Raw genomic sequence first — 72089 nt, 5'->3', positions numbered from 1 at the left:
TGTCATTGAAATACAAATCAATACCACAATGAGATACCACTTCATACCTGTCAGAGTGGTTAAAATTAACAACAAAAGAGACAACAGATGCTGGCAAGGATGCAGAGAAAGGAGAAACCTCTTGTGCTGTTGGTGGGAATGAAAATGGTGAGCCACTCTGGAGAACTTATGGAGGTTCCTCAAAAATTTAAAAATAGAACTACCTTATTTATGATCCAGCAATTGAACTACTAGATATTTACCCAAAGGGTACAGAAATAGTATTGAAATCTTAACAATAGTAATTCTTCCAACTCATGAACACAGGATACCTTCTTTTAATTTGTATCTTTTTAAATTTCTTTCATCAATGTTTTGTAATTTTCAACATATAGACCTTTCCCCTCCTTGGTTAAATTTATTCCTGAGTATTTTACTCTTTTTGATGTTATTGTAAGTGGAATTTTTTTTTCATATTTTTTTGTCAGATAGTTTATTGTTAGTATATAGAAACACACACTGATTTTTGTATGTTGATTTTGTATCCGAAAACTTCACTAAATTTGTTTATTAGTTCTAACACTTCTTTAGTGGAGTCTTTAGGGTTTCTACATCTAAGATCATGTCATCTGCAATACAGATAATTTTTCTTCTTCTTTTCCCATAGGTATGCCTTTTGTTTCTTTTTATTGCCTAATTGCTCTGGTTAGGGGTTCCAGTATCTGTTGAATAGAAGGTGTGAGAATGGGCATCCTTGCCTTGTTTTTGATCTTAGAGCAAAAGCTTTTTCTTCGAATATTCAATATGATGTCTGCCATAAACTTGTCATATATGCTCTTTATCGTATTGAAGTAAGTTACTTCTATACCATTTTTTCCAGAGTTTTTTTTTTTATCATGAAAAGACGTTGAGTTTTGTTGGATGTTTTTTCTACATCTATTAAAATGATCATATAATTTTCATCTTTCATTCTGTTAATGTGGTGTGTGTCATTCATTGATTCGTGTATGATGAACCATCCTTGTATCCAAGGGATAAATTCTACTTGATTGGGGTGAATGGTTCTTTTAATTTGCTGTTGAAATCAGTTTTCTAATATTTTGTTGAAGACTTATGCATCTATGTTCTTCAGGGATATTGGTCTGTAATTTGCTTTTCTTGTAGTGTCCTTGTATGTTTTTGGTAAGAAAGTAATGCTGGCCTTGTAAAATGAGTTTGGGAGTATCCTTTCCTCTTCAATTTTTTGGGAAGATTTTAAGAAGTATTGGAATTAATTCTTCTTTATTTTTTTTAGATACTGGTCTTTGTTTTTATTTATTTTTATTTTTTTAATATGAAATTTATTGTCAAATTGGTTTCCATACAACACCCAGTGCTTATCCAAACAGGTGCCCTCCTGAATGATCATCACCCACTTTCCTCTCCTTCCCACCCCCCATCAACCCTCAGTTTATTCTCAGTTTTTAAGAGTCTCTTATGGTTTGCCTCCCTCCCTCTCTAACTTTTTTTTCCCCTTCTCCTCACCTATGGTCTTCTGTTAAGTTTCTCAGGATCCACATAAGAGTGAAATCATATGGTATCTGTCTTTCTCTGTATGACTTATTTCACTTAGTATAACACTCTCCAGTTTCATCCACGTTGCTACAAAGGGCCATATTTCATTCTTTCTCACTGCCAAGTAGTATTCCATTGTATATATAACCACAACTTCTGTATCCATTCATCAGTTGATGGACATTTAGGCTCTTTCCATAATTTGGCCATTGTTGAAAGTCCTGCTATAAACATTGGGGTACAAGTGTCCCTATGCATCAGCACGCCTGTATCCCTTGGGTAAACTCCTAGCAGTGCTATTGCTGGGTCATAGGGTAGATCTATTTTTAATTTTTTGAGGAACCTCCACACTCTTTTCCAGAGTGGCTGCACCAGTTTGCATTCCCACCAACAGTGCAAGAGGATTCCCATTTCTCCACATCCTCACCAGCATCTATATAATGATTTGTTCATTTTAGCCACTCTGACTGGCATGAGGTGATATCTCAGTGTGGTTTTGATTTGTATTTCCCTGATGAGGAGTGACATTGAGCATCTTTTATGTGCCTGTTGACCATCTGGATGTCTTCTTTAGAGAAGTGTCTATTCATGTTTTCTGCCCAATTCTTCACTGGATTATTTGTTTTTCAGGTGTGGAGTTTGGTGAGTTCTTTATAGATTTTGGATACTAGCCCTTTGTCCGATATGTCATTTGCAAATATCTTTTCCCATTCCATCGGTTGCCTTTTAGTTTTGTTGATTGTTTCCTCTGCAGTGTAGAAGGTTTTTATCTTCATGAGGTCCCAGTAGTTCATTTTTGCTTTTAATTCCCTTGTCTTTGGAGATGTGTCGAGTAAGAAATTGCTGCGGCTGAGGTCAGAGAGGTTTTTTCCTGCTTTCTCCTACAAAGGTAGACACATAAGGGTAGTAGCAGACCTATCTACTGAAACTTGGCAGGCCAGAAAGGAATGGTAGGAAATCTTCAATGTGATGAACAGAAAAAATATGCAGCCAAGAATCCTTTATCCAGAAAGTCTGTCATTCAGAATAGAAGGAGAGATAAAGTTTTCCCAAACAAACAAAAGCTGAAGGAATTCATCACCACTAAATCAGCCCTACAAGAGATCCTAAGGCGGACTCTGTGAGTGAAATGTTGCAAGGACCACAAAGGACCAGAGACATCACTCCAAGCATGAAACGTACAGACATCACAATGACTCTAAACCCATATCTTTCTATAATAACACGGAATGTAAATGGACTAAATGCTCCAACCAAAAGACATAGGGTATCAGAATGGATAAAAAAACAAGAACCATCTATTTGCTGTCTATAAGAGTCTCATTTTAGACCTGAGGACACCTTCAGATTGAAAGTGAGGGGATGGAGAACTATCTATCATGCTACTGGAAGTCAAAATAAAGCTGGAGTAGCCATCCTTATATCAGACAAACTAGACTTTAAATTGTTCTTTAATACTTAGTAGAATTACCATTTATTTCAAATGACCTATCTTCAAGTTCATTAATTCTTTCTTCTGTATGATTGAGTCTGATGTTGACACTCCCTTCTGTATTTTTCAATTCAATCATTGTATTCTTCAGTTTCAGGATTTCTTTTTTTTTTTTAATGTTTCCATTTGCTTATTAAATTTCTTGTTTTCTTCATGTATTGTTTTCCTGATTTTGTTTAGTTCTTTACCTTTGTTCTCTTATAGTTCATTGAGTTTTGTTAAAATGATTATTTTGAAATATTAGTCAAGCAGTTCACTAAATTTCATTTCCTATGGACAATCACTGGAACTTTTTTTTTTTATCTCCTTTGGTGGTGTCATATTTCCTGATTCTTCATGATCCCTCTAGCCTTGCATTGGTGTCTGTGCATTTGAAAGATCACATGCCTCTTCTAATATTTATAGTCTGATTTTGGCAAATAAAGACTTTTTCTGCTGGATTTCTGAACTGATGGGGCTACCTCTAGGATTGTGGTCTAGTGAGGCTGAAGCCCAAACTCATGACTGTTGCCAAGTCCACAGGTGGATCCATGATTGGCAGGCCTGTTGCCAGGGGCACAGTCACATGTGCTCCCATAAGGTCACTGGACTGGTCCCTAGCTGGGCAGGACTACCTCTGGACCACAGTAGAGCAAGACTAGAGTGGGGTCATGAGACTACTTCAGAAAGTCCAGCTTGATGAGCCTGTTACCAGGAGTGCCTATGTGTGTGGCTTCTGCCAAGTCCCTTGGGTCAGTCCATGGGTGGACAAAACTGCCTCAGACCACAAGAATAGGGCTGATCCAGGTGCTGGGACTGTTTCAGGGACTGCAGTCAGGTCCAACCTCAGTAGGCATGTTCCTAGGAGCACCTATAGTCAAGGTTCTTCCTTGGTGGAAGGGGCTGGTGACAAGACTACAGACAAGTGGAGCTGGAGCTAAGTCCCCACGGGGATGGGCCTGTTTCTGGTTTTTAGCGGGACCATAATCAGCAGTCCTGCCACTGTTATGTGGATCTTCCATCTCAAATTGGCCTTCCTTGGTCAGGGTCCACCAGGTTTTGCAAACTCCCACCTGGATCCCACAGCTCCCCAAAGGCCGTTTTGTCTCTGAATGGCTGCCAAACATTTGTTCCTGTGGGGTGACATGGGATAGAGACCAACCATTCTCCCATGTTGCTGATGTCACTCTCTTTTTTTTCCAAAATGTAGAATAGAAAATTCTGGAATACTGAGATAATGTCCACCAAGAAAATTTAAAGTAACTACCACATCTTTTCAAAAATCCATACCCAGCTTAAAAGAAGAAAGAAAGAAAGAAAGAAAGACAAATGAAACCACACAAAACCTACACTCCCAGTAAAACAATAAGACAAAAAATGTCCAAACTTCAAATAACATGTGAGTGAAAATAAATAAACAAGCACACAAATTACCAAATCCCAGCAGGCTCTCTCTCATTCTTCCATCAACAGCCAAAGTTTAAGCAGAAAACAAGGTCAGTCAAGACAGCTTTGTGAATGACAGAAAAGGAAAGCTAGCAGTGGGTCTGATATGAATCTAAAACCACTGGTAGAAATAGAAAACCCTTACAAGTATGAAGATACCAAGAAAGACTGCAGGGAGGCCAAAGCCCTGGTTCTGGTAAAGGGACATTTAAAAAAGAACTTCTAAGAATGATAATGTTTTGGGGGAAAAGATAATTAAAAAGAAAGCTGAGGAGTTCCATGGGAACCATCCTGTGAAGGAAAAAACAAGCAAGGGGGAGAACTTTAAAGTTCTGCCTTGTATAAGAAAATTAAAAAGATAAGCAAGAGACAATCCATTTCTTTATCACCATGAAAGCAACAGATAATGTGGCAGAGAATTTTAAAAAGTCAACCTAATTAGCACATCAAAATCTTTTTCTAATGACAAAAGAGGAAAACCACTTACCAACTTATTCAATGAAAATGGATAATGCCAAATTGCCAAATATGTAGAAATTATTGAAAAATGAAAAACAAATTGCTGAAAGAAAATCTCTACTTAAAAAAAACTGACAGAAATACATACTTTCCTTGGAAAATACAAAGTTGGTCCCATTAAAGATAGAACATTTAAACAGAGCAATTTCCTTAGGAAAAAAATAGAGAATGTTATCATGACAATGCTCCACAGAAAGGCATTAGGCCCAGATAGTTTAACAGGAAACTTCTAACAAATCTTCAAAGAACAGAAGATGATTCCAATTTGTTTGCTTCATAATTTTTTCCAAAGCTTGAGAAAGAGAAAATTTCCCTGTTCTCATAGAAAGCAGTTATAACTCTGACAGTTAAACCTGACAAAGAAATACACAAAAATGACTATTACAGACCAAATCATTGAATATTGATTTAACAAAATTTCTAAATAGAATATTAACAAACAATTCAATACTAGATTAATAAATTAATATACTATTACCAAGTGGGATTTATTTCAGAAACAAAATTTGGATCAATATTAAGAAATCTTTTGGGAAGCCTGGGTGGCTCAGTCGGTTAAGCATTGGACTTCGGCTCAGGTCATGACCTCGCATTCTGTGAGTTGGAGCCCCATGTAAGGCTCTGTGTTGACAGCTCAGAGTTTGGAGCCTGCTTCAGATTCAGTGTCTCCCTCTCTCTCTCGGCCCATCCTCCGCTCATGCTCTGCTCTCTCTCTCTCAAAAATAAAAAAAAACGGGGGCGCCTGGGTGGCGCAGTCGGTTAAGCGGCCGACTTCAGCCAGGTCACGATCTCGCGGTCCGTGAGTTCGAGCCCCGCGTCGGGCTCTGTGCTGACAGCTCGGAGCCTGGAGCCTGTTTCCGATTCTGTGTCTCCCTCTCTCTCTGCCCCTCCCCTGTTCATGCTCTGTCTCTCTTTGTCCCAAAAAAAATAAATAAAAAATGTTAAAAAAAATAATAATAATAATAAAAAAAATAAAAATAAAAAAAAACATTAAATAAATAAATACGCAGAAAAATTAAAACATAAACTAAAATAAAAACAAAAAAAGAAAACTTTTAATATAATATGCCATGTTAATAAGCCAAAAGATAAGATCATATTGTCTCAATAGATTCTGAGTCTTTCACCAAATTTAATAACTATTCCTAATTTTTTAAAAAAAGGTAAGAAAATAAAAACAGACAGATACATTTATAATATGAAATACATTCTCTCACAAACACATATAATTTAGTCCCAAAGTTAGCATCTTACTTAATAGAGGCATCTCCACAAAAATCAGGAAAAAAGAGGGTTGCTCATTACCTCCATTATTATTCAACATTGTTCTATAACTATTAGACAATGCAATTTTAAAAGTGCAATCAATGGTTAGGTCTAAGCCTTGACAGAACCACATGAGTAGACATTGCTAAAGACCTAAATGCCTTAGATCTTCCCGTGCTGGTGGCAGAAATGACAGCAGAAACATCCCCAGTGAGCTAGTGTTAGTCACAGGTTGTGATAGGGGAGTAAATGGGTAGGCAAAGGAGGCTGAGAGGATGCCATGGCCCCTTCTGTAGGGCCAAGAACACAGTACAATCTCTGAAGAGGGTATATAATTCCAGGTCTGACCCTCAGGCTACAGTCAGGGAACAACAATCATCACATTCATAGTGCTTCAAGTTGACAGCTATTGATGCAAGATTGCATTAAAATTACCCACACTTTTAAGGCTTCCACTGAAGAAGTTGGAGACCTTCCATCCAAGTGACCAATACACTGAGACAGAGGATTGTGAGTCTAGTATCACAGCACACCTGATTCTTGGAGGCCAGAGGAAAAAAAGCAGATCCTGTGTGACCTTAAAGAACCCTTCACCTAAACCTCTGGCAAATTCTCCATTTACAAAAGACTGAGGAGAAAAAGCTCCAGGGCATGCTGGAGATGCCTCAGAGCTCTGTCTTCTGAAACTCCACTGTGGGGATAATGCCAACAAACTGTCATAGCCCCCAGCCAGACTCTCACAAGAGCAGACTTACTCTGTCCCCATATATTCTGGGTCTTTATTGTCTATCAGCCCTTTCTAGACAGATTTGAGTGAAGACTTTGCAAAAGAAAAGGATACGACCCAAATCTGAATCAGTAGGAAAGCCCAGACCCAGAAGCTCATGGGATGATGGGGGATTGGCATCACAGGTGGAGGAAAGTCACACATCAGTGAGGACACAGTTTGCCCAAATTCTCTGGAGCCGGCTGAGTGGTTTACCAGCTATCTGGCATATTTTAGGACGTCACACAGCACCCCCAGCTGGCCACAGTGCCCACATTCTCCAGTCACTGTGGTAACACTGTGGTAAGCACAAGGGACAGTGTCTTTGCCCTGTATTTTTTCCTGGTGTCACTACCCAAGACAACAGAATGAGAAGAGACCTCAGTATGTCCACCATTGGAATAGTGATACTCTAACACCTAGATTTTTACCTTGATGGAAAACTATCATTTTTTTTTCAAACTCTCAGTCTCTGCCAACTGTATCCCTATAGCTCCAATTCTGCCTGCTCTTTCCAGACACACTGCATATGGTATGTGAAAAGACAGTTTAATTAAGGGTGCAACAGAAACACAAATATGGGGACATTTCTCTATGTGCATATTGATAGGTACAGAAAGTTGAGTCAAAAAATCTCAAAAAGAGGGGAGGCTGGTTGTTGGTGACTCTGTAGAAAGGCCACTTGAGGTTGCAGAGTTGAACAATCTGAGCATGTGAATCCAGCACCTCCAAGTGGAATAGAAAAGAAAAATCTGGAAAAAAAAATATTCCGTTAGTTTAAATCTTGTATTCCTTTTTATCAATTTTAAATACATGTGAATGTGCATACCTTTAAATTGCCATAAATATATTCACAATGATATTTCCTATATATATTTGCCAAATGTGTAGGTCCAGTCATTTTAACTCATTATTTTTTAAAGTACTTTGTGATGGTAAGATCTTGCTTTTTAAGTTTATTTATTTATTTTTGAGAGAGAGAGCACCAGCTGGGGGGGAGGAGAAAGAAAGAGGGAGACACAGGATCCAAAGCAGGCTCCAGGCTCCAGGCTCCAAGCTGTTAGCACAGAGCCCGATGCAGGGCTCAAACTCACAAATCAGGAGATCATGACCTGAGCTGAAGTCAGACACTCAGCTGACTAAGCCACCCAGATGTCCCTCATATTATTTTTAATACTTTTGAATAGTACACTCTGCTGTCACTTGGAACTCAGCCTTATTTTTTCATGGGTCCAAGCTCAAATGGTGCTCTGTGATTTCCCAATGCACTGGGTGAGGTTAAGAGAGCTCAGGTTTTGTGTCTCACTTCCCCACTGGCCTGAATCACTGTGTAAGTGCTGAAGCTGCTGTCCCCATGCTGAGCAGTAATAATCAGCCTCATCATTAGGCTGGAGCCCAGACATGGTCAGGGAAGCCATGCTGCCTGAACTGGAGCAGGAGAATCAGCTTGATATATGATACAATTATGATATGATATGATATGATATGATAATAATATTATTATGATGCATTTGGGGAATCAAAGAAAATTCTGAACCACAGAACCAAGCTGCTTATTTTAGAACTGAAGACTTAGGAAAAACCTAGTAAGGCTACCAAACTTCTGCTGGAATTATTCATGCTTCTGCTGAATAATTCATAGATATCTCCTATGACTCTATCAATGCCCTTCCTCAGGGTAATGACAGCTGTGAAGTCACCAACAGTAAGAAGTCTCCACCTTTAACATTGGGGTTCATCCAGCTGGCAAGCGCTAAGAGCAGATTATCCATGATTAGTCCCACAGCACCCCCAGCTAGTCCAAGCCAAACCCCCTCTCCTCCAAGACCTGATAGTCCTGGAGCTTTCCTTGTTTTAACTGGTTTCCTAGAGTTTGCAATGCACATTTTTTACATGACTCCAGTGTGCCAGGCACTATCCTAGGCCTTAATATTAGAACAACTAACATAGTCCCTTACTGTGTGACTCTTTATATTTGGGTCTCCCAGAGGAGTTGGAACGTATTCTAGTTCCAAAGGGCCAGCAGAAAGGACATTATAAGAAATGGAAATAGAAGGCCTACAACCCCTGCAGCATTCAAGATCCGGGACATCCAGGAGGTGTCAGGAATCTGCCTGTGGGTGCCAACTGGAGATAGTGGTGAGGTGGAGAAGGGCTAAGCAGATAAAGAAACAAGATAGACTTGTGGTGAGGGAAGCCAGAAAAGTGCTTTATATGCCATCTTTGGGACTTAGGGCTTCAATTACTTGAAAGGACACTGAAAAGTTTAAACACTGCAGTGACATTTTCAGGTTTCCATATATGAAACTTTTAAAAACATAGCATAAAATAGAGAAACACAGCAAGAAGAGAGTATGGCTGTGTGATAGCGTTCCTGGCATGAAAATCAAGAAGAGATGAGTTTGGAATGTGATTAGGAGTAGAATCTACCCAGCTTGTGACTACATGGATCTGGTGGGTGAGAAAAAGCTAATTAAGTTTGAAGTTAACTAAGGTGGTGGGTTTGAGTGACTGTGTCAATGACTCTAAACCAGAGGTGATTTTGTCCCCCAGGGGACTTTTGACAATGATCATAGACATTTTTGGCTGTCATGCTTGGGGGTAGGAGGAGGGGTTGCCAATGGCATCCAGTGGATAGTAGCTGGGAATGCTGTTAACATCCCACAATACACAGGGCAGCCTCCCACAACAAAAAATTATCCAGCCCAAAATATCAATAGTGGTGAGGTTGTGAGATCATGACTGATATGGGAAACATTTGGGAAACAGTAAAATTGAGAAAGTCAGTGATGAGTCTGGTTTTGTACTTGTTGATTTATGGAACCTGGTAGCATTCAGTGGAAATATGGGGGTAAAACTCAGGGAAAGATCAGGGCTGCAGGGACTCTATTTTCTCCTCCTATGGGAAAGGTGTGAAAATAGCCCACTTTCCAGGGTTCTTAGCATTCATTAATTCAGTAAGTAATTGTTTAAGAAATGTCTAGTATATACCAGTGATAGGACAGGTGACAGACAGAAGGCCACTGTAGCTGTAGCAGGGAGATGAGGACACAGGAGGTGGATGGAACCATCCCCAAATGCTAACCCAAACTTACACATATGCAAAAATAGTTTTCAAACCAACTCTTCCATATAGATCTCCCAAGGAAAGCAGAAGAATTTGCTTTTCTTTTGGATGGCCCAAAGATTACTTTATTAATTTTTCAGTCTGATCAACAGGAACTATAGACCTGAAGGTCTCTGAGGTCTCTTCATATCAGATTCTCTCCTCCTCCTTCTTCCCCCTGGCCTTGGGCCTGAGATGAGAGTATATAAGTATGTGAATGCACAATGGTGGGAACGAGGGAGGCTGAAGCCACATAGTCTGGAGTAGCAAAGGCTTCAAAAGGCAGGGAAGCTACACCTTCAGACTCCACTCTTCCCCCAGGATAAAGTGGGGGCCCAAATGATCAAAACTCCAGGCCTTTAGGTGGAAGGCGATGTGTACCCAACAGAAACTTCTTACTCAGACAGAAAAAATGATCTAAAGGAAACCATTGCTTTCTTTCAACAAAGTTAATTTAATGGGTTAACTTGATGGGTAAATGGAAGTTATGAATATGCATCAATTTATGAGAGCTTACCACATCTTTTATTTCTTGTGGATTTTCTCACCTCACATGAAGGTTTCAGACCCTGGGCTCTTAGGGTCTCTAAAAAGTGACATATTCTTGCCTTATTCTGAAGCCAAGCTTAATTTTTTTTCTAGTGAAACAGAATTGGGCAGGAGCTTCTTCTGTGTTAAAATAAGTGTTAGATATTTTAGCTCTACTCTTATTCTCCTGAATCAGGATCTATTCGATTTTCCACTCGGCTCTTATTGAGGCTTACATTTCCTCAGTCTTACACCTTATCCTGCATTTAAATGGTCAGAAATGGACCTAGGGAGGAGTTAAGATGGGGAATAGTAAGAGGACCCTGGGTTTTTCTTGTCCCTCAAACACAGCTAGATCAACATCAAAACATTTTGAACACCTAGGAAATTGATCTGAAGATTAACAGAAAAATCTGCATAATTTGAGAGAGAGAATGTGGCAGGTATGGGGTGCAGAGAGGTGAAATGGGAGAGAGGAGCCCTGGTGCCACGGAGTTGGGGGAGCCCTTTTCACGGAAAGGAGAAAGAGGGAGGGGGAGATTGAGCAGGTCATCTGGTCCATGCAAGAAAAAGACTCCCCCTGAAAGTAGTTAGAAAGAGTGAAAACAAGTGCAGGGATGCACAAGAAAACTTTTCCCCCAAACCACTGGCAGAGAGAAAGGAAAAGGTTTCAATACTTCCAGTTTTTTGGCAAACTGAAGTTTTGGAGTGCAGAGTCTGAAGTTTTGGAGGTCAGCACCTGGCAGTGCTACAGTGACAGAATGGGGAGCATGGTCTGAAGATCCCCCTAGGTCACCCAGGGAGAAGTGGTTCCTCTGCTTAGAGTGCATTTGGTAGGGGTGATATGGCCTCCCCACAGGCAAAAGAATAGTGAGCACCATAGAGCTGCCCCATTTATCCATATAGGAACAAAAATGCAGCTCAGGACAGCAAACCCTGGCACCAGCTGTCTCTTTTGATTTGCCAAAGTGTGGGGTTTTGAAACACAGCCACACCTGAGATAAAACTCTGGAGGGAGGCACCACCTGGCAGGTGGACAGCTCAGACACTGACAGAGGGAAGGTGGGGAGCTGATGGAAGCCAGGGACACAGGAAAGGTGATGGATCACAGGTCTGTATGAACTTCCCACTCAAGAGACTAGAGACTGGGACAAAGCCATTTTCACCCCTAACCCAACAGCACTGATCCACCCCAGTGAGTTAAGCAGTGCTACCAAATGGAAGAGGAGATGTTACACCAAGCCACACCTCGCTGAGCCCTCTAGGTACCTCTCCATTAAGGAAGGTCCCCCTGAGAATCAGAGCATCAGACTCCTTCCCCAGAACCAGCACAAACCCCTTCCATGCACTAAGCTTACTGATCGAGTGCTGCAAAGTTTCAGCTCTAGGGGAAACTGGACCTAGGTTTATTTGGGACTGTTTGTTTGTTTGTCTGGGGTTTTTTGTTTGTTTTGTTTTGTTTTATTTTTTCTTCTGTTTTTTTTTTCTGTTGTGTTTTGTGGTTTTTCTTCTTCGATACAGAAAAAGCAAATTTTTTAATTTAATTTAATGTTACTTTTATTTATTTTATTTCTTTTGCTCTTTTCTCTTTTTCCTATCAAGCTTCTCTTAACAAACAGACCAAAACACATCTAATATCTAGTTTCCTTTATGTTTTTTTAAAATTTTTATTTCATTTTATTACTTTTTTTCTCTCTTCTTCCAAAATAACAAGATGAAGAAATTCACCTCAAAAGAAAGAAAAGGAAGAAATGATGGCCAGGGTTTTAATCAAGATAGTTAAAGGTAAGATGTCTGAACTAGAATTTAAAACAATTATAAGAATTCTAGCTGGGCTTGGAAAAAGCATAGAACACAGTACAGAATCCCTTACTGCAGAGATGAAAACTAAAATCTAGTCAAGCCAAAATTCTATAACCAAGATGCAAATGGGAATGGATGCCATGACAGTGAGGATGGACAAAGGAGAGGAGTGAATTAGTGATTTAAGAGATAAAATTATGGAAAATAATGAAGCTGAAAAGAAGAAGGAAAAAAAGGTAATGGATCCCAAAGATAGACTTAGGGAACTCAGTGACTTATTAAAATGAAAAAAACATTCATATCATAGGTGTCCCAGAAGATGAAGAGAGAGAAAAGGGGGCAGAAGATTTGTGTGAGAAAATTATAGCTGAAAACATCCCTAATCTATGGAAGGGCACAGACATCAAAATCCAAGAAGCATAGAGAACTCCCATTAAATTCAACAAAAGGCAGCCATCACCAAGACATATCATAGTCAAATTCACAAAATACAAAGATTAGGAAAGGATCCTGAAAGTAGCAAGGGAAACAAGTCTTTAACCTACAAGGGAAGACAGATCAGTTTCACAGTAGATTTGTCCACAGAAACTTGTCAGGCCAGAAGGGAGTGGCAGGATATACTCAATATGCTGAATGGGAAAAATATGCAGCTCAGAATTCTTTATCCAGCAGGCTGTCATTCAGAATAGAGGAGAGATAAAGAGTTTCCCAGACAAACAAAAAACTAAAAGAGTTTATGATCACTAAACCAGCCTGTAAGAAATATTAAAGGGGAACCCTTTGACTGGGAGGGGAAAAAAAGACCAAAAGGAACAGAGAACATCACCAGAAACACCAAATTTATAGGTAATGCTATGGCACTAATCACCCTGAATGTAAATGGACTAAATGCTTGAATCAAAAGGCATAGGGTATCAGAATAGATTGAAAAAACAAGACCATATATATGCTGCCTGAAAGAGACTCATTTTAGACATAAGCACATTGGCAGGTTGAAAGGGAGGAGATGGAGAAACACCTATCATGCTAATGGACAGCAAAAGAAAGCCAGAGGAACCATACTTGTATCAGACAAACTAGATTGTAAACCCAAGACTATAACAAGACAAAGAAGGGCATTATATCATAATTAAGGGGTCTATGGATCAAGAAGATAAAAACTGTTTTTTTGAAAGAATAAACAAAATTTATAAACCTCAATTGTAAATATTTATGCCCCATCTTGGGCCACCCAAACATATAAATCAATTAATAACAAACATAAATAAACCCATGACAGTAATACAATAATAGTAAGGGACTTTTTTTAACGTTTATTTATTTTGAGAGACAAAGCATGCACGGAGGAGGGGCAGAGAGACAAGGAGACCCAGAATCCAAAGCAGGCTCCAGGCTCTTAGCTGTCAGCACAGGGCCCAACAGGGGGCTCAAACCCATGAACCATGAGATCATGACCTTAGCCGAAGTTGGACGCTTAATCGACTGAGCCACCCAAGTACCCCAACATTAGGGGACTTTAACACCCCATTAACAGCAATGGACAGATCATCTAAGCAGAAAATCAACAAGGAAACAATGGCTTTGAATGACACACTGGACCAGATGGACTTAACAGATATATTCAGAACATTAATCTTAAAGCAGCAGAATACACATTATTCTCAAGTGCATATGGAACATTCTCCAGAATAGATCATATGCTGGCTCACAAATCAGCCCTCAACAGATACAAAAATATTGAAATCATACCATGCATAATTTCAGAATACAACACTATGAAACTTGAAGTCAACCACAAGAAAAAAATTGGAAAGCCCTCAAATACATGGAAGTTAAAGAACATCATACTAAAGAATAAATGGGTTAAACAAAAAATTAAAGAAGAAATAAAAAATACAGAGAAGCCTATGAAAATAAAAATATGACAGTCCAAACCCTTTGGAATACAGCAAAGGCAGTCCAAAGAGGAAAGTATATTGCAATTTAGGCCCATCTCAAGAAGCAAGAAAGGTCTGCAAAACACAACTTAACCTTAAACCTAAAGGAGTTAGAAAAGGAACAGCAAATAAACCCAAAAGCCAGCAGAAGAAGAGAAATAATAAAGATCAGAGCAGAAATAAACAATAGATGGAGAAACAACAAAAACAAACAAACAAAAACCAGTAGAACAGATCAACGAAACTAGGAGCTGGTTTTTTGAAAGAATAAACAAAATTTATAAACTCCAAACCAGACTTATCAAAAAGAGAAAATAACCCAAATAGATAAAATCATGAATGAATGAATGAATGAATGAATGAGGAGAGATCACAACCAACACCACAGGATAAAAACATTTGTAAGAGAATACTATGAAAATAACATGCAAACAAACTGGGCAATCTGGAAGAACTGGACAAATTCCTAGAAACTCACACACTACCAAAACTGAAACAGGCAGAAATAGAAAATTTGAACAGATCCATAATCAGCAAAGAAATTGGAACACTGAGCAAGAATCTCCCAACAGTTAAGAGTCCTGGGCCAGATGGCTTCCCAGGGGATTTCTACCAGACATTTAAAGAGTTAATATCTGTTCTTCTCAACGGTTCCAAAAAAAATACAAATAGAAGGAAACTTTCAAACTCATTCTACACAGCCAGCATCACCTTGATTCCAAAACCAGACAAAGACCCCACAAAAAAGGAGAATTACAAGGCAATATCCCTAATGAACACGGTTGCAAAAATTCTCAACAAAATACTAGAAAATGGAATTCAACAGTACTTTAAAAGAGTTATTCACCATGGTCAAGTGGGATTTACTCCTGGGCTTCAGGGGTGTTTCAATATTTGCAAATAAATCAATGTGATACACCACATTAATAAAAGAAAGGATAAGAACCATATGATCCTCTCAATAGATGCAGAAAAAGCATTTGACAAAATACAGCAACCACTATTGATAAAAACCCTCAAGAAAGTAGGGATAGAAAGACCCCCCTAAGTTCAGGAGCATGACAGGGATATCCACTCTCACCACTGTTGTTCAACATAGTACTGGAAGTCCTAGCCTCAGCAATCAGACAACAAAAAGAAATAAAAGGCATCCAAATTGGTAAGGAAGAAGTCAAATTTTCACTCTTCCCAGACAAACAATACTCTATGTGGAAAACTCAAATGACTCCACCAAAAAACTGCCAGAGCTGATACATAAATTCCACAAACTCTCAGGATATAAAATCAACATATAGAAATCAGTTGCATTTCTATACATCAATAATGAAGCAGCAGAAAGAGATATCAAGGAATTAATCCCATTTATAATTGTACCAAAAATCATAAGATACTTAGGAGTAAACTTAACAAAAGCGGTAAAAGATCTGTATACTGAAAACTATAGAAAGCTTATAAAGAAATTGAAGAAGACACAAAATATGGAAAAAACAATCCATGTTCATGGATCTGAAGAAGAAATATTATTAAAATGTCTAGGGGCACCTGGGTGGCTCAGTCGGTTGAGCGTCCAACTTCAGCTCAGGTCATGATCTCACAGCTTGTGAGTTCAAGCCCCGTGTCAGGCTCTGTGCTGACAGCTTGGAGCCTGGAACCTGCTTCGGATTATGTGTGTGTGTGTCTCTCTCTCTGCCCTTAACCCACTCACATTCTGTCTCTGTCTCTCTCAAAAATAAATAAGAATTAAAATTTTTTTAATAAAATAAAAAAATAAAATAAAATAAAATGTCATATTACGCAAAGGAATCTACGTATTCAATACAATACATATGAAAATAATACCAGCATTCTTCACAGAACTAGAACAATTCTAAAATTTGATGAAACCAGAAAAGACTCCAAATAACCAAAGTAATGTTAAAAAAGAAAACCAAAGCTGGAGGCATCACAGTTCCAGACTTCAAGCTGTATTACAAAGCTGTAGTCATGAAGACAGTATGATACTGGCACAAAAATGACACATAGATCAATGGAACAGAACATAAAACCCAGAAATGGACCCACAAATGTATGGCCAACTAATATTCAGCAAAGCCGGAAAGAATATCCAATGGAAAAAAATACAGTCTCTTCAGCAAATGATGCTGGGAAAACTGGACAGTGACATGCAGAAGAATGATACTGGACCACATTCTTATACCATACAAAAAATAAATTCAAAATGGATTAAAGACTTAAATGTAAGACAAAAAAATCATCAAAATCCTACAGGAGAAAACAGGCAGCAACCTTTTAGACCTCAGCCACAGCAATTTCTTACTAGACATGTCATTGGAGGCAAGAGAAACAAAAGCAAAAATGAACTATTGGGATCTCATCAAGATAAAAACCTCTTCAGGGTGAAGAAAACAATCAACAAAACTAAAAGGCAGCCAGTGGAATGGGAGAAGATATTTGCAAATGACATATCAGATAAAGGGTTGGTATCCACAATCTATAGAGAACTGAGAAAACTCAACACCCAAAAACAAAAAATCCAGTGAAGAAATGGGCAGAAGACATGAATAGACACTTTTCCAAAGAAGACACACAGAGGGCTAGCAGACACATGAAAAGATGCTCAACATCACTCATTATCAGAGAATACTAATCAAAAGCACAATGAGATATCACCTCACACCTGTTAGAATGGCTAAAATTAACAACTCAGGAAACAACAGATGTTGGCAAGGATGTGGAGAAAGAGGAACATTTTTGCACTGTTAGTGGGAATGCAAACTGTTGTAGCCACTCTGAAGAACAGTATGAAGGTTCCTCAAAAAATTTTAAATAGAACTACCCTATGACTCAGCAATTGCACTACTAAGTATTTCTCCAAAGAATACAAAAATGTTGATTCGAAGGGGCACATGCACCCCAATGTTTATAGCAGCACTATTAACAATAGCCAAATTATGGAAAGAGCCCAAATGTCCATTGACTGATGAATAGGTAAAGATGTGGTATATATATACAATGGAATATTGCTCAGCGATCAAAAAGAATGAAATCTTACCATTTGCAACAACATGGATGCAACTAGAGTGTATTAGGCTGAGTGAAATAAGTCAGTCAGAGAAAAACAAATATAGTATGATTTCATTCATATGTGGAATTTAAGAAACAAAACAGATGAATATAGGGGAAGTGAAGGAAAATTAAGATAAAAATAGAGAGAGGCAGATCATAAGAGATTCTTAAATACAGAGAACAAACTGAGGGTTCATGGAGAGGGGGTGGGTGGGAGGAGGGGCTAAATGGGTGATGTCATTAAGTAGGGCACTTGGGATGAGCACTTGGTGTTATATGTAAGTGATGAATCACTATGTTCTACTCCTGAAACCAATACTACACTGTATGTTTACTAGAATTTAATTTTTTTTAGTTTACTTATTTTTGACAGAGTATGAGCATGAGCGGGGGGAGGGACAGAGAGAGAGAGAGGGAGACACAGAGTCAGAAGCAGGCTCCAGGCTCCAAGCTCCAAGCTGTCAGCACAGAGCCTGATGCGGGGCTCAAACTCACAAACTGTGAGATCATGACCTGGGCCGAAGTCAGATGCTTAACTGAGCCACCCAGATGCCCCTAAAAGAAAGAGGAAACAAACCATGAAAGATTCTTAAAAATAGAGAAGTGAGGAACCTGGGTAGCTCAGTCTGTTAAGGCTCTGACTCTTGATATCAGCTCAGGTCATGATTTCATGGTTTGGTTCGTGGATTTGAGCCCCACATGGGGCTCCACGCTGGTGGTGCAGAGCCTGCTTGGGATTCTGTCTCTCCCTCTCTCCTTGCCTCTCTCAAAATAAATAAATAAACTTTAAAAGGGAGACCTTGGAGGTCTCACACTTTGTGATTTCAAAACTTACTACAAACCCACCTACAGTAATCAAAACAATGTGGTACTGGCTTAAGAACAAACATACAGAACAATAGAAAAGAAAAAGATCCCAGGGGAAAAGAGAAAAAAAAACCTTGTTTGTGGCACTAAATTATTTTTTATAAGGGTAAAAGGTCACTCAACAGGGGAAAAAAAATCTTCAATAAATAATGCTCAAAAACTGGATATGCACATGAAATTGGACCCTTGCCTTACATCATGTTCAAAAATTAGATCATATTCTAGATCTAAGAACTAGAACTATAATACATAGGGTAAAATTTTTGTCATTGGCTTGGTGATGATTTCTTGAATATGACACTAATAGCACAAGCAAAAAAAGAAAAAAATAAGAAAAACTGAACTTCACTATAATTAAAAATTTTGTGCAAAAGACACTATCATAGGAAATAAAATACAATCCATGGAATGGGAAAAAACTGCTTTCAAACTCTCTGATGAGAGATTAACATCCAGAATATCTAAAGAACTCCTACATTTTCAACAACAAAAACAAAAACAAACAATCCAATTCTAAAATGAGCAGAAGACTTGAATAAACATTTCTTCAAAAATATATACAAATAGCCAATAAGCACATGAAAAGATGTTCAATATCATTATTGTTGCACTAATAGTAGAAATCAAAACCACAATGAGATACCACTACACACCTACAAGGATGGCTATAATTTTAAAAACTGAAAATAACACATGTTGGTGAGTTTATGGAGAAATGGGAAATCTTGTGCATTGCTGCTGGGAAAGTTAAATGATGTGTAAAAAAAAAAGCATGGTGGTTCCTTAAAATGTTAAATATAGAATTATCATAAAACCCGGTGATTCTAGGGGCGCCTGGGTTGCTCAGTCGGTTGGGCAGCCGACTTCGGCTCAGGTCACGATCTCGCGCTCCGTGAGTTCGAGACCCGCGTCGGGGTCTGTGCTGACAGCTCGGAGCCTGGCGCCTGTTTCAGATTCTGTGTCTCCCTCTCTCTGACCCTCCCCCGTTCATACTCTGTCTCTCTCTGTCTCAAAAATAAATAAACGTTAAAAAAATTTAAAAAAAAACCCAGTGATTCTAATTCTAGGTGTGTACTCAAAAAATTGGATGTAGGCACTCAAACAGATACTTGTACACCAAGTTCATAGCAGTAGTATTCACAATATCTAAAAGGTACAAATAACACAAATGTTCCTTAACAGATAAATAGGTAAACAAAATGTGATATATCCATGCAATGGAATATTATTCAGCTTTGCAAAGGAATCCAGTGCTGATACATGCTACAGCATGGATGAATCTTGAAAACATAATGCTAAGCAAAATAAATCCAACACATAAAGGCAAATATTATAAGATTCCACTTATTTGAGGTACCTAGAACAGGCTAATCTACAGAAGGTAGAACAGAGGTTACCAGAGGCTGGGAATAGGGAGGAATGAGTTTTATTTATTAGGTGCTGAACTTCTGTTAGGGATGATTACAAGTTCTGAAAATGATAGTGGTGATGGTTACACAACATTGAGAATGTACTTAACACCACTGAATTATACACTTAAAATATGACAACAGTGGGGACCCCTGGATGGCTCAGTCAGTGGAGCATGCAACTCTTGATCTCGGGGTTGTGAGTTCAAGCCCCACATTGGGCATGGAGCTTGCTTTTTTTTTTTTTTTAATTAATTAATTAATTTATTTATTTTTTAATATATGAAATTTACTGTCAAATTGGTTTCCATACAACACCCAGTGCTCATCCCAAAAGGTGCCCTCCTCAATACCCATCACCCACCCTGCCCTCCCTCCCACCCCCCATCAACCCTCAGTTTGTTCTCAGTTTTTAACAGTCTCTTATGCTTTGGCTCTCTCCCACTCTAACCTCTTTTTTTTTTTTTTTCCCTTCCCCTCCCCCATGGGTTTCTGTTAAGTTTCTCAGGATCCACATAAGAGTGAAACCATATGGTATCTGTCTTTCTCTGTATGGCTTATTTCACTTAGCATCACACTCTCCAGTTCCATCCACGTTGCTACAAAAGGCCATATTTCATTCTTTCTCATTGCCACGTAGTATTCCATTGTGTATATAAACCACAATTTCTTTATCCATTCATCAGTTGATGGACATTTAGGCTCTTTCCATAATTTGGCGATTGTTGAGAGTGCTGCTATAAACATTGGGGTACAAGTGCCCCTATGCATCAGTACTCCTGTATCCCTTGGATAAATTCCTAGCAGTGCTATTGCTGGGTCATAGGGTAGGTCTATTTTTAATTTTCTGAGGAACCTCCACACTGCTTTCCAGAGCGGCTGCACCAATTTGCATTCCCACCAACAGTGCAAGAGGGTTCCTGTCTCTCCACATCCTCTCCAGCATCTATAGTCTCCTGATTTCTTCATTTTGGCCACTCTGACTGGCGTGAGGTGGTATCTGAGTGTGGTTTTGATTTGTATTTCCCTGATGAGGAGCGACGTTGAACATCTTTTCATGTGCCTGTTGGCCATCCGGATGTCTTCTTTAGAGAAGTGTCTATTCATGTTTTCTGCCCATTTCTTCACTGGGTTATTTGTTTTTCAGGTGTGGAGTTTGATGAGCTCTTTATAGATTTTGGATACTAGCCCTTTGTCCGATGTGTCATTTGCAAATATCTTTTCCCATTCCGTTGGTTGCCTTTTAGTTTTGTTGGTTGTTTCCTTTGCTGTGCAGAAGCTTTTTATCTTCATAAGGTCCCAGTAATTCACTTTTGCTTTTAATTCCCTTGCCTTTGGGCATGTGCCGAGTAAGAGATTGCTACGGCTGAGGTCAGAGAGGTCTTTTCCTGCTTTCTCCTCTAAGGTTTTGATGGTTTCCTGTCTCACATTCAGGTCCTTTATCCATTTTGAGTTTATTTTTGTGAATGGTGTGAGAAAGTGGTCTAGTTTCAACCTTCTGCATGTTGCTGTCCAGTTCTCCCAGCACCATTTGTTAAAGAGACTGTCTTTTTTCCATTGGATGTTCTTTCCTGCTTTGTCAAAAATGAGTTGGCCATACGTTTGTGGGTCTAGTTCTGGGGTTTCTATTCGATTCCATTGGTCTATGTGTCTGTTTTTATGCCAATACCATGCTGTCTTGATGATGACAGCTTTGTAGTAGAGGCTAAAGTCTGGGATTGTGATGCCTCCTGCTTTGGTCTTCTTCTTCAAAATTACTTTGGCTATTCGGGGCCTTTTGTGGTTCCATATGAATTTTAGGATTGCTTGTTCTAGTTTTGAGAAGAATGCTGGTGCAATTTTGATTGGGATTGCATTGAATGTGTAGATAGCTTTGGGTAGTATTGACATTTTGACAATATTTATTCTTCCAACCCATGAGCAGGGAATGTCTTTCCATTTCTTTATATCTTCTTCAATTACCTGCATAAGCTTTCTATAGTTTTCAGCATACAGATCTTTTACATCTTTGGTTAGATTTATTCCTAGGTATTTTATGCTTCTTGGTGCAATTGTGAATGGGATCAGTTTCTTTATTTGTCTTTCTGTTGCTTCATTGTTAGTGTATAAGAATGCAACTGATTTCTGTACATTGATTTTGTATCCGGGAACTTTGCTGAATTCATGTATCAGTTCTAGCAGACTTTTGGTGGAGTCTATCGGATTTTCCATGTATAATATCATGTCATCTGCAAAAAGCGAAAGCTTGACTTCATCTTTGCCAATTTGGATGCCTTTGATTTCCTTTTGTTGTCTGATTGCTGATGCTAGAACTTCCAGCACTATATTAAACAGCAGCGGTGAGAGTGGGCATCCCTGTCGTGTTCCTGATCTCAGAGAAAAAGCTCTCAGTTTTTCCCCATTGAGGATGATGTTAGCTGTGGGCTTTTCATAAATGGCTTTTATGATCTTTAAGTATGTTCCTTCTATCCCGACTTTCTCAAGGGTTTTTATTAAGAAAGGGTGCTGGATTTTGTCAAAGGCCTTTTCTGCATCGATTGACAGGATCATATGGTTCTTATCTTTTTTTTTTGTTAATGTGATGTATCACGTTGATCGATTTGCGAATGTTGAACCAGCCCTGCATCCCAGGAATGAATCCCACTTGATCATGGTGAAGAATTCTTTTTATATGCTGTTGAATTCGATTTGCTAGTATCTTATTGAGAATTTTTGCATCCATATTCATCAGGGATATTGGCCTGTAGTTCTCTTTTTTTACTGGGTCTCTGTCTGGTTTAGGAATCAAAGTAATACTGGCTTCATAGAATGAGTCTGGAAGTTTTCCTTCCCTTTCTATTTCTTGGAATAGCTTGAGAAGGATAGGTATTATCTCTGCTTTAAACGTCTGGTAGAACTCCCCTGGGAAGCCATCTGGTCCTGGACTCTTATTTGTTGGGAGAGTTTTGATAACCGATTCAATTTCTTCGCTGGTTATGGGTCTGTTCAAGCTTTCTATTTCCTCCTGATTGAGTTTTGGAAGAGTGTGGGTGTTTAGGAATTTGTCCATTTCTTCCAGGTTGTCCAATTTGTTGGCATATAATTTTTCATAGTATTCCCTGATAATTGTTTGTATCTCTGAGGGATTGGTTGTAATCATTCCATTTTCATTCATGATTTTATCTATTTGGATCGTCTCCCTTTTCTTTTTGAGAAGCCTGGCTAGAGGTTTGTCAATTTTGTTTATTTTTTCAAAAAACCAACTCTTGGTTTCGTTGATCTGCTCTACAGTTTTTTTAGATTCTATATTGTTTATTTCTGCTCTGATCTTTATGATTTCTCTTCTTCTGCTGGGTTTAGGCTGTCTTTGCTGTTCTGCTTCTATTTCCTTTAGGTGTGCTGTTAGATTTTGTATTTGGGATTTTTCTTGTTTCTTGAGATAGGCCTGGATTGCAATGTATTTTCCTCTCAGGACTGCCTTCGCTGCGTCCCAAAGCGTTTGGATTGTTGTATTTTCATTTTCGTTTGTTTCCATATATTTTTTAATTTCTTCTCTAATTGCCTGGTTGACCCACTCATTCGTTAGTAGGGTGTTCTTTAACCTCCATGCTTTTGGAGGTTTTCCAGACTTTTTCCTGTGGTTGATTTCAAGCTTCATAGCATTGTGGTCTGAAAGTATGCATGGTATAATTTCAATTCTTGTAAACTTATGAAGGGCTGTTTTGTGACCCAGTATATGATCTATCTTGGAGAATGTTCCATGTGCACTCGAGAAGAAAGTATATTCTGTTGCTTTGGGATGCAGCGTTCTAAATATATCTGTCAAGTCCATCTGATCCAATGTATCATTCAGGGCCCTTGTTTCTTTATTGACTGTGTGTCTAGATGATCTATCCATTTCTGTAAGTGGGGTGTTAAAGTCCCCTGCAATGACCACATTCTTATCAATAAGGTTGCTTATGTTTATGAGTAACTGTTTTATATATCTGGGGGCTCCGGTATTTGGCGCATAGACATTTATAATTGTTAGCTCTTCCTGATGGATAGACCCTGTAATTATTATATAATGCCCTTCTTCATCTCTTGTTACAGCCTTTAATTTAAAGTCTAGTTTGTCTGATATAAGTATGGCTACTCCAGCTTTCTTTTGGCTTCCAGTAGCATGATAAATAGTTCTCCATCCCCTCATTCTCAATCTAAAGGTGTCCTCAGATCTAAAATGAGTCTCTTGTAGACAGCAAATAGATGGGTCTTGTTTTTTTATCCATTCTGATACCCTATGTCTTTTGGTTGGCGCATTTAATCCATTTACATTCAGTGTTATTATAGAAAGATACGGGTTTAGAGTCATTGTGATGTCTATATGTTTTATGCTTGTAGTGATGTCTCTGGTACTTTGTCTCACAGGATCCCCCTTAGGATCTCTTGTAGGGCTGGTTTCGTGGTGACAAATTCCTTCAGTTTTTGTTTGTTTGGGAAGACCTTTATCTCTCCTTCTATTCTAAATGACAGACTTGCTGGATAAAGGATTCTCGGCTGCATATTTTTTCTGTTTAGCACACTGAAGATATCATGCCAAGCCTTTCTGGCCTGCCAAGTTTCAAAGGAGAGATCAGTCACGAGTCTTATAGGTCTCCCTTTATATGTGAGGGCACGTTTATCCCTTGCTGCTTTCAGAATTTTCTCTTTATCCTTGTATTTTGCCAGTTTCACTATGATATGTCGTGCAGAAGATCGATTCAAGTTACGTCTGAAGGGAGTTCTCTGTGCCTCTTGGATTTCAATGCCTTTTTCCTTCCCCAGTTCAGGGAAGTTCTCAGCTATAATTTCTTCAAGTACCCCTTCAGCACCTTTCCCTCTCTCTTCCTCCTCTGGGATACCAATTATGTGTATATTATTTCTTTTTAGTGTATCACTTAGTTCTCTAATTTTCCCCTCATACTCCTGGATTTTTTTATCTCTCTTTCTTTCAGCTTCCTCTTTCTCCATAACTTTATCTTCTAGTTCACCTATTCTCTCCTCTGCCTCTTCAATCCGAGCCGTCGTGGTTTCCATTTTGTTTTGCATTTCGTTTAAAGCATTTTTCAGCTCCTCGTGACTGTTCCTTAGTCCCTTGATCTCTGTAGCAAGAGATTCTCTGCTGTCCTGTATACTGTTTTCAAGCCCAGCGATTAATTTTATGAGTATTATTCTAAATTCACTTTCTGTTATATTATTTAAATCCTTTTTGATCAGTTCATTAGCTGTTGTTGTTTCCTGGAGATTCTTCTGAGGGGAATTCTTCCGTTTGGTCATTTTGGACAGTCCCTGGAGTGGTGAGGACCCTCAGGGCACTTCCCCCGTGCTGTGGTGTATAACTGGAGTTGGTGGGCGGGGCCGCAGTCCGACCTGGTGTCTGCCCCCAGCCCACCGCTGGGGCCACAGTCAGACTGGTGTGTGCCTTCTCTTCCCCTCTCCTAGGGGCGGGATTCACTGTGGGGTGGTGTGGCCCATCTGGTCTACTTGCACACTGCCAGGCTTCTGGTGCTGGGGAGCTGGCGTATTAGCTGGGGTGGGTAGGCAAGGTGCACGGGGCAGGAGGGGCAGGCTTAGCTCGCTTCTCCTTAGGTGATCCACTTCAGGAGGGGCCCTGTGGCAGCGGGAGGGAGTCAGATCCGCTGCCGGAGGTTTGGCTCCGCAGAAGCACAGAGTTGGGTGTTTGCGCGGAGCGAGCAAGTTCCCTGGCAGGAACTGGTTCTCTTTGGGATTTTGGCTGGGGGATGGGCGGGGGAGATGGCGCTGGCGAGCGCCTTTGTTCCCCGCCAAGCTGAGCTCTGCCGTCCGGGGGCTCAGCAGCTCTCCCTCCCTTTGTCCTCCAGCCTTCCCGCTTTCTGAGCAGAGCTGTTAACTTCTGACCTCCCAGACGCTAAGTCCCGCTTGCTGTCGGAACACAGTCTGTCCGGCCCCTCCGCTTTTGCCAGCCCGACTCGGGGGCTCTGCTTGGCCGGCGAGCCGCCCCTCCGCCCCGGCTCCCTCCCGCCAGTCCGTGGAGCGCGCACCGCCTCACCGCCCTTCCTACCCTCTTCTGTGGGCCTCTCGTCTACGCTTGGCTCCGGAGACTCCGTTCTGCTAATCCTCTGGCGGTTTTCTGGGTTCTTTAGGCAGGTGTAGGTGGAATCTAAGTGATCGGCAGGACGCGCGGTGAGCCCAGCGTCCTCCTACGCCGCCATCTTCCGGAACTCTCCGAGCTTGCTTTTAAAAAATGGCAACAATGGCAAATTTTATATTATCCATATCTTACCACATTATTTTACCAAAAAATATGGAGGGAAAAAAATAAAATAATTTACTTTTAACTTTAAGCAGTCAGTAGGGTCCTGGGTCCCCAGATAAACAAAATATGGTATATACATGCAATGGAATATTATTCAGCCTTGAGAAGGAATTCATTAGAAATACAAGTCACTATCACATGCTTTTAGGTTGATTCACTCATTGTCAAAACCGGCCCAGTCCCACAACAGCCCTGCTTGTAGAGCCACTTCCCTTTCCTACATGGGCCACCATGATCCTAATGTGTCATATAAAGCCCACTTAGATTACCTGTTCAAAGAAATATAGGCTTTGAAACCCATGAAATGCACAATTAACTTCATTTTCAAGGGATATAATTCCTTGGTCAGGAATCGTCTGTTCCATGAAAGACTCTCACCCCATCCTTCTTGGCTCTTTTCTTGACCTTTCACTCTGTCCTTCTTCTTTCCTTGTCCCTTTCATCTCTCCTTAATCCCCACTCAACCTGGTCAAATCTTAAAAACCCATCTTTCCTTTCAGTGAACTCCCCACTCTTGACCTGCAATTCTTATCCCATTTCTTATCTTTCACTGCTTATTCCCACTTTCCATAAGACTTAGGTCAATATTGACTGCTGGAAGACCAGGGTCTCAGAGTTTCAAAGAATAGGTTTAAAGGTCTCCCATGCCCAGGAGTTTGTTCTGATAGCATGCCCCACCTGCTCAAGGCTGATTATTAACCCAGAGCTTATATAAAGAAAGGGCCATCCCTGGGATGGGAAAGTACCATGGCCATGGCCAGCACGTTAAGCCCCAGCACCATGACTGGGACCCTGGGTCCTCCTGAGATGTCAGAGCGCATCCAAAATGCTGCTGACATCTCTGTCATTGTCATCTATTTCATGGTGGTGATGGCTGTCGGGCTGTGGGTATGTAGGAGTCCAATGGGGTGTTCTGGGTGGGCACCAAGTTTGGGGTTAAAATGTCTGAGGGAGGGAAGGATGTGGTATAACAATGTGACAATGCTGAGAAAACACTAACAGCTGTCAGATTTCATTATCCTTTTCTCAGAACCATTGTCTCATGTGTGACGTAAATAATATTTACTCAGTTAATTTGTTCTCCTACCAACACCATCATTTGAACAGAGCCAGCAGTGAGAACTTCAGACATATTCTGTTTGGCGTGTCCAGTACCTGGCATAATGAATAAGGATGTTATTTGCATTATCTCACATCTTTTATTTTCCTTTGTTTTTTGCTCACTTTCTTTTTTCAAATTTTTATTTAAACTCTAGTTAGTTAACATCTAGTGTAACATTGATTTCAGGAGTAGAATTTTGCTCACTTTCTAAATGAGTCAGTTGGATGCCTAATTCATTACACTCATTCTTTCTATTTAGTAATGAGTGTAAGGCTGCAAAATTACTTCCAAGCACAGATTTACTGATACCTTGCATTGTTTTTATAAATGAAAATAAACAGAGCAATTAGGACAGATGTTGAGGAATATGATTTCTTAAAGTCCCTCCATTTCGATGAAACTATGATTTTCAAGTCCTTTTAAAATTGATGCTATATCACAGTTTCTAAGAAAATGTTTCTCTTTAAGAGTGTTGAAAAAGTGACTACTATGAACATTCTGACCAGAGCATCTGTAACATCCTGGGTGAATTTGCGGTGTTTGACTCTCACATGTCTTCCTTTCTGCTTAGGCAATGCTGAAGACCAACCGGGGCACTGTTGGAGGCTTCTTCTTGGCTGGTCGAGATATGACCTGGTGGCCGGTGAGTGCACCAGAGTTTCCCAGAGATAAATTTCCTATGTGTGTGTTTAAGAGTAAATAAAGAAGACACTGGGAATGCTGATAGTTTCTGAAGTGCATTGGTTGCCTACTTGCTGGTGTCTCTTCCTAAATCCCTGACCCCAGAGTTCTATTCTGCCATTCCAGTAAATGATAGTACATCACCTATTATGAGAGCAAGTATAGTGTGGCATTTGAGAAGACTCAGTTAATCTCTGTGTCATATTCTTTTTCCCCGGTCCTCATTAAGAATCTTCTGCCTTAAGCTCCTTACCATCCCCAGCACATTCCTTCTTTGCTCCCAAACCCGAACTAGTGCCACCCCTCTTGTTTGGATAAACATCCCCCTCTCTGCTCTCCTCCTTCAACACCCAACTCAAGCCCTGCTTCATCTGAGAAGTCTCACCCTGCATTCCAGCCTGTCTAGTCCTTATAATCCATGCAGTTATGATAGTGGATGTGTGTGCTCTCTATGATGTTGTGTATGGTGGTATCTCTTTGACTCTTGCCCAGTTGATCTCTTCCTTTCTGGGTTTTTATGTCTGGCCTCCTTGGCAAGAGTCCCATTGCACCAAAGAGTGCATCTTCTTCTCTGAATCCATACTGTGTCAGCAGTCAGTTGGGTATACAGTGGATGCTTAGTACATTCTTCCTTCATGAATCTGCTGACTAAATAGTATGAATGGAAGCAGAGACTGGGAAATGACCTGGCAAGAGTGGTTGAAGCAGACCACCTCCAAGCTTGAAATGGATTTTAATTGGAATGTCCAATCAAGCATTGCCTTCTAAGGATTGTTTCTGTGAAACATTCAAGACTCAACCAATCCTATAGCCAAAAATGAGTTCAATTCCAACCCCTAGCTCCAAATGTCCGAATAGAAAAGATGACTTTACAGAGGGCTGAAAAGATGTGAATGGAAGAGTGGGCATTGCAGTAACCCTACACCCCAATTGTGCTTTGTGAGGACTAGAGCTCATCCCTGCCTACTCGAGAAATTTCTCTTGATCTTTGAGCCTTAAGAACAGTTGACAATGTGATATAAAAGGAGGTGGGTGAGAAAAGAGTCCTTAAGGCCAGAATTATTCATAGGAACTTCTTCCTACCCAACTTTGCAGTCCTTGAGGATGACTGAAGGGGCCAACAGGAGCTCTGGCAGTTCCTAGCCAAGGACAGGCTCAACCTAGAGCACCCAGGTAGATAAATTAAAATTCCCCTAAGGCAGGGGTCAGCAAGCTTCTCTGTAAAGTGCCAGACTGTAAGTATTTTAGTTTATGAGCCATACAGTCCATTGCAACCACACAACTCTGCTGTTGTAGCACAGAAGCAGCCATAGTGAATATGTAAAACCAACAAGCATAACTGTGTTCCAATGAAACTATTCATGAACACTGAAACTTGAATTTCATATAATTTCACACATCACAAAATATTAGTCTTCCTTATATATTTTTAACCATTCAAAAATGTAAAAAAAAATTTTTTTTAGCTTACCAACCACACAAAAACTGGTAACTGGCTGGATTTAGCCCATAGGATTCCTGCCTTAAAGAGGTATGATGGAAAATCTCAACATTTACCTGCTTTAAAGAAATCTGATTTGGGTCTTTTAACTCTGATCCTAGTCTGTTCCCTTGGATTGCAGATGGGCGCCTCTCTCTTCGCCAGTAATATCGGCAGTGGCCACTTTGTGGGGCTGGCTGGGACGGGAGCAGCTTCAGGAATCGCCACTGCAACATTTGAATGGAATGTAAGTGACATAATAAGCTTTTTCCTTTAAATCCAAACTCTGTCCAGGTATGTTCTTCTGGGAGTCTGTATAGGGTATATCTTTCTTTGATTTCTAGTTTTCCTTCTAACCAACCCCTAGTTTGAAACTGAGTCTTCTCTGAATGTGGCTCCATTCTGCCTGCCTGGGACAATCCAGTCTCATTCTCTACTTCTGAGATTTTGCTCAAGCAGTATTCCCACCAGGAATATCATTTCTATATGATTGAATCCCCACTTTCACTTGACCTCCTTGATCATTTTTAGTTCTCACTTGTTTCATTCCTTCCTGAGCTATTACACTACGTGTCCGGCTCTGAATTAGATGCACAGAATAAAAACATGTAAAAGCAATGATCCCTTCTTTTGAGAAGCTTATATCCCAGTGGGAAAGACAGATACACATTCACTATGGTGTAGGAAGTACAAGGAGAGAAGCACACATTGAGTGTTGGGAGAGCTCACACAGGAGGGAATCTATCCTAGATGAAGGATGAGACTTGGCACATGTTAAGGGAGATGGCACTCATCCATTCAGATAGATGAATAGAAATTGACCAAGTGGGACTTGGCTAAGGACATGAGAGCTGAGTAAGGAGTAAATGATTTAAAGATAGTAGATAGAATCTAAAAGACTTTGTGTTTGAGTTCTTAATTGTTCTACTGCCATTTCACCAGTAGAAGCTGTGTCCCCTTAATTAGACACTAAGTCCTTTAAGGGCAGGGATCAATTCCTCTCATATCACCTCATCATCTAGCCCTTGTCTGGGTACATGCATTAATATTTCTTGAGGTGCCTGAGCTTTTTCTGTTCTTGTATCCCTTCTGGTGTTTGCAAATACACATTATGCATTTCGGTCAGAGGAAGATGTTTATGTGGAAACAAGTCAGATCACAGTGAAAGTATAAACAGACCATGCCTGGATAGACTCAGGAAATGACCTTGAGTCATCCAAAAATACCTGTACCCATCCCTTGTTGAAGATTTTCCCCTTAGCTTTGCTTTAGTAGTATCAGGGACTCCAGAATGGACCCTGTCTCCAGACATGCCCTATGGCCCATGTTTTGTTTTGATAGTGCCATAAACTGGACAAGATGCCCTATGGCCCCAGTGGGTGTGATTATCAGGTTGCCAAGGGTCTAGCTCTTTTAGCCTGTGACCTTGGGCTTCCTTAATCTCTGTGAGGCTCAGGTTCCCCCTCCATAAAACAGGAATAACTACTTACCTTATCTGCCTCATCTGGTTGTTATGAGGACAACACAAGTGATATATGTGAAGACTTTGTATATATTAACATTAATGCAAGATTATACTATTACCATTATTATATGTGGCATGACTTGGGAGACAGTAGGAATATTCTTCTTTCATCAAACTGCTTTCTTATTGCTTTGTCACTCTATATATAACTTCTCCCTTTCAAGAATTATTCCTGTTGGGGGCACCTGAGTGGCTCAGTCAGTTGAGCATCTGACTCTTGGTTTCAGCTCAGTTCATGATCCTAGGGCCATGGGATCAAGCTTCACATAGGGCTCTGAGTTAAGCATGGAGCCTGCTTAGGAGTCTCTCTCTCTCTCTCTCTCTCTCTCTCTCTCTCTCTCTTTATCTCTCTCTCCCTCTGCCTCTCTCCCCCACCCATGCGCTCTCTCTCTCTCTCTCAAAACAAATAATAATAAATTAAAAATAAAATAAAAACTATTTTTAAAAAGAATTATTCCTTTTGGCAAAAATAATATGAACTTCCTGGGTCCAGCTGGGCTCAGATCTCTTATCTTCTGTATCTAAATTACAGAAACAGAGGGAAAGAATCTGTAGCTGTCTTGGGCTCATAATTGGTTGAGTGGGACAGGATCCATGCAAACTTACTTTGTTTTCTGATTCAGAGGTCATGAAGTGATAAGTCCCACAAGCCAAGCCCCTCGAACTTCACACTGTTTTCTGGGATTTTGTAGGCTTTGCTGCTGTTGCTGGTTCTAGGATGGTTCTTTGTCCCCATATACATCAAGGCAGGGGTGAGTACCTGCAGGTTTTCTCAGTTCTCATCTGTCAGGCATTCATTTATTCACTCATTCTTTCTGCTCAATCATGAAACCTGGGTAATATCACTTGTCCCAGGATTTCTGGGCTTACATTTACATAAATCCACTAAATGCTACCAGATTGCTCTTGAAAGTGGCTGCAGTCAGCTGTCCTCTTTCCTATGACTATTGTGAGGGTTCCCATTTTCTCACATCCTCACCAACACATGTTATTTTTCTTCATTCTAATTTTTGCCATTCTGAGATTTATAGTTTCTTTTTTTAATTAGGAGTGGGATATACCATAGCTCTGTGAGCTCCCCTTCAACCCAGGTATCACCAACCACGGTTCTGCCTTTCCAAGCAGACGTCCCACATTTATTCTTCTACTGCTGGTACTCAGACCATGGAGTGCTATATCCTGGAATAATTCTTGGGATTAGGGTGTTCAGGGGCAAGCCTTCTGGCTCATACATTTGCAGGTCACCATATATTCTCCTTTTGCTCATCCTGGGTCCCTTCTAGTACCAGGTTTGAACAATTTCTGTAGAATGATGCTCTCCTTGGTAAAAGGATCAATGCCACAGAACTCATGCATGTGTTTTTGGAAGTGGTTTACCATGTTTGAGGTTTCTGAGCCACCAAGAGTTATCCTTTTTGTTTTTGATATTATATAAATATTTATTTAATGTTCTTTTATATTGGAGGAAATTAAATCATAAGCTTAATCTGCTATAAAAAACTAGCAAGCTGCACCTTTTATAATACACATCACATAGTTGATCTCATATTTCAGTAATAACCTCAGACTTTTTTCTAATTAGAGATTTAATTTAACTCTCTTCTTTTCAATAAACATAATCACATATATACCCAAATAAGTGCAAACCTGTGCAGCCACTCTGGAAAACAGTGTGGAGATTCCTCAAAAAATTAAAAATAGAACTACCCTACAACCCAGCAATTGCACTACTAGGTATTTATCCAAGGGATACAGGTATGCTGTTTTGAAGGGGCACATGCACCCCAATGTTTATAGCAGCACTATCAACAATAGCCAAAGTAAGGAAAGAGCCCAAAAGTCCATCGATGGATGAATGGATAAAGAAGATGTGGTATATATATAGTGAAGTATTACTTGGCAATCAAAAAGGATAAAATCTTGCCATTTGCAACTACGCGGATGGAACTAGAGGGTATTATGCTAAGCAAAATTAGTCAGTCAGAGAAAGATAAATATCATACAGCTTCACTCATATGAGGACTTTAAGACACAGAACAGGTGAACACAAGGGAATGGAAGCAAAAATAATATAAAATCAGTGAGGGGGACAAAACATAAGAGACTCTTAAATGTGGAAAGCAAACAGAGGGTTTACTGGAGGGATTGTGGGAGGGGGGATGGGCTAAATGGGTAAGGGACATTAAGGAATCTACTCCAGAAATCATTGTTGCACTATATGCTAACTTGGATGTAAATTAAATATATATATATATATATATATATATATATATATATACACACACACATATATATATATACATATATATATATATGCATATATATATATATATATATATATATATATATATACACACACACACACACATATATATATATATACCCAAATAGAGGTGGATGGGAGATAGGCTAGATGGGTAATGGGTAGTAAAGAGGGTAACTGTGATGAGCATTGGGTGTTGTACATAAGTGATGAATCACTGAATTCTACTCCTGAAACCAATATTGCACCATATGTTAACTAACTAAAACTTAAATTTAATATATACATATATGCCAAATATATATTTCCAATTTGTTTTATTATCAATTTATTATGTAACCATTAATTGTGGTTCATTATTTTTAAGTAATATTGTTTTTACTGGCTTGCAAAATTATTGATGAAAATAATAAAAATTATTTGTTGAACATCTACCATGCATTTGGTGTTGTTGTGGGTATTTTACATATACCTTCATATTAAATCCCTACTTTACAGATGAGAAAAAGGAGGTTTGGAGAAATTGTCAATTTCCAAAGGTCTCACTTGTAGTAAATGTCAGATCTGGGAATGGATCCTAAGATTGTCTGATTCCAATGCCTGTGTTTATTCCAGGCTTTCTGCTCTCCCAAGGGACTGTGTTTTACTCACCTCTGTATTCCTAAGGTACCAGGTACAGTTACAGAAGTGCAGATGCACATAAGTACTTAGTAAGTGTTGAATAATCTGAATGCGCTGAGCTCTGAAGGTGAATCCCTGTCGATGTCTGTCTCTGCAGGTGATGACTATGCCAGAATATCTGAGGAAGAGGTTTGGTGGGAAGCGACTCCAGATCTACCTCTCTGTCCTCTCCCTCTTCATCTGTGTGGCTCTGAGAATCTCAGTGAGTTCAGTGCACCTGGCATTCTTGCTTCTTGCAATTACCTTGGTGAGGTTAGAATACTAGAATCAGAGAAATGAGTGTATAGACTATCGATTGCCCTGATAGGTCTAGCCATATGGATATCTTAAACTAGCTAGGGCCTTTCTACTAAGGAGTTTTAGAAACCCTAAATTCAGTTACAAGTCATGAGAGACTCCAGAGTATAAACCACCTTTTCATTAAGGATATGAAAAAACAATGTACAGGAGGAACAAAATGTTTCATTCAAGTAACACAGTTATTAAGTAGTAGAAAGGAGGAGGATTCTCTAGTCCCCTGCCTTTCTATATACAATAACCTCTTTATTTTCTTTGTTGGAAAGATTTATATTTATATTTTCATTTCATTGATTACCTGGCACATGAACCAGAAGGAAAGTGCTTTGTATTATTATAATGACTTCTTAAATTTACTCTATTTTATCTAAGACTGTCCCTATAGCACAGATGTCACAAATAAATGTCAGAAGATTTCTAAAGTTGTTGGAAAGTTAAATTCCTTGGAGATAATCATTGAGGAGAAAAGAAAGAAATTTGAAGAGTCACCAATACATGTAGAAAACAAAGAGTAACATTTGATCCTCATGTATTGGTGACTAACGAAATAATTTTCTCCAAGTTTATAGTCTAGGCAGTTCATGAAAGAAGAAGCTGAAGTGCATTTTTGTTTTTCTGTTGAGTCATTCTTGTAAATAAACCAGTTGCTCTGATTAGATGGCATGAGCTTCTTAATACAACGTGAGCATTTTCCAGCACTCACTGTATATTATTGAGTATCTGTACTAGAGGTAATAAAGATTCTTATGCACTAGGAGTTCACTATATGGTTAAGAATATAAGAATTATAGGGACACCTGGATGGCTCAATCAGTTAAGTGTCTGACTTTTTATCTCAGCTCATGTATTGATCTCAGGGTTGTAAGTTCAGACCATATTGGGCTCTGCACTGGGTGTGAAGCCTACTTTAAAAAAAAATAATATAAGAATTATACACATGAAATCGTTAGCACTTTATGACGGTATATGAAAATATATTAAGATGTGAACTGGAACAGACTGTGTGGACAAGCATAGGAGACATTCTAGGGACACCCAGGAAATGGAGTGGTCCCTGCTGGGTGGAAATGGAGGCATGGTGGGGCAGGGGGTGCTCAAACAAATCCTCAAGATAAGAAACTTAGGAGAGGCCAAGCAAAGCAGAGAAGCCTATATATTCCACAAGTGGGTGGGATTCAGTGATCTCCCGTTTTTCCTCTGGCTCTGACATGTACAGGTTTCACATCCTAAAGAATGTGAACAAGGTGCTGGAGCAAAATGGGACCCTGAGGAATGCAATCTCCTGAAGTGGAAGGTTCCTAGTGGCAGGGAAGGGATGGATTCTTGGGGAGCTGGATGGAGGAGCAGGAAAGGCAAAGAACATGTGTGTAACTTAGCTGGAAAGACACAGTGGCAGCAGTCGATTCTTACCTACGAGGCTATGTTTCAAGTGATATTAATAGTGATTAATCTTAGACATGACCTTTTGTGTATTATTACACTTTGATAGCAGAGTCTGTCCTAGTTATTCATTAAACAGCTCATTATGAGGAGTTAAAACAGGGTAACTTTCAGTCTCCCCTGCATCAGGTTTGAAAGAGATCATCTTATTCACTGGTTCTCAACCTCCACTAATACCTATACTGAGAATCATAGCAGACCTCGTGCATCTTGATCCCTAAATATTTCAGTCTGAATGCCTTACACACACTGATATTCTTTTAGAAAACCACACTGCAAATTTTAAGATCAGGAACTTAATCTTGATACAAACATACATAACCTACAGACTTTATTCAGATATGACAATTGTCTTAATAATATCTTTTAACAGCAAAAGAAAATCCTGTAGCATTAAATGCCTTCCTTTCATGAGAAACATTTTATGATCATTGTAAATGTAATTAATTCCATTGAATTGGACATGCAAAAATGGCAAGTTTTATGTTATTTATCTTGCCACCATAAAAAAATCATTGGTAATATGTTTATATATCATTTTGTAAATATTAATTTAATGCTTTCATTGTACTATATAAGAGAGAAGAAAGTCAAGAAACTCATAATATGATAATATGTGTTTTCATATGTAAATGATTCAGCATGAATATACAAGCCCTAATGCTGTGGTTGAATAACTCCCCACTATGTAAATCTGTATGAACATGACAGCTATAAATGCGGACAAATGCAGGTGTGTTTTATGGCAATTGAAATGCAATGAGTGACATCTCAGTAGGTGATATCTATTCTAAAATGGTAAATAATTTCTTTGCAAATATCCAATTTATAAAAAAGTTAAATCTTGCCTCAATTTACATAGTGGTTGAACTCCTTGTAAACCCAGTGATAAAGTTGCAGAAAATACTTTCGGTTTGTAACTCAGCGTTAGGTTCAAGAATAGGCTTTTCCCCCATACAAATAGCTACTGGGATGATAAAACATTAGGTTTTATTTCAAATATTAGGGGGAAAAGTTAACCATATACTGTGACACCACTTCCAAATTCATGTTCTACAAAGAAACCTACCTCTAATTCTTCTAATTCTGAATCCTGATATCCTTTCTCTCACCTCACTCATGCTTTCCTTTTTCTTCAATTCCATCCTTATAATCACTCTTTGGCACATAGCCTCAATTTCTTTGTATGTCTTTCCTTTCATTGAACTCCCCTAGAAAAACTCCAAACCTGGTTTAATCCAGCTTCCCACTTACTCTGGGCATGCACCCAGGGATTTTACTCCTGTGTTTCTAACTAACATGCTTATGTGATGTTTCTAGGGTTTTGGTTTGGTTTGGAGGTTTTGATATGGAATCTGGGAGGATCAGAGTTGAAGGGGCAGATCCAAGTGGGGCTAGCACAAGTTTGTGTTGAAGATCCAGGAGGCTGGAAAGCACACTTTGGGACACAGGGATCCAGGTAGTGCAGGGTGCACATGATCTTACATCTTAAGGTCTCTCTGTAAGACCCCTTCCTGGCCTCTAAACCTCAACCAATAATCCTTTTATTGTATTTCTTTATGATTTTTCTCTGGTGCTCTCAATAACTGTCCTAAATGATCCACAACCTTTTTTAGCTACTAGTCCTCTGCCTCTTATCAAAACATCTCATCTCCCTTTTTATCTAGAAAATTTAAGCATGAACCACTCATCCCCCACTTAAAAAGTCTACATTTGCCTCATTTTTTCCTTCTTTACACCAGTCTGAAGATGAAGAGTCTTCCTTTTTGTAAAAGGCTAACACTTGACCCTATGCCTATTCTTGATCCCATCTCTTCTCAATGTTTCTGGCATTTGCTTCATAATTACCCCCTCTATCATATTTTCCTGTTATTTTCTACTATCCTAAGTGTGCTCAAGTATCTTCCTCCTTAACAGAAACCATTGCTTTACTGTCTCATACTACTCTACTTTTAATCATTGTTTCTTTGCTGACAATCATGAAAGAGTAGTCTATACAAGCTATAGCATAGGCATTTCTTACTTTCTGTTCACTCACCCATTGTTCCTATCTATGATCAGTCCAATAATTAATCCCCTGAGGATTATATCTGGCTTCCAAGGAGTTCATAATTGTATTGCAGAGATGTCATGTATAGATACAGCAAATATTAGTGGGAAATCACCATTAAAGAGCTAAATGATGTGGTGCATGTTTCTTTCCCATCCTAACTATTCCCTTTTTAGTCAGACATATTTTCTGGAGCCATATTCATCAAGCTGGCCTTGGGATTGGACCTTTACCTGGCAATCTTCATCCTCTTGGCTATAACTGCTATTTACACGATCACTGGTGAGTTTGCTGCCAGTTTAGCTCAGTCATGCTGTCTTCTGCTGATCTCACACCAACCTGCAATTAGCAACCTCAGTGTTACCACCAAGGTTATGGCTATCCCTTTATTCCCACTATGAGAGTCAGGCACAGGCCCAGAAGCACAACTAGAGCAAAGCAAACAGAATCCTCAGTATTATAGAGTGACAGAATCAGCTTAAAAAACAAGACTCATCTATATGCTGCCTGCAGGAACTCATTTCAGACCTAAAGACACATGCATATTGAAAGTGAGGAACTAAAGAAATATTTATCATGAAAATGGATATCAAAAGAAAGCCAGAGTAGCAATACTTATATTGGGTAAAATAGACCTTAAAACAAAGACTGTAAAAAGAAGCAAAAAAGGACACTATATAATAATAAAGGACACAATCCAACAAGAAGATATAATAATTGTAAATATTTGTGCACCCAACATAGAAGTGCCCAAACATATAAAACAGTTAAAAACAGGGGCGCCTGGGTGGCTCAGTCGGTTAAGCGTCCAACTTCACCTCAGGTCATGATCTCGCGGTCCATGAGTTCGAGCCCAGCATCGGGCTCTGGGCTGATGGCGCAGAGCCTGGAGCCTGCTTCTGATTCTGTGTCTCCCTCTCTCTCTGCCCCTCCCCTGTTCATGCTCTGTCTCTCTCTGTCTCAAAAATAAATAAACGTTAAAAAAAAAACTTAAAAAAAAACAGTTAAAAACAAACATAAAGGAACTAAATTAACCCATTGTAATACAATAATTGTAGGAGACTTTAACACCCCACTTACATTGATGGACAGATCATCTAAACAGAAGAACATAAGGAAACTGTGACTTTGAATGATTCACTGGACCAAATGAATTTAACAGATATTCAGAACTAAAACAACTAAAACAGCAGAATACACATTCTTTTCAAGTGTACATGGAAAATTCTCCAGAATAGATCACATGCTAGGTCATAAATCAGGCCTCAACAAATACAAAAAGATTGAAATAATACCATGCATCTTTTCTGACCACAACACTATGAAACCAGAAGTCAACCACAAGAAAAATATTTGGAAAGACCACAAATACATGGGGGTTAAACAACATCCTACTAAACAATGAATGGGTCAACTAGGAAATCAAGAAGAGGAAGGAAAGAAAGAAAGAAAGAAAGAAAGAAAGAAAGAAAGAAAGAAAGAAAGAAAGAAAGAAAGAAAGAAAGAAAGAAAGAAAAATACAGGAGGGGCTGGGTGGCTCAGTCAGTTAAGCATCCAACTTCAGCTCAGGTTATGATCTCACAATTCGTGGGTTCAAGCCACTGGTTGGGCTCTGCGTTGACAGCTCAGAGCCTGGAGCCTGCTTCAGATTCTGTGTCTCCCTCTCTCTCTGCCCCTTCCCCACTTGCTCTCTGTCTCTCTGTCTCTCAAATATAAACAAAGCATTAATTTTTTTTAAAAAAATACATGTAAACAAGTGGAAATGAATGACAGTCCAAAACCTTTGGGATGCAGGAAAAGCAGCCCCAAGAAGGAAGTAAATAGAAATATAAGCGTACGTCAAAGCAAGAAAAATCTCAAACAACCTAACCTTACACTTAAATGACCTAGAAAAAGAACAACAAACAAAACCCAAAACCAGCAGAAGGAAGGAGATAATAAAGATTACAGGAGAAATAAATGATTTAAAAAAATAGAACACCTCAAAGAAACGAGGATCTGGTTCTCTGAAAAGATTAACAAAATAGATCAACCTCTAGCCAGACTCATCAGAGAGAGAGAGAGAGAATTCAAATAAACAAAAACAAAAACAAAAGAGGAAAAATAACAACCAACAACACAGAAATACAAACAATTGTAAGAGGACATTATGAAAAACTGTATGCCTACTTATTAGACAACTTAGAAGAAATGGATAAATTCCTAGAAACATATAAACAACAAAAACTGAAGCTGAAAGAAATAGAAAATGTGACCAGACCAATTACCAGTTATAAAATTGAATCAGTAATCAAAAAACTCCCAACAAACAAAAGTCCAGGACCAAATGGCTTCACAGGCAAAATCTACCAAACATTTAAAAAACAGTTAATAACTATTCTTCCCAAACTATTTCTTTTTTTTTCAATATATGAAGTTTATTGTCAAATTGGTTTCCATACAACACCCAGTGCTCACCCCAAAAGGTGCCCTCCTCAATACCCATCACCCACCCTCCCCTCCCTCCCACCCCCCATCAACCCTCAGTTTGTTCTCAGTTTTTAACAGTCTCTTATGCTTTGGCTCTCTCCCACTCTAACCTCTTTTTTTTTTCTTCCCCTCCCCCATGGATTTCTGTTGAGTTTCTCAGGATCCACATAAGAGTGAAACCATATGGTATCTGTCTTTCTCTGTATGGCTTATTTCACTTAGCATAACACTCTCCAGTTCCATCCATGTTGCTACAAAGGGCCATATTTCATTCTTTCTCATTGCCACGTAGTACTCCATTGTGTATATAAACCACAATTTCTTTATCCATTCATCAGTTGATGGACATTTAGGCTCTTTCCATAATTTGGCGATTGTTGAGAGTGCTGCTATAAACATTGGGGTACAAGTGCCCCTATACATCAGTACTCCTGTATCCCTTGGATAAATTCCTAGCAGTGCTATTGCTGGGTCATAGGGTAGGTCTATTTTTACTTTTTTGAGGAACCTCCACACTGTTTTCCAGAGAGGCTGCACCAATTTGCATTCCCACCAACAGTGCAAGAGGGTTCCTGTTTCTCCACATCCTCTCCAGCATCTATAGTCTCCTAATTTGTTCATTTGGCCACTCTGACTGGCGTGAGGTGATATCTGAATGTGGTTTTGATTTGTATTTCCCTGATGAGGAGCGACGTTGAGCATCTTTTCATGTGCCTGTTGGCCATCCGGATGTCTTCTTTAGAGAAGTGTCTATTCATGTTTTCTGCCCATTTCTTCACTGGGTTATTTGTTTTTCGGGTGTGGAGTTTGGTGAGCTCTTTATAGATTTTGGATACTAGCCCTTTGTCCGATATGTCATTTGCAAATATCTTTCCCCATTCTGTTGGTTGCCTTTTAGTTTTGTTGGTTGTTTCCTTTGCTGTGCAGAAGCTTTTTATCTTCATAAGGTCCCAGTCATTCATTTTTGCTTTTAATTCCCTTGCCTTTGGGGATGTGTCAAGTAAGAAATTGCTATGGCTGAGGTCAGAGAGGTCTTTTCCTGCTTTCTCCTCTAGGGTTTTGATGGTTTCCTGTCTCACATTCAGGTCCTTTATCCATTTTGAGTTTATTTTTGTGAATGGTGCGAGAAAGTGGTCTAGTTTCAATCTTCTGCATGTTGCTGTCCAGTTCTCCCAGCACCATTTGTTAAAGAGACTGTCTTTTTTCCATTGGATATTCTCTTCCCAAACTATTTCAAAAAAATAAAAGAAGAAGGAAAATTTCCAAGTTTATCCTATCAGACCAGTATCATCCTGACATCAAAACCAGATAAAGACATTACCAAAAAAATAAATAAATAAATAATAAATAAACAGAACTTTAGGCCAATATCTCTAACAACCATAAATGCAAAAATCCTCAACAAAATACAAGTAAACTGAATCCAATAAAATATATTTTAAAAATCATTCACAATGATTAAGTGGGATTTATTCCTGGGTTGCAAATATGGTTCAATATTCGCAAATCAATCAACATCACATCAATAAAAGAAAGGATAAAAACCATGTGATCATTTTAGTAGATGGATGCAGAAAAAGCATTTTACAAAGTACGACATCCATTCTTGGTGAAAAACCGTCAACAAAATAGGTTTAGAGGGAACATATTATAACATAATAAATGCCATATGTGAAAAACCCACAGCGAACATCACACTCAATGGGGAAAAACTGAGAGCTTTCCCCCCAAGGTCAGGAGCAAGATAAGGATGTCCACTCTCACCACTTTTATTCAACATAGTACTGGAAGTCCTAACCACAGCCTTCAGACATTGAAAAGATATAAAAGGCATCCAAATCAATAAAGAAGAAGTAAAACTTTTACTATTTACAGAATGACATGATACTGCACATAAAAAACCCTAAAGACTCCACCAAAAATCTTCTAGAACTTATAAATGAATTCAGTAAAATCACAGGATACAAAATAAATGTATGAAAATCTGTATTTCTATACACCAAAAATGAAGCAGTAGAAAGAGAAATTAAGAAATGAGTCCCACGGGCACTGGGTGGCTCAATCTGTTAAGCATACGACTATGGCTCAGGTCATGATCTTGCGATTCTTGGGTACGAGCCAAAAATTAAAAAAGAAAAAAGAAATGAATCTCATTTACAATTGCACCAAAAATAATATGATATGTAGGAATAAGCCTAGCCAAAGAGGTGAAAGACCTGTATTCTGCAAACTATAAAACACTGATGAAAGGAAAGAAAGACAACACAAAGAAATGGAAAGACATTCCATATTCATGGATCAGAAGGATGAATATTGTTAAAATGTCTATACTACCCAAAGCAATCTACATATTTAATATAATCTCTATCAAAATACTAAAAGCATTTTTCACAGAGCAGGAACAAACAATCCTAAAATTTGTATGGAACCTGAAAAGACCTCAAATAGCCAAAAGAATTTTGAAAAAGAAAAATCAAAGCTGGAGAAATCACAATTCTGGATTTCAAGTTACATCACAAGGCTGTAGTCATCAAGACAGTATGGTACTGGCACACCAATAATACATAGATCAATAGAACAGAATAGAAAACCCAGAAATAAACCCACAATTATATGATCATTTAATATTTCACAAAGCAGGAAAGAATATCCAATGAGAAAAAGGCAGTCTCTTCAGCCAATGGTGTTGGGAAAACTGGATGGTGAACATACAGAAGAATGAAACTGGACCACTTACTTACACCACACACACACACACACACACACACACACACACAAATCAAAATGGATGAAAGACTTAAATGTGAGACTGGAAACAATAAAAATACTTAAAGAGAGCATGGGCAGTAATTTCTCTGACATTGGCCATAGCAACTGCTTTCTAGATGTCTCCTGAGTCAGTGGAAATAAAAACAAAAATAAACTATTGGGACTTCATCAAAATAAAAACCTTCTGCACAGCAAAGGAGACAACCAATAAAACTAAAAGGGAACCTACCAACTGGGAAAAAATATCTGTAAATGATATATTCTATAAAGGGTTAGTATCCAACATATATAAAGAATTTATCCAACTCAACACCAAAAAAAATAAAAAAATAAAAAATAATCCAGTTAAAAAATGGGCAGAAGACATGAACAGACATTTCTCCAAAGAAGACGTACAGATGGCCAACAGACACATGAAAAGATGTTCACCATCACTCACTATCAGGAAAATTCAAATCAAAATTACAATGAGATTCACCTCACACCTGTCAGAATGGCTAAAATCAACAACACAAGAAGCAAGTTTTGGCAAGGATGTGAAGAAAAAGGAACCCTTGTGCACTGTTTGTGGTAATGCAAACTGGTGCAACCACTGGAAAGCAGTATGGGGTTTACTCAAAAAGTTAAAAATAGAACTACCCTATGATCCAGTAATCACACTGGGTATTTACTCAAAAAAAGACAAAAAACAAAAAACAAAAACTAATTTGGAGGGATACATGCACCCATATGTTTATAGCAGCGTTATTTACAATAGCCAAATTATGGTAGCAGCCCAAGTGTCCTTTGATAGATAAATGGATAAAGATTATGTTGATACACACACACACACACACACACACACACACACACACACATCATGGAATATTATTCAGCCATAAAAAAGAATGAAACCTTGCCATTTGCAGCAACACGGATGGAGCTAAGGAGTATAATGCTAAGTGAAATAAATTAGTCAGAAAAGACAAATACCATATTATTTCACTCATATGTGGAATTTAAGAAACAAAACAAATGAGCAAAGGAAAAGAAAAGAGAGAGACAAACTAAGAAACAGCCTCTTAACTATAGAGAACAAAGTGATAGTTATCAGAAGGGAGGTGTGTTGGGAATGGGTGAAATAGGTGGTGGGGCTTAAGGAGTGCACTCATTGTGATGAGCAATGGGTGATGTATGGAATTATTGAATCCTATATTGTACAACTGAAACTAATATAACACCATAAGTTAACTATATTGGAATTAAAAATTTTAAAAGTTAATTACTAAACTGAGAAGGAAGCATTTGACTCTGCATATCCAGAACATTTCCATTTCAAAAAAAATCCTCACTATTAGGTGTAAGCACCTTGACTGAAGGTAATGATGTGGTAGGTACAGTGGGGAAATGGTGATTTGTCTCAGCTTTTTGTTTAGGGCCCAGATTGCCATTTGGAATCCGGCATAGCATACACATGGAAAGTCAAAATGAAATAGCAGCTCAGACATGGGATTGACAAATCCAAGGCAGCGCCCAAATAAGTACAGGATGCCTGGGCTCTGAAAGGCAGAATCAGGAGAGAAGAACTGGAGCAGTGAGTTGGTTGTTGGGATAAAGTATGTGGCAATGGTCCAAGCAGGCTCTCATGGGCCTAGCATCCAACACTTACTAACTTATGAAAATAAAACTATACAAGTTTATGAGGGTTGATGGGGGGTGGGAGGGAGGGCAGGGTGGGTGATGGGTATTGAGGAGGGCACCTTTTGGGATGAGCACTGGGTGTTGTATGGAAACCAGTTTGACAGTAAATTTCATATATTAAAAAATAAAAAAATAAAAAATAAAAAATAAAAAAAAAGAAACTATACAAGTTTAGTTGGACAAAATAAAGAAAAATAACAGCTGGAACAATCAAGATAGTTCTAGAGCATTTTCATACATATAGCATATGTTTCAAAATAAATGAAAGATGAAGACATAAGTCTTCTATCTACGATCAGCCTTGTTTTCCCATGATACTCTTAGAAGGAAATAGCTTGTTGGCTGAGAGTCTAGCAAGTCTAGAGTTGAAAAAGAAGTTGCTGTTTGCATAACACTTGAGCAAAACACAAGTCAACAGCTATATCTGGCATTCAACTTATGAAAAAATGATATGTTCCAATACTAGAGCAAAAATTGCTTTGCCTTATTTTTTGAGAACTAGTATACTGTGCTAAATGGAGTGAATTGAGAGGTAGTTAAGGGAAAAACTTTCATGATAATGAAGTATTGCCTTTTCTTTCTTTTAATTTTTTTTTTCCAATTCAAGTTAGTTAGTATATATTGTAATAATGGTTTTAGGAATAGAATTTAGTGATTCATCACTTATAACATATAACACCCAGTGCTCATCCCAGCAAGTGCCCTCCTTAATGCCAATCGCCAGTTTAGCCCATCCCCCCACTCAACTCACCTCCAGCAACCTCAGTTTGTTCTCTATATTTAAGAGTCTCTTACGGTTTGCCTCCCTCTCTGTTTATATATTATTTCATTTTTCCTTCCCTCCACTATGTTCATCTGTTTTGCTTTTTAATTATGAGCAAAATCATATGGTATTTGTTTTTGACTAACTTATTTCACTTAGCATAATATACTCTGGTTCCAAAAGTTTTGCCTTTTCTGCTATTTGGTATTCAAAAACTCACATAAGGGTGAAATTCCAGTACAATTCATAGAAACTTTGAGTCAAGGCAAGATAAGGGAGACAAGAGGGTTAATGTGACACATAAATACTAAGGAGATAATGATGCCAAGAGGAGCTTGCGGCCCAGTCAAGAACTTTTCATATATTCTTTGCTGAGTTTCTAGAGTTTGGTTTGAGGAAAACCTAAAAGTGAAGGCAAAGAGATGAGAGTACAGGAAAAAAATATCCTGATTCTTTTCTTTCTCTACACAGGGGGCTTGGCCTCAGTTATTTACACAGACACCCTCCAGACCATCATCATGCTGATCGGTTCCTTTATTCTCATGGGGTATGGTAAGTGATGACAGTGGGAGCAGTTCCCTGGGGCTGGAAATCATGAGATTTGTGTGTGTTCAGTCGCTCTTTACTACTGCCTCCCTGTTCTACCTGGTCACACTTTTCGACATACATATAATACATCATTGAAGCATCTGCCTAACTTCTTGCTGTACTATCTCAGCATGAGAAAATGAGGGGGGAAGAACTTTACTTTCTTTAAAAAATTATTCCTCAGTTTTAATCTTAATATGTTTGTGTTTGAAATAGACAAAATCAGTGTCACTGGGTTGATAATTTTACACAACTATTGGTGCACTGGATTCAATGCACATAAACCATTATGTAGAATCTTCATAAAAATAAGTATTAAATAGTAAGAACAGTTTAAGACAACTGACTATTAACTTCACTGTGTTTCAGATGGAAATTATTAAAGTATGTTACTCCCTCTATTGTTAGAATATACAAACACAGTTTGTATATTTCTCTTAAGTCATGCAGCAAGCACTACTGATGAATTTAACTTATAGCTTGCCTATTTTTGTTTTCTTTTATTATGCTACTTATTTAACTTTGGACAGGAAATCCATGCATACAGTAAAAAGGATATAAGATGAAAATAAGTGTCTTTTCATCTCTCCTCTGTCCTGCAGCCACCATATTCCATCCACTCAAGCTGCACTGAATACAGTTGTGAATATTCATGAACCCTAATCATAGGGCTTGAAGATAATATGAAGCAAAAACTGACAGAACTGCAAAGACAACAAATGCACAAAAAGAGTTGATGATTTTGACACAAAATGAATGCGATTGGTCACATATGGCTATTTAAATTCAAAAACAATAAAAAATAAATTAATCAAAATGTAAAATTCAGTTTCTGATTTGCCTAGCCATATTTCTAGTGCTCAATATATAGCTAGTAATTTTCATATTTGACAGCACAGATATAGAATATATAGAATTCTATCATTACCGAAAGTTCTATCATTACTGAAAGTGCTGCTCCAGAGGCCATTGCTAGGACCAATTCTTTACAAACTTTCTATTTAGTTAACCAGGACTTCTTTGATATTCTTATTTATGGTTCTTTGGTGTCTGGCTTTGGTGATGGACCTCTGGCATCAACCTCTCTAAGCCTTCTCCCATCCTTAGGATGGAATCTCTCATCTTCTAGCATTCTTCATGTATTGTTGTCACAAACAATATTCCCCTTAACAGAACAATTTCCTTGTATTGTCTGTATCCTCCTTTGTATTGAGATCCTGCCTTGTACATTCATTTTGCATATAATCCCATCACAATGTTTGGCACATGCAAACATTTTTGATGCTAAATGAAATAAGTAATGAAAAAGTAAAATAATGTCAACCTCAACTCTACAGATATATGATACTCAGATGAATTTTGCACTATTTGAAACTATACTAAGTGGGCTGAGAAGCCTGGGCTCATCCTTCTTCTTTCTAAGGTTTCCATCCATTATGGTTCTTTTTTTTAGTTAATTAATTAATTTATTTATTTTGAAAGAGAAAGTGCAGAGAGAGAATCCCAAGCAGACTCCACACTGCCAATGCAGAGCCTGATGTGGGGCTCGATCCCACAAACCATGAGATCATGACCTTAGCCGAAATCAAGAGTCAGACACTTAACTGACTGAGCCACCCATACATTCTCATTATGGTTCTTTTCTACACCTGTCTTGCCTTTCCAGCCACCCCCCACCCCCCGGAGGCTGAGCCTCACCATTTCACCTCACCATACATAAACTGCTGCCTCTAATTTCTGCTCCTTATCTTCCCATTTTTTGTTGTAACATAGAAAGAATACAGTCAGTATTGCACCAAAAAAACTGTGCATAAAGTCAAAACAGCCAGACTTTGTATCAGGAACAGAGACCATTACTTCTGGTCCATTCAGAGGAGTAGGGGCTTTCTGATGGCTAATTGTTAGGCTCACTCTGTTACCTCATCTTCATGTTTTATCTCTTTTCTAGATGGTTGTGAGATATCAATATCAGTCTGTTGGATAACAATTTTTATCTTTACCATAAGTATAGACACTAAAAATTTTCAAAAGAAGAGAAAAATTTTCAATAAGAAGAAAAGTTAAAGGGTGATTTGCTTCCTGTACATTGTGAAAGCATGATAGCATTACCAATGCCAGTGGTATTAGAAAGACATGAGTCCTCTGAGAACACTAAGGATTTGACCAGGCTGATTGGAGATTATTGGACACTTCCACCACAAAGGAATAATTATGAACAACAGATGTCTTAGATTTGTGTATAACATTTCATTTTATCCAATACCTTTGCAGCATTTGCTAAAGTGGGAGGCTATGAGAGTTTTACAGAGAAGTACATGAATGCCATCCCATCCATAGTTGAGGGGGACAACCTGACAATCAATCCCAAGTGCTACACTCCTCAGGCTGACTCCTTTCACATCTTCCGAGATGCTGTCACTGGAGATATTCCATGGCCAGGAATGATATTTGGAATGACCATTGTTGCTGTGTGGTACTGGTGCACAGATCAGGTGAAGTATGTGTGTGGTGTGTAAATATGTTTATGTTGTTCTTTTTCTCCTCATAGAAAAGCATCTAGTTTCTATTTTGTACACATATATACACATACACATGCACAAACACACATCATTTAAAGAGTCAAACACTTCTACAAGTCTTGTTATGATAAATAGTTGTCTGGTGTCCTGCTCTCTACTCATTTCTTGACTCTCAAAAGCAAACATTATTGACTCCTTCAGTTAGGTATTTTGGTATGTATGTTTCTTCTCTAAATCCTTGTACTCAATGCATGGCCTGTGTACCATTGGAGTGAATGTCACCTTGAAGCTCATTAGAAATAACTGTTCTCAGATGCTACCCAGACCCACTGAATCAGAATTTGCTTGTAAATTTGTTCCCCAGGTGATTTAAATAAATGTTTCTATTGATCCCTTTTGGTTTTCCAGTTTTAGGATTTTTACACTGGCTTCCAATAATGAAAGATGAGGGTTTAGCTCTTTCTTTTCTTTTTTTTTCTTTTTTTTAATGTTTTTATTATTTATTTTTGAGAGAGAGGCACAGACAGAGTGTGAGCAGGGAAAGGGCAGAGAGAGAGGGAGACACAAAATCCAAAGCAGGCTGCAGGCTATGAGCTGTCAGCACAGAGCCCAACGCGGGGCTCAAATTCACAAACTGTGAGGTCATGATCTGAGCCGAAGTCAGATGCTTAACTGAGCCACCCAGACGCCCCTAGCTCTTTCAATTTTTTATCTTCAATCCTCCATCTTCCAGTAAAACTAATTCACAATTTTGGTGAGATCAGCATTCAGTGCTACCATTTTTGTGACTACATAAATATAATCCACAGCTAAGCCACATGATATTCTCTGATTGATTTTTCTTTAGCTTTTTCTTTTCTCTAGAATAAATAAGTCTTATTTTTTGTGTTTTAAATTTTCTTGGTAATTATTACTCATTAAACACCAAGCTCTCTGCAGATTTCCTAAATCTCCTTGATGTGTACTTGCAAACACATCAAATATCCTACCAACTCTTTATCTCATTTTCTCTTAAAACCTTTGGCCTCTCACAAACTGCTGGGTTGTTCTCTGTGCCTAGTGCCCATCCTAATCCAGGACCCCCTTTACTACCATATTTGGGGTTCTCTTTGTCTCATCCTTGGATTATATATCTTATTTCAAGTATCCCACATCATCTTCTTTCTTGGTTTACTTCTTTCAGGGCAATTGAATTCTCCAGTAAGTTCCTGAGAAACACAGGAGATACATCTATTGTGAATTTGTCTTCATGTTTGAAGATGTCTTCACCCCAACTTTTCCCAAATTGATCCTCTGGCCATGTACACATTTCTAGGCTTTAAATAATTTTCCAGCCATAAATTACCATCTTTTGACTTCCACCATTGCTGTTGAAAAGCCTGAAGTTATTCTTGATCCTTTGGATGTAACGTGTCTTTTCTCTCTGGAAGTTTATCTTGCCTTTGTCCTCAGTGTTCTGAAATTTCATACAATGTGCTATTGTGTGTAGGTCTTTTTTTGTTCACTGTGATGGGCTACTGTGAACAAGTTTAATATAGTAATGTATGTCTTTAATGAATTGGCGGAATTCTTTGACTTCTTGCATTTTGTTTTCCTTTGGAGAACTTCCACTTTGGGTGTTGGTCTTCCTCAACTGGTTTTCTAGTGTTCTTATCTTTCCTCCACATCTACCATATCTTGGTCTTTTTGCTCTATTTTCTAGGAGATTACCTCAATATTATCCTTCAGTTTTTCTGCCTTTGTATTTATGACCCCCAAGATCTTATTCTTGGTTTTCTGTATGTTCCTTTTTATAGCATGTAAGTTTGTTTTGTTTTCTGTTTTGAAGTTTTCTTCACACCAAATAGTCTCTGTCAAGTCAAACTTAAAATTTCACATTTTGGGATCAATGGTCCAAAATGGACTATCTTGGATCAATGGTCACTTGTATCAGTGTGAGATAATTTTTCTTTTTCTCTATATAATAAACTGATTTTATCAACATGTCTCCCAAAGAATGTACTCTTTCACTGATTTGTGCAAAAATCTTTATTGTTTATATTTTGCCACTGACCACATGACTTATCTCCTATATTTAGGTGGCCTCATATTAACCCTTAGATCTGATACCCGGACCCTGCTTATTTTCTGACAGGAATCCCCTGTTTTACATATAATTTGTATTGTCCCTCCAACTTTCTGCTTCAAGCTTTCTGTCTAAGGATAGCACCTGCTCCCCCAGCACTGAGTGACATTGTTGCTATCCCTAATAGATTTGTCTCTCCAAAGAAAAGTAAGCAGAAAAAGTAATCGCCATTTCCTGACATTCCTTGAGAAGAAAAATGTTAAGAAGCAATGGCATTATGGGTAGAAATCCTGTTTTTCTAGAAAATTCTTAGTCAAGAGATTACACAACTTAAGTGGAAATTATGAGATTATATGCATTGAATTTCCCAGGACCACAATATTTTATTCATAACTGATTCATATCTAGAGATGAATGTCTCAAGGTTCTCTTCTGATGGCTGCCTGACTCTGTTGTTTCTATGGCAATGGGCTTGATTTTCCAAATGGACAGTTGATCCCTAACAGTAGAGAGATACTGATGAGTATGTGGCTTATTTGGTACCTACAACATTAAATGCACAACTTAAACACACAACTTGTGGCAAAGATCAGTAGTGACAGCTTTGTACCTGGACAAGTACATGGTCATTGTTGCAATGCAGCCTAGGAGCTGCAAACATTTTGATAGTAGTGATGGGTATTGACTTCTATGTACCAAGAGTCTTACAAACATTATACCAAATATTCAGAATATCCTACCAGAGATAACCCTCTTAAAGATGAGAAAGCTGAGTCTCACAAAGTCAAATACTCATGTAAGAGGAGCAGGGATTAGAGTTCTGATTTTACTCTGAAGCTGATTATTTTCCACTACCTTATTGTAACATTAATCCTTGAAAAGAGGCACTCCCCTTCTTTGGATCATCCTCTAGTTGCTTCATGACTATGTCATGTTCTTCTGGCAGGTTATTGTGCAGCGCTGCCTATCAGGCAAGAACATGTCTCATGTGAAAGCTGCCTGCATCATGTGTGGGTACCTGAAGCTGCTGCCCATGTTCCTCATGGTAATGCCAGGAATGATCAGCCGCATCCTATACACAGGCAAGCCATTGATTCATAAATCCTCTTTCTTGTATGCTTGAATTCTAAATACTGGTTTTAATATGTATTAAAACCTTGATAAGCTAGAAAACCCATTATGTATGGAAGTTAAAACACAAATCCAGGTGAAGAGAACAGATTTTGCAGAATGTCAGAAGCAGGAAAATTTGGCATATTTGACACATATATATCCAACTAATAAGGAATGGCCAAAGAAATTATTAAATACCCCCTTTATGGAAAATTACACGTAAGGACTGAAGACTTTCTCAAATTTTGGTCAAATGCTGAAGTTATTATGTTTAAGGGTAAAAAGCAGACTACAAAATATTATCTCGACAATTGCCATAGTTATTCAAAAAGACATTTCTGTCTGGAAAAAGATTAGAAAGGAATAAAAAAACTAAAAGAAGCTAATGTGTTAAGGTGTCATTATTCTATGGGATTTTTTAAATCATTTTTTGCTATCTGTTGTCATAATATTGTTTAAGTAAAAAAAAAATCAACAAGGTATTGTACAACTGCCACAGTGAAGGGAGGCCTCATCCCACATGAGCAATCACCCCAATAATGATCACAAATGACACTTCTTAGCTGTAGGTAGAAAACACTGAACTAAATGACTAGACACAAAACTAATTTCCATTTTGTTGTTGTGGCTGTTGTGATTGTTTCATCTGGAGTTCTGTGCCTCTGGGAGAATTTATGTTCTTGCAGCTTTTCTGGAAGATGGAATCAGCTCCCCCTAATTGCTCTAATGCAATAGCTGGGCCACATCCCAAAGAGGAGCCCTGCCCCTTAGGTCAGTGCAAGGGGAGGTACACGTATGAGACACTTAGGAAGTCATATTCTGGATGAAGAGGGACCAGATCTATGGTATGGAGTTCAAGGTTGAATCTCCAATTTCCAAGCAAATGTCTCTCCTCTTACTTATCATCTTACAACTTGTCTCTATGTCAAATGGTTGTAGATCTTACCTGTTTGGGCCCCACTCACTGAACCCACTTATCTGAATTCCCCCCTCAGAGAAGGTGGCCTGTGTTGTACCTTCTGAATGTGTGAAACATTGTGGCATTGAAGTCGGTTGTACTAACTATGCCTACCCAGTGATGGTGCTGGAACTGATGCCTGATGGTAAGAAAAGGTCCACACTCAAATGAATGGAGAAAATGTGATGAGAGTTAGATAGATAGATAGATAGATAGATAATAAGTAGATATAGATATAGATAATGGAATATCATTATCTATTAATGTCAGCCTTTAAAAAAAATGAAAATCTGCCAAGTGCAACAACAATATAGATGAACCCGGAAGACATTATGCTAAGTGAGATAAACCGGATACAGAAAGACAAAAAAGCACACAATGTCGCTTATATGTGGAATCTAAACAAGTGGAACTCACACAAGCAGAGAGTACAATGGTGGTTTCCAGGGGCTGGGGGTGGGGGAAATGGGAAGATTTCAAAGGGTACAAACTTTGTTATAAGATGAATAAGTTCTGGAGAACTAATGTACAGTAGGGAGATTATAGTTAATAAGAATGTATGTTTAAAGTTTGCTAAGAGAATAGATCTCAAGTATTCTCACCACAAAACAAGAAAACTGTAACTATGTGAGGTGATGGTTATGTTAACTAGCTTGATTATGGTAATCATTTCACAATGTATACATGTATAAAAACATCACATTATACATCTTAACTATATACAGTTGTTATTTGTCAGTCATACCTCAATAAAGCTGGAAAAAATATGTTCATGCTGGGACTGCCTCAGAGACCTAGTGTATAAATGGTCCATGAGGAAAGATTATGGTGTAATCCTTAATAATCCTAACTTTCATTAATTCAATTGGCTTCATCAGACATTTCTTGAGCACTTTCCATAGGCTACCAGTCCGGTGCTGAGCCTGGGGAATACAGAGATGAATCAGATATAATCCCTATTAGAAGAATCCTTACTCCTTTAGATTCAAGATTGTCTTCCAAGACAATCAAGAGCATTTAAGTGATGGATTTGTCAATAAAAGAGTTGCATAAACACAAACTTACAAACTCAGAAAACTAGATGTTAATGATTTAGCCTGCTTTCTCTAGACCAGTTATACCCAAATAATATGCCTCAATATATTTAATTTACAGCTATTTATTGAGTGCCTACTATGTGCCAGAGCCTGCCCTGGTGCTTAGAAAACATCAGTGAGGGGCACCTGGGTGGCTCAGTCGGTTAAGTGACTGACTTCAGCTCAGGTCATGATCTCGCCATTTCCGAGTTCAAGCCCCATGTTGGGCTCTCTGCTGATGGCTCAGAGCCTGGAGCCGGTTTAGATTCTGTGCCTCCCTCTCTCTCTCTCTCTCTCTACCCCTTCCCCACTCATGTTCTGTCTTTCTCTCTCAAAAATAAACATTTAAAAAATTAAAAAAGAAAAGAAAACATCAGTGAAATAAGCACAAAATCCCCTATACCTTGGAACTCACATTCTAGTTTCATGAGATATAAAATAAATGACACATGTGGCAAAAGTAAATTATTAGGATGCTAGAAGGTGATCTGTGTGGTCAGTAACAGAGCAGAGTATGGGGCTCAGGAACAACCAGGTGATCTTATACCTTCAAAGGTCAGCTAATACTTCTTCAATCTTTCTCCTCCCTGACACACATGAGCATTGTCAGGAAGAAGGGAACATGACCCACAAGTGACATCACCCATCCATCTCATTCCACACTTTGTCTTAGGAGTTTTAGGGGCATTATTAATAAGCAGAGGGAAGTGGAGGATGAAGTTACCATAATATCCCAAAACTCTTTGCTTTTCCCAACAAAAACTTCTTTAACAGAACGGCTTACTAGGCTTTTCCCTCTCTAGTTCTCTAAGTCTTCAGGAAGCCAAGAGGTTCTCCCCAAAGAAAGATGGTACAACACTGTTCTTGTCTCCCAAATTTAGGTTCCAGCAAATGATCTCTAAGTTTACATTTAAAACTAAAATTCTGGGGGCGCCTGGGTGGCTCAGTCGGTTAAGCGTCCGACTTCGGCTCAGGTCACGATCTCGCGGTCCGCGAGTTCGAGCCCCGCGTCGGGCTCTGGGCTGACGGCTCAGAGCCTGGAGCCTGTTTCCGGTTCTGTGTCTCCCTCTCTCTCTGCCCCTCCCCCGTTCATGCTCTGTCTCTCTCTGTCTCAAAAATAAACATTTAAAAAAAAAAAACTAAAATTCTGTACTGGATCATTCTCAAATCACCAGGAAATTTGCAGGAAATGCTACATGATGATATGCATTGACAGGCACATCAGTTGGTAAATGTTCCAGGTGACACTTTTGAATGACTCTGGTTTAGCAAGGCCCTCATAAATCATGGAGTCCAATTCCTAACTAATGTTTACACTCTCATCTGGCCCCAGGACTGCGAGGTCTGATGCTGTCAGTCATGTTGGCCTCTCTCATGAGCTCCATGACCTCCATCTTCAACAGTGCTAGCACCCTCTTTACCATGGACCTGTACACCAAGATTAGGAAACAGGCATCAGAGAAAGAGCTTCTTATAACAGGACGGTGAGAAAATCCTGGTTTCTGTCTAAAATTTCTCTGGAAAGCACAGAAATGCAAGTGAACTAGAACCTTCTCCTTCTTGGGTTCAGTGAAACAAATAATAGAATTCTAGAGTGGGAAAGGGATATTAAGAGGATATTTAATCCAACTTTATTTCTTTCCAGATAGGAAACTTGAGGCCATACTTTTTTTTTTAAGGTTTATTTATTTTTGAGAAAGAGAGACACAGAGTGTGAGTGGGGGAGGGTCAGAGAGAGAGGGAAACACAGAATCCAAAGCGGGCTCCAGGCTCTGATCTGTCAGCACTGAGCTTAACACGGGGCTTGAACTCAGGAACAGTGAGATCAGACCTGAGCCAAAGTTAGATGCTCAACTGACTGAGCCACCCAGGCACCCCAGGGTCATACTTTTAAACGAAATAGTTGCTTTTAAGGGTTTTTCAAATGCCTCTGATTGTCTCTTATTTCTTCCTCCCCTCACACTCTCTTCCAACCATATCTTCATGAAACTCCAGTGGTTCTTATGGGGTATAAAGTTTCATGGGGTTAAAGCAGTCTCTAGAAGTTTCCATGTATATCACATGAAGGAAGTCACAGATTAAGTCATCCACACACTACTACACAGTAGTTTATCAACTGCACTCATTAAGATATGGAGTATCAAGAGGGGGCACCTGCGTGGCTCAGTCAGTTAAGTATCTGATTTCAGCTCAGGTCATGATCTCATTGTTCCTGAGTTCAAGCCCCGTGTTAGGCTCAGTACTGATAGCTCAGAGCCTGGAGCCTGCTTTGGATTCTGTGTCTCCCTCTCTTCCTGCCCCTCCCCTACTCATGCTCTGTCTTTCTCTGTCTCTCAAAACTAAATAAATGCTAAAAAATTAAAAAAAACAGAAATGGAGTATCAAGAGAACCTGACTACCTATGTAAAAGATACTGCTTTGCTGAAGACAGTAACAATCACTTAGTAAATTAAACATTTGCAAGGAAAATTCCAAGGGCTCACTTGGTCCAGATCTTCACTCTGGACGTTATAGGAAAGGAAGAGCAGCAAAGCATCTGTGTTTCTGTAGTAGAGAAAGTGTTGGACCTGAATTCAGTAAGCCCAGGATGCAGAAGTCTACCAATAGGCATATGATCTTGGGTATGAATACCCTTTAAGTCTCTATTTTAAATTAATGAGTTTCTCTCTCTCTCTCTCTCTTATTAAAAGCCTTCTATATCCCAGAATACAAATATGGAAAAGGACATATATGTAAAAAATAATTTCCTGCTTTGTGGGATTTACACCTTTGTTGGCAAGACAATTAATAAATATGTTCTATATCTGATGGCAAAAGTGGCAGGGAGAAAATTAAAGTGAGATTAAATATGGGGGTTACTTAAGACAGGGGTTCAGGGAGTCTTCCCTGAGAAGGTGGCCTTTATGCACAACCATCAGGGAAGTGTGGGAATGAGCCCCATGGCTCTGTGGGGATGGAACAGTAAGTGCTGAATTCTTACAACAGTCATATGTGTGGTGTGAGGACAGCAGGAGTGAGGTTGGCACATACAAGCAAGTGGAAGAGTGATAAGAAACATGATCTGAAAGATAGCTAGAGGTGAAATTATGTAGGGCCATCTAAACCATAACAAGATTTTGGATTTTATTCCACATATGATGGAAAACAACTGAAGATAAGCAAGCAAGGGAGGTACATGACAAGGACAGTGGGTTTTACTTATTGAATCCTTATTATACTCTACCCATCATGCTCAGACTTTCCATGGTTTATCACATTTAATTATTACAAGGTTGCAAAAGTTTTGTGAACTTTCAATGAGACACTTGTGCCTCACTCTCCTGCCCAAATGCCTGTCCCCCATTTCTCCCAGTCCCCACCTCTCTGTTTCAGATAAGCACAGAGAAGTAATGACCTTTTGCAGACAGTCCAGTAAATTATGTGTGTTTCTTCGCACAATAAGTACAGAATATTGAGCTTATTCTCCCTGGACCACAGGACCTGTAAAAAGTTTTTTCACTAACTCCTTCTACCTGCCAAACTACTCAGGTAGTAAAATGCACAAATTAGCATTTCTGGCCAATTCACTCAGTATTCTAGGAGAAAGGATATTTTAATTCCAACCTGTGAAAACTGACTTAGTTTCTCTCAAACTAGGAAAAAAAAGATCAAAATGGGGATCTGCTTTCTTTATCATACAAATGATTACTTACTCATAGAAACAGTGTGGTGTTTTTTCCTAACTGACACATTACATAAATTGCACTAGAAAATTATTAACCAGTTGCTGACATTTGAACTGTTTTATGAATGGATATTTAACCTCACAGTTGAAGCTATTTACAGAGAAGCAATTGCTTTATTGGCATTTTACTAACCTATGGTCATTAAGCATTCCATGGCTTCATGTGAGGTCAAGGAGTGTGATTTTATTTGGAAAATCAATGAATGGCCACAAGAATCAAGAACTGTAAAGCACAGTGGAAGTGCCAATAATGCTTTTGTTTAATATTTAAATCATTTTGCTTTCTCTCCAGGCTATTTATCATTCTATTAATTGCCATCAGCATTTTGTGGGTCCCATTAGTGCAGGTATCTCAAAATGGACAACTATTCCATTATATAGAATCAATTTCTAGCTACCTTGGGCCTCCAATTGCGGCTGTCTTCCTGCTTGCCATCTTCTGTAAAAGAGTCAATGAACAGGTAAGTAAAAAATCGGAAAACTTCTTCCCTGCTGGAGTGAGAATATTTTCTTTCACTGGTAGGAAAATGCATTCTTTCCACCCTGTTTATATAACTCAAAGCCCATCTCAATTTTAATTGTATTCAGCTATAATTCCTGATTCTCATTAAAGTGTGTAAATACATAGGGCACACTTATAGTACAGTCTGTATATTTCTTACAAAATATATACATATATGACACAATACTAAGGAACACAAGTTTTGGAGTAAGACTGACAGAATCCAATCCTGGCTCTATCAATCCTTTGATCTTAAGCAAACCATTTGATTCTGTGTAGAATGAAGATAATCACAGTGCCTACTTTATAGGATTGCTGTTTATTTTAATTTTTTTATGTTTAATTATTTTTGAGAGTGAAAGCAAGAGAGAACATGAGTCGGGGAGGAGCAGAGAGAGAGGGAGACACAGAATCCAAAGCAGGCTCTGGGCTCCAAGCTGTCAGCACAGAGCCCAACACGGGGCTGGAACCCACAAACTGTGAGATCATGATCTGAGCAGAAGTCGGACACTCAACTGAGCCACCCAGGGGATTTATCACCCCAAAAGGGATTTATTTTAATGTGAAGTGCTTAGAAGAAAACCTACCACTCTAGTAACAATTAAAAATGTTAATTTCTAGGGGCATCTGGGTGGCTCAGTCGGTTAAGCCTCCGACTTCGGCTCAGGTCATGGTCTCGCGGTCCGTGAGTTCGAGCCCTGCGTCAGGCTCTGTGCTGACAGCTCAGAGCCTGGAGCCTGCTTCAGATTCTGTGTCTCCCTCTCTCTCTGACCCTCCCCCGTTCATGCTCTGTCTCTCTCTCTGTCTCAAAAATAAATAAACATTAAAAAAATTTTTTTAATGTTAATTTCTGTTATAATATATGTAACTGATTATTTTGGATCATGGGCATTTAATCCCTTAATTGTTTCCAACTGTTAACTTTATTATAATTTTGAAATTAAGAATAGGTACAGAGAGGTTATTATCTTATGTGCTTTTCAAATGTTATTTAGTATTAGTAAGTAGTATTTTGGGATTCAGATTCAGGTCTTCCTCCAACTAAAGCTCATGCTTTTAATGTCTATGCAATACCATTTCCCCTTGAACATAACATCTTGATCAGAGGACTAGAGGACATATGTTTCCAAGCCCACCAGCTTCTCAGAGAATACAGATGCTCTTAATTGCCAAAAGCTTAATAGAACTATCATAACTATCTAATATCAACTCTGTAAATTGTGTAACATAAGCCATAGTTCTGTTTATTCTATAAAATAAGCCACAACTTATAAAATCTATATATAAAATAAAACTCAAGGTAAACTTAAGCTTGGGTCAGAGTGTACAGTAGTGCCCTGAAGTAGTGTCTGATGCAATGAAATTTCAGTATCACTAAATAAACACATGTATTTGTACCTTTTTCTTGCTTTGGTGACTTTATGCTCAGGGTTAGCCATTATTGGTTCTTAATGGAGAAAGTAGGTAGGATGATAATTGTTACCTGCTCAAATGAGCTTCTCATCTTTTCTAAATACTCTGATTTTATTCTTGTTTCTTTTGCAGGGAGCCTTCTGGGGTCTAGTCATTGGACTTGTGATTGGCCTTATTCGCATGATTGCAGAGTTTGCCTATGGAACAGGAAGTTGCTTGGCTGCCAGTGACTGTCCCAAGGTCATCTGTGGAGTGCACTATCTGTACTTTGCCATCATCCTCTTTTTTGTTTCCATACTAGTTGTCCTGGGAATTTCCCTGTTAACAAAACCCATTCCTGATGTACATGTGAGTACTCATTTTAAAATAAGAGTTCTTGGTGTGCCTGGGTGGCTCAGTCAGTTAAGCAACAGACTCTTGATTTTGGCTTAGGTCATGATCCCAGCGTCATGACATCAAGCTCCGTGTCAGGCTCTGCACTGGGCATGGAGCTTGCTTGGGGTTCTCTAAATAAATAAATAAATAAATAAATAAATAAATAAGGGTTCTTTGCCTTCTGGGGTATTAGGAAATGGGCTTCACCCTCAAAAAACTTCACAATGCACTTAGTAGGTAAATCTTTATCTTTATTATAGGATACCAGAAAGAGAGTAACTAGTGTTGCCTAAGAGATTGGAAAACACTTCACAGCAGAGTTGCAATCTGGCCTGGGACTACTTGGGGATGAGTAGAATTTCATACACGATACAAATACACCAATACAGAGATTTAAAAAAATAAAAGTACATGGTACCAGGTGGCAGGAAAAAGACAAATAGAATGAGATGCCTTTCAAATTGGCAAAGAAGTTTAATATGAATATGTCTAATGTTGGTAAGAATGTTGGGGAATGTCCACACTCCAAAATCATTGGTGAATGTATGAATTTTATAATTTGTAGAAAGGCAATTGGGGAGTATTTATCAATTAAAATTAAAATTCTCATACCTTATGAACCAACATCCCCATTTCTAGGAACTTATTGTGTAGAAATACTTCTACAAGTAGGAAATATATATATAAATTTTCTCTGCAAAGGTTTCTAGTAGAAAAAGATGGAGACAACCCAAATTTCCATTGCTAGTGGAATGGATACACAATAATAGTACACTAAATATTATGCATCTGTTCAAAACCCTGAGGAGCTCAATCATTTCCTTTTTAAATTTCCATGACATGGGTAAGTGGGGAAAAATGCTTGCAGAATATAGTATTATATAATATCACTTTTTGAAAATAAAACACACACACAAAATGTGTGTGTGTGTGTATATATATATATATATATATATATATATATATATTTGTCTAACAATGGAAAAAATACCTTAAAGCATATACACCACAAACTTTCAATAAAAGGTATCATCTCTGGGGGGGAAACATTATAGAGGACCGGCAAATATTAGTCATTTTTTTTCATGAAATTTATTGTCAAATTGGTTTCCATACAACACCCAGTGCTCATCCCAAAAGGTGCCCTCCTCAATACCCATCACCCACCCTCCCCTCCCTCCCACCCCCCATCAACCCTCAGTTTGTTCTCAGTTTTTAACAGTCTCTTATGCTTTGGCTCTCTCTCACTCTAACCTCTTTTTTTTTTTTCTTCCCCTCCCCCATGGGTTTCTGTTACGTTTCTCAGGATCCACATAAGAGTGAAACCATATGGTATCTGTCTTTCTCTGTATGGCTTATTTCACTTAGCATCACACTCTCCAGTTCCATCCACATTGCTACAAAAGGCCATATTTCATTCTTTCTCATTGCCACGTAGTACTCCATTGTGTATATAAACCACAATTTCTTTATCCATTCATCAGTTGATGGACATTTAGGCTCTTTCCATAATTTGGCTATTGTTGAGAGTGCTGCTATAAACATTGGGGTACAAGTGCCCCTATGCATCAGTACTCCTGTATCCCTTGGATAAATTCCTAGCAGTGCTATTGCTGGGTCATAGGGTAGGTCTATTTTTAATTTTCTGAGGAACCTCCACACTGCTTTCCAGAGCGGCTGCACCAATTTGCATTCCCACCAACAGTGCAAGAGGGTTCCTGTTTCTCCACATCCTCTCCAGCATCTATAGTCTCCTGATTTCTTCATTTTGGCCACTCTGACTGGTGTGAGGTGATATCTGAGTGTGGTTTTGATTTGTATTTCCCTGATAAGGAGCGACATTGAACATCTTTTCATGTGCCTGTTGGCCATCCGGATGTCTTCTTTAGAGAAGTGTCTATTCATGTTTTCTGCCCATTTCTTCACTGGGTTATTTGTTTTTCGGGTGTGGAGTTTGGTGTGCTCTTTATAGATTTTGGATACTAGCCCTTTGTCCGATGTGTCATTTGCAAATATCTTTTCCCATTCCGTTGGTTGCCTTTTAGTTTTGTTGGTTGTTTCCTTTGCTGTGCAGAAGCTTTTTATCTTCATAAGGTCCCAGTCGTTCACTTTTGCTTTTAATTCCCTTGCCTTTGGGGATGTGTCGAGTAAGAGATTGCTACGGCTGAGGTCAGAGAGGTCTTTTCCTGCTTTCTCCTCTAAGGTTTTGATGGTTTCCTGTCTCACATTCAGGTCCTTTATCCATTTTGAGTTTATTTTTGTGAATGGTGTGAGAAAGTGGTCTAGTTTCAACCTTCTGCATGTTGCTGTCCAGTTCTCCCAGCACCATTTGTTAAAGAGACAGTCTTTTTTCCATTGGATGTTCTTTCCTGCTTTGTCAAAGATGAGTTGGCCATACGTTTGTGGGTCTAGTTCTGGGGTTTCTATTCTATTCCATTGGTCTATGTGTCTGTTTTTGTGCCAATACCATGCTGTCTTGATGATGACAGCTTTGTAGTAGAGGCTAAAGTCTGGGATTGTGATGCCTCCTGCTTTGGTCTTCTTCTTCAAAATTACTTTGGCTATTCGGGGCCTTTTGTGGTTCCATATGAATTTTAGGATTGCTTGTTCTAGTTTTGAGAAGAATGCTGGTGCAATTTTGATTGGGATTGCATTGAATGTGTAGATAGCTTTGGGTAGTATTGACATTTTGACAATATTTATTCTTCCAATCCATGAGCAGGGAATGTCTTTCCATTTCTTTAAATCTTCTTCAATTACCTTCATAAGATTTCTATAGTTTTCAGCATACAGATCTTTTACATCTTTGGTTAGATTTATTCCTAGGTATTTTATGCTTCTTGGTGCAATTGTGAATGGGATCAGTTTCTTTATTTGTCTTTCTGTTGCTTCATTGTTAGTGTATAAGAATGCAACTGATTTCTGTACATTGATTTTGTATCCTGCAACTTTGCTGAATTCATGTATCAGTTCTAGCAGACTTTTGGTGGAGTCTATCGGATTTTCCATGTATACTATCATGTCATCTGCAAAAAGTGAAAGCTTGACTTCATCTTTGCCAATTTTGATGCCTTTGATTTCCTTTTGTTGTCTGATTGCTGATGCTAGAACTTCCAGCACTATATTAAACAACAGCGGTGAGAGTGGGCATCCCTGTCGTGTTCCTGATCTCAGAGAAAAAGCTCTCAGTTTTTCCCCGTTGAGGATGATGTTAGCTGTGGGCTTTTCATAAATGGCTTTTATGATCTTTAAGTATGTTCCTTCTATCCCGACTTTCTCCAGGGTTTTTATTAAGAAAGGGTGCTGGATTTTGTCAAAGGCCTTTTCTGCATCAATTGACAGGATCATATGGTTCTTATCTTTTTTTTTGTTAACGTGATGTATCACGTTGATTGATTTGCGAATGTTGAACCAGCCCTGCATCCCAGGAATGAATCCCACTTGATCATGGTGAATAATTCTTTTTATATGCTGTTGAATTCGATTTGCTAGTATCTTATTGAGAATTTTTGCATCCATATTCATCAGGGATATTGGCCTGTAGTTCTCTTTTTTTACTGGGTCTCTGTCTGGTTTAGGAATCAAAGTAATACTGGCTTCATAGAATGAGTCTGGAAGTTTTCCTTCCCTTTCTATTTCTTGGAATAGCTTGAGAAGGATAGGTATTATCTCTGCTTTAAACGTCTGGTAGAACTCCCCTGGGAAGCCATCTGGTCCTGGACTCTTATTTGTTGGGAGAGTTTTGATAACCGATTCAATTTCTTCGCTGGTTATGGGTCTGTTCAAGCTTTCTATTTCCTCCTGATTGAGTTTTGGAAGAGTGTGGGTGTTTAGGAATTTGTCCATTTCTTCCAGGTTGTCCAATTTGTTGGCATATAATTTTTCATAGTATTCCCTGATAATTGTTTGTATCTCTGAGGGATTGGTTGTAATAATTCCATTTTCATTCATGATTTTATCTATTTGGGTCATCTCCCTTTTCTTTTTGAGAAGCCTGGCTAGAGGTTTGTCAATTTTGTTTATTTTTTCAAAAAACCAACTCTTGGTTTCATTGATCTGCTCTACAGTTTTTTTAGATTCTATATTGTTTATTTCTGCTCTGATCATTATTATTTCTCTTCTTCTGCTGGGTTTAGGCTGTCTTTGCTGTTCTGCTTCTATTTCCTTTAGGTGTGCTGTTAGATTTTGTATTTGGGATTTTTCTTGTTTCTTGAGATAGGCCTGGATTGCAATGTATTTTCCTCTCAGGACTGCCTTCGCTGCATCCCAAAGCGTTTGGATTGTTGTATTTTCATTTTCGTTTGTTTCCATATATTTTTTAATTTCTTCTCTAATTGCCTGGTTGACCCACTCATTCGTTAGTAGGGTGTTCTTTAACCTCCATGCTTTTGGAGGTTTTCCAGACTTTTTCCTGTGGTTGATTTCAAGCTTCATAGCATTGTGGTCTGAAAGGATGCATGGTATAATTTCAATTCTTGTAAACTTATGAAGGGCTGTTTTGTGACCCAGTATATGATCTATCTTGGAGAATGTTCCATGTGCACTCGAGAAGAAAGTATATTCTGTTGCTTTGGGATGCAGAGTTCTAAATATATCTGTCAAGTCCATCTGATCCAATGTATCATTCAGGGCCCTTGTTTCTTTATTGACCATGTGTCTAGATGATCTATCCATTTCTGTAAGTGGGGTGTTAAAGTCCCCTGCAATGACCACATTCTTATCAATAAGGTTGCTTATGTTTATGAGTAATTGTTTTATATATTTGGGGGCTCCGGTATTCGGCGCATAGACATTTATAATTGTTAGCTCTTCCTGATGGATAGGCCCCGTAATTATTATATAATGCCCTTCTTCATCTCTTGTTACAGCCTTTAATTTAAAGTCTAGTTTGTCTGATATAAGTATGGCTACTCCAGCTTTCTTTTGGCTTCCGGTAGCATGATAAATAGTTCTCCATCCCCTCATTCTCAATCTAAAGGTGTCCTCAGATCTAAAATGAGTCTCTTGTAGACACCAAATAGATGGGTCTTGTTTTTTTATCCATTCTGATAGCCTATGTCTTTTGGTTGGAGCATTTAATCCATTTATATTCAGTGTTATTATAGAAAGATACGGGTTTAGAGTCATTGTGATGTCTGTATGTTTTATGCTTGTAGTGATGTCTCTGGTACTTTGTCTCACAGGATCCCCCTTAGGATCTCTTGTAGGGCTGGTTTCGTGGTGACAAATTCCTTCAGTTTTTGTTTGTTTGGGAAGACCTTTATCTCTCCTTCTATTCTAAATGACAGACTTGCTGGATAAAGGATTCTCGGCTGCATATTTTTTCTGTTTAGCACACTGAAGATATCGTGCCAAGCCTTTCTGGCCTGCCAAGTTTCAAAAGAGAGTTCAGTCACGAGTCTTATAGGTCTCCCTTTATATGTGAGGGCATGTTTATCCCTTGCTGCTTTCAGAATTTTCTCTTTATCCTTGTATTTTGCCAGTTTCACTATGATATGTCGTGCAGAAGATCGATTCAAGTTACGTCTGAAGGGAGTTCTCTGTGCCTCTTGGATTTCAATGCCTTTTTCCTTCCCAGTTCAGGGAAGTTCTCAGCTATAATTTCTTCAAGTACCCCTTCAGCACCTTTCCCTCTCTCTTCCTCCTCTGGGATACCAATTATGCATATATTATTTCTTTTTAGTGTATCACTTAGTTCTCTAATTTTCCCCTCATACTCCTGGATTTTTTTATCTCTCTTTCTCTCAGCTTCCTCTTTTTCCATAACTTTATCTTCTAGTTCACCTATTCTCTCCTCTGCCTCTTCAATCCGAGCCTTCGTGGTTTCCATTTTGTTTTGCATTTCGTTTAAAGCGTTTTTCAGCTCCTCGTGACTGTTCCTTAGTCCCTTGATCTCTGTGGCAAGAGATTCTCTGCTGTCCTCTATACTGTTTTCAAGCCCAGCGATTAATTTTATGACTATTATTCTAAATTCACTTTCTGTTATATTATTTAAATCCTTTTTGATCAGCTCACTGGCTGTTGTTATTTCCTGGAGATTCTTCTGAGGGGAATTCTTCCGTTTGGTCATTTTGGATAGTCCCTGGAGTGGTGAGGACCTGCAGGGCACTTCCCCTGTGCTGTGGTGTATAACTGGAGTTGGTGGGCGGGGCCGCAGTCCGACCTGATGTCTGCCCCCAGCCCACCGCTGGGGCCACAGTCAGACTGGTGTGTGCCTTCTCTTCCCCTCTCCTAGGGGCGGGATTCACTGTGGGTTGGCGTGTCCCATCTGGGCTACTTGCACACTGCCAGGCTTGTGGTGCTGGGGAGCTGGCGTATTAGCTGGGGTGGGTAGGCAAGGTGCACGGGGGCAGGAGGGGCAGGCTTAGCTCGCTTCTCCTTAGGTGATCCACTTCAGGAGGGGCCCTGTGGCAGCGGGAGGGAGTCAGATCTGCTGCCGGAGGTTTGGCCCCGCAGAAGCACAGAGTTGGGTGTTTGCGCGGAGCAAGCAAGTTCCCTGGCAGGAACTGGTTCCCTTTGGGATTTTGGCTGGTGAATGGGCAGGGGAGATGCGCTGGCAAGCGCCTTTGTTCCCCGCCAAGCTGAGCTCTGTCGCCCGGGGGCTCAGCAACTCTCCCTCCCTTTGTCCTCCAGCCTTCCCGCTTTCCAAGCAGAGCTATTAACTTATGACCTCCCAGACGCTAAGTCGCGCTTGCTGTGGGAACACAGTCCGTCTGGCCCCTCCGCTTTTGCCAGCCAGACTCGGGGGCTCTGCTTGGCCAGCGAGCCGCCCCTCCGCCCCGGCTCCCTCCCGCCAGTCCATGGAGCACGCACCGCCTCGCCGCCCTTCCTACCCTCTTCCGTGGGCCTCTCTCGTCTGCGCTTGGCTCCGGAGACTCCGTTCTGCTAATCCTCTGGAGGTTTTCTGGGTTATTAGGCAGGTGTAGGTGGAATCTAAGTGATCAGCAGGACGCGCGGTGAGCCCAGCATCCTCCTACGCCGCCATCTTCCCTCAGAAATTATTAGTCATTTTTTAAACTTAAATACTGCTTATATACTAACACTGTTTGAATGTATTACTAACATGTATAACTTATATTTATTTTGCATGTATCACTCGATCTTTGAAGCAATATTTATTTGCATATTCCTGTAAAAAGTAGTAAATATTATTTGTGGATGGGGAAACCTGAAACACAGAATGGTTCAAATTACTTTTCTAAAGACATGTCACCAGAAGTAACAATGAAATATTTGTGTTGAATATTAGGAGTTGAATGAAAAAAAAAAACACTAGAAAATATGTTATATTTTTCAAGGAAATATAAATATTAAGCTTTTTATGGCAATAAAAATAATATAATTTATTATTGATTTTTTAAATGTGTCTAAAGGACCAATAAGACCATTTATCTAATTTATGTTTATGTTTCATAAATGTACTGTGAGGTGTGAATTTTCAAAATCAACTGATAAATATCAATAGTCCTGTCAGAGAAGGTCAGGAGTAGTGTTGTGGATCTAACCTAGCTGTGCAGTAAAAAGAAATCTCAGGGGGTGCATGGAAATATTAATCATATTTGCAGAAAACAATTAAATTCTATAAAGCTTATAACAGTTTTAAAATAATGATACAGTTGACAAAAGCTTGGAGGTTGGCTGGAAAATGGATGTATAAGGGCACAAATTGTTATCATAACTTAATAGTAGTACATAGATATTATCTAAACATGATGGATCCAGAAATGGAGCTAAAGAAGATATTTTAAAATTTACAAAGGTACCCACTAGACAAACTGAAAGTAATAATAATGCAACTAATAACAGCTGAATGATAAGGACAATGAGTGAAGCAGAGGTATATGTAAGTTAGATAAATATTTGACTTTTATGAAATTATAAACCCAGAAGTAAGAGTTTTAAGAATATTGCTTAAGATGGGGCACCTGGGTGGTTCAATCACCTCATGGTTTGTGGGTTCGAGCCCGGCATCAGGCTCTATGCTGACAGCTCAGAGCCTGGAGCCTGCTTCAGATTCTGTGTCTTCCTCTCTCTCTGCCCCTACCCCGCTCATACTCTGTCTCTCTCTGTCTCTCAAAAATGAATAAAGGTTAAAAAAATTTAAGGAATATTACTTATGAGTGTTTAATAACTACTGGAAGAGTTAAAAACATAAGTAATTCTAAATGGTTAGTGTGTTTTTGTGAATTTGTGTGGTAGAAGACTATACATATACTATGTAATGTCATTTGATTTTCTTGCACTATACAATAAATGAATGTACCATCGTATTATTTAAACATTTGCTCCATCACTAATGTGCTTGTCTATGGTCTTTGTGTAGCTGTATCGTCTGTGCTGGGCTCTTCGGAATAGTACAGAGGAACGAATTGATTTAGATGCAGAAGAGAAAAGACATGAGGAAGTTGATAATGATGTTGATGAAGGTAATATCTGGTTTACATTTGGTTTTCATGTAGAAATTCTGTGTACCTGAACTGGTTTCATGTTTGCTTAATTTTTTTAATGCCACTAAATTCGGTTTCTGAAAAAGCTGTTAGATTTATGGTAAACTGAAACTTTAAAATCTTATCTTCCCCAAAGCTAAAGATAATTCATTACAAATGAAATATCCCCATTCATCCACCTGTCCATCAGTCTGTCTGTCCATTCAACCATCATTTATCCATGGAACTGTGTACCAGCTCTAACATGAAAATCAATCCAGTGTCTCCTATTCCTAGTCACATATTAAATGTTCGACAAATCAATCTTGATTGATAGTGATTAAGCATCTAGCATCTAGTCCTACCTTTTTCTTCAACTTTTTTTCCTCACTATTCTCTCCAATATACCATCCATTCCAGCCAGGCAGATTTCTTCACCTTCCTGCCATGTATACCAAGCTCTTAGAATATTTCTACTTCCTCTCTGAGAGAGAAAAAGTTGCCTATTCTTTGACACTAGGTTCTAATTTCATTGCCTTCATTGAAACTTCTCTAGCATCCACCCCATAGCTCTTTGTTTACTTGGCATTTTTTTAACTTATTTTATTTTATTTTTGAGAAACACACAAAGAGAGAGAGAGACAGAGAGAGAGAGCACACAATAGTGGGGAGGGGCAGAGACAGAGAGGGAGACAGAGGATCTGAAGCAGGCTCTGTAATGACAGCAGAGAGCCTGATGTGGGGCTCAAACCTATGAACAGTGAGATCATGACCTGAGCCAAAGTTGGATGCTCAACCGACTGAGCCACCCAGGCGCCCCTACCTGGAATTTTTAAAACCATTGACAAAGTTTACCACTTCAGGATATGTTGTCTGGAACTCCACACTAATTGTTTCATTTGATTTGGCTTGGGATCTTCAACTTGAAGGAAGGATGAATGCCTTCTACTGCTTTTGGATTTTTATATCAGTATTCCTGAGTAAGACTGGACTACATAGTTTTCCTTTTTTGTACTTTATCTGGTTTTGGTATTAAGATCATAGTGTTCTTGGGGCATTTAGGTGGCTCAGTCAGTTAAGTGTCCGACTCCGGATTTTGGCTCAGGTCATGATCTCAGGGTTATGGGATGGAGCCCCGCACTGGGCTTTGCACTGGGCTCCACGCTGAGCTCCACACTGGGCATGGAGCCTGCTTAAGATTCTCTCTTTCTTCCTCTACTGCTCTCTCTCTCTCTCCCAAAAATAGATCTTAGTGTTCTCATAGAATGAATTGGAGATATTTCAATAAGAGTAGAATGATATCTGCATCAAAATTTTGGTATTTTGCCAATAACAGCATTAGGCATTGGGGGGCTGGTGAGTGTGTGTGTGTGTGTGTGTGTGTGTGAGAGAGAGAGAGAGAGAGACAGAGAGAGAGAGAGACTTTTAAACTGATTAAATTTGTGTTTAATCAATGCCTATAGAGCTATTAAAGTTTCCATTTCTTGGATAATCAGTTTGGGAAAATTATGTTTCCTAGGATTGTGTCTATTTAATACACACTTTAAATATAATTACAAGAAGTTATTTATACTATTTATTGGCTTTTCTATCCCTACTACCTCTGTAGTTATGCCTTCCCTTTTATTCTTTATGTAATTATTTATGATGTCTCTTTTTTCTTGATAAATTTCACTAAAGACTAGCCTATTTTACTTCTCTTAAAGGACCAACTTGGACTTTGTTATTTTTCTCTATTGTTACCCTTCTTTTCTATTTTATTACTTTCTGTCTCATTTGTATACCCTTCCATTTACTTTATTTGGGTTTATTGTTATTTTTTTCTAACTTAAATTGAATATTATTTCATTAATTTTCAGTCTCCCTTCTTTTATAATGTAAATAAGTAAGGCTACACATTTTTCTCAGAGTGATGTTTTTACTACATCTCACTTCTTTTATTTTGTAGAATTTTCTTTACCATTCATTTATAAGAATAGTCTCACATTCATTATGGTTTTTCATGGAAATTTGAACTTGGAAGTATGTTTTAAATTTTCTAATGCACAAATAGCGTTGTACTTAGAGCTTTTGTATTTTTGCCAATTTATCTTCAGGACAGACTTTCTATTGTTATATAATCAAAGTTATCTATATTTTTCTCAGAGATTCCTGCAACACTTAAAAGTGTTTGTAAGTTTTTTCAGTTTTTTTTAAGTTTTTTTTAAGTTTTTATGTATCAGTTTCTTTTATTTTTTTTTATTATATTAAACTTATTGTCAAATTAGTTTCCATACAACACCCAGTGCTCATCCTAAAAGATGCCCTCTTCAATGCCCATCACCTACCCTCCCCTCCCTCCCACCCCCCATCAACCCTCAGTTTGTTCTCAGTTTTTAAGAGTCTCTTATGCTTTGGCTCTCTCTCCCACTCTAACCTCTTTTTTTTCTTTTTTTTTTCCTTCCCCTCCCCCATGGGTTTCTGTTAAGTTTCTCAGGATCCACATAAGAGTGAAAACATATAAAAAAAAAAACTTTAAAAAAAGTGATTGTAATCATCCTTTACAGTCATCTGTACTCCATTGGCAGGGATATTATTTCCCATGTTTTGTGATCATTCATTTATCTTTCTTTGTTTCAGATAATCCTGAGGAACCTCATGGATGTCTCAAGAAGGCTTATGACTTATTCTGTGGTTTGCAGAAGAAAAGCCCCAAGTTGAGCAGAGAGGAGGAAGAAGCCCAGAAAAAGAAGTTGACAGACACATCTGAGAAGCCTTTATGGAGGGCTATAGTGAATGTCAATGCCATTCTTCTCCTGGCAGTGGCTGTCTTTGTCCATGGGTATTTTGCCTGAACTCTATCTAAGCCACTAAATATTTATTAAGCAAAGGATAATTTTATTGATTTTTTCACTTTTAGAGTTTGTTGTGTTTCAGAAGGGAGATAATTTCAAAAGGGATGAAGCAGTGGGTAATTTTATCATATGAGATGACTAGACTATAGACCTGATTTTTAGTTTTTGTTGTTCTTTTATGTCAATTAAAAAAAGAGTTGATAATTTAGAAAGCCAGGGAGCTGACTCTATATTTTTGTGTAAACTAGAAGCATTGTGTCTAAATTTTTTTATAGCTCACCAGGTAGATTTCCCTACCTTACATTTGCTTTCTATTCCCGAGATTTCCATGTAGAAGGAATGCCTCTCCCAACTCTGCCTCACATAGTAACCTCCTCATCTATAAAACAGTGACCTTTTCCTCTCAACTTCACTTCACTGACCTCAAGGAAAATAGGAATATTTCCTAAGAGTTGAGGGGAGGTGAGCTAGAAATGTCTGTTGTAAATATTTTTATGAATTTACTGGAAATTATTACTTTATGTCTTAAATAAAACCATTCCAGTAAATGTTAGCATATTAAGCCATTGATTTCTTAAGCTACTTTATAAAAATGTAATTCACATACCATAAAATGCACCTACTTACAGTGTACAATTCAGTGTATTTTAGAATATTCACAGTTGTTCAACAATTACCACAATCTGATTTCATATACTAACATTAATTTGTTTATTGACATTGTTATTTGGGAATATATATTTCTCTGTATTTCTGTGTTATTTTGACATTCTGAATGACAGTTATCTTTTTGTAGGATTATATGTAGTTTTAAAACACATCTTTTTAGAAGTAAATCAGCACATGAAAATGTTTTTTAAAAATTGCGTAAGAAACATCTATCATAGGTTTGAGTGGAAGAGAGCCAAAGCATAAGAGACTTAAAAACTGAGAACAAACTGAGGGTTGATGGGGGGTGGGAGGGAGGGGTGGGTGGGTGATGGGTATTGAGGAGGGCACCTTTTGGGATGAGCACTGGGTGTTGTATGGAAACCAGTTTGACAATAAACTTCATATATTGAAAAAAAAGAAAGATCTATCATATTGCTACAAAATTCAAACAATTCTTTGTTCTGTGGAATTAAATATAATACTCTCCACTGACAATCTATCACTCCCATCTACTCCCACTAACTTTACAGAAGAATAACTGTTAATAGTTTAGAGCATATGTGAAAGTAATTTTTCTATTTTTACACATATTTTCACACTCTGCAATCTTATTCTATATGTTGTACTGTGACTGGC

The 72089-nt window shown here is 38.7% G+C and overlaps 1 protein-coding gene across 1 annotated transcript; it reads left to right on the top strand.

Moving 5' to 3' along the window:
* The first annotated feature begins 26762 nt into the window (after positions 1-26762).
* On the top strand, positions 26763-71739 carry LOC131489121 (solute carrier family 5 member 4). Its single transcript, XM_058690936.1, has 15 exons — positions 26763-26897; positions 27683-27754; positions 29415-29519; positions 31490-31549; positions 33839-33943; positions 37705-37810; positions 45681-45761; positions 48069-48289; positions 51328-51463; positions 52490-52597; positions 54862-55012; positions 57545-57713; positions 59300-59515; positions 67866-67968; positions 70588-71739. Exons 1-15 carry the CDS (start codon positions 26763-26765, stop codon positions 70800-70802), a joined length of 1983 nt encoding a protein of 660 aa, XP_058546919.1. The 3' UTR covers positions 70803-71739.
* Positions 71740-72089: the final 350 nt, after the last annotated feature.

The sequence above is a fragment of the Neofelis nebulosa genome, chromosome 11 (genome assembly GCF_028018385.1).
Source record: "Neofelis nebulosa isolate mNeoNeb1 chromosome 11, mNeoNeb1.pri, whole genome shotgun sequence".
In the NCBI taxonomy this organism is placed as follows: Eukaryota; Metazoa; Chordata; class Mammalia; order Carnivora; family Felidae; genus Neofelis; species Neofelis nebulosa.
This window is presented reverse-complemented; position numbering and strand designations above follow the sequence as displayed.

Excerpts from the sequence above, each read along its gene's own strand:
- LOC131489121 (XM_058690936.1), top strand. The coding sequence starts at position 26,763 with ATGGCCAGCACGTTAAGCCCCAGCACCATGACTGGGACCCTGGGTCCT. Across the intron at positions 27,755-29,414 it reads GAGATATGACCTGGTGGCCG|ATGGGCGCCTCTCTCTTCGC; the intron begins GTGAGTGCACCA and ends CTTGGATTGCAG. Across the intron at positions 67,969-70,587 it reads TGATAATGATGTTGATGAAG|ATAATCCTGAGGAACCTCAT; the intron begins GTAATATCTGGT and ends TCTTTGTTTCAG.